The sequence below is a fragment of the Lactuca serriola genome, chromosome 3, assembly GCF_051521515.1.
Source record: "Lactuca serriola cultivar US96UC23 chromosome 3, Lser_US96UC23_V15, whole genome shotgun sequence".
Taxonomy (NCBI): Eukaryota; Viridiplantae; Streptophyta; class Magnoliopsida; order Asterales; family Asteraceae; genus Lactuca; species Lactuca serriola.
This window is the reverse complement of record NC_136410.1, coordinates 293,816,635-293,888,723: the sequence shown is the minus strand read 5'-3', so window position 1 is coordinate 293,888,723 and position 72,089 is coordinate 293,816,635.

The window sequence follows — 72,089 nt, the reverse complement described above, 5'->3', positions numbered from 1 at the left end:
TTAGCAGGATCAACTTTAGTCCCACTAGAAGAGGAACCATCTCGGGACTTTCCCATGCGGTGGCTCTTAGACGGAGCCTTCCTCTTCTTGCCTCTTCCTTGCCCAATGGCCAAAACAGGAGCAACGGGTGGATTGGGAGTGGGTACAACAGACTTTTCCTTTAGGTTTCTTTCAGCAACCCTAAGGAGACCTTGGAGCTTGCTTAGGGTGACCTCTTCCTTGTTCATGTGGTAGGTCATCCTAAATTGATTGTAACACGGAGGCAAAGAGTGAACCACCATGTCGATCGCCAAGTCTTCCCTAAAGTCAACATTCAACTTGCGAATACGATCGACATACCTTTGCATCTTCTGCAGGTGCACGGTAAAAGACTTTCCATGACCTATTTTAGCGGAAATCATGTTAGTGAAAATCTCATAACACTCTTGCCTAACGTTCTGGTGGTATCTCTCTAACAAGTCTTGGTGCACTTCATACGGATACATGTCCTCATAGGACTTTTGGAATTTGACATTCATGGTGGCTATCATGATGCAATGTACCTTCGTTGCATCACGCTCGTGAGTTTCAAAAGAGGTCATTTCAGCTGGAGTAGCAATTTCAGGGTTGATTTTCTCGAGCTTCTCATCGAGGACATACTCCTGGTCCTCATAGCGAGCAATTGTGCGAATGTATCTTATCCATTCACTAAAGTTCGTTCCATCGAAAGTGACCTTTTGACAAAGGCTCATCAATGTGAATGAACTAGCAGCAATGTTGTTTGTGTTTGACATCTACAAATAGAAAGGACAAAGATAGATTAGAATATGAACCCCTAATTATCACCCAATAAGAAAAATTAGGGCTAGGATCCAACAACAATATTTACATATTAGAAAAGGGATGCCGTAATCTAACATGCAAACAATTTGAAGGTAAGTGAATCGCGATTCACTAATTCTCCACCACAAGAAATAACTTTAATTTCTAAATGTATTGAGAATTCCTAGGTTTAGATGAGATTCATTGAAACTTTTCAATGGCATGTTTAAATCTCGATATCCCCTCTCGTTTGTGACAGGGATACCGAGGATCACAAAGTGGGTGTGAATTACCATGCAAATTTACATGGTGCCTTCATTGTAACGATCACCTATTCGATGTGCCGGTAAACCACACACGCTCCATCAAACTATGATAAACAATGAATCACCCTTTGCCACCTTCGCTTAGAACCAATTAGTGTGCTGGTAAACCACAAACACTCCACTAACTTCTTAGCAAGGGTGCAAAGTGTAATTTAATGGGATTGCATCAATTCACTTTTCCTAAAGTAACTAAGATTGGGAAATTTTTGAAAAACATGTAGTTACTTTGTATTTTATATTATACTTTTAATGAAGAGATGAGGTTGCCCTATCCTACCCGTTCGGTTAACGACCCTCCACCGATCAAGCAAGCGATGGGTGTGAGTGTACACTCATTAAGCGCCATTTTATAGGCAGCAACCTTATACCCACCTTATAGACCGGCTTCGTGAATGAGGCCTACTAACGGTAAGACTAGCATTCTAATTATATATATATATATATATATATATATATATATATATAGATATATATATATATATATATATATATATATATATATATATTAATCTTGTAATATTATGTTGGTATAGGGTTAGATTTTAAACTTGTAAAATTCTAGGGTTTGAAATTTAAATTGTCTAAATTAAACTTTTAATCACAAAACATAAATTTCAAAACTTGAGGGCAAGTTTTAAACGTTTAAAAACATAGAGGATCAAGTAACAAATAATCTTTATTAACAATTAATTCGATAATTATCCATACTTGATTTATTTAATGATTTCTTGCAAAACAATTTACCAATTTAATAAAATAATTACTCAATTATCTCATAAGGAAACAAATATTTTATTAATTGATAAATATCTTCAATTAGGTCAAGAATATACTCATATATATCATAAAATCGGATTTATATTGATCTAATATGATTAAGGAAAGTATCTCAAAAATAAACAACAGGAAATCTCGAAGTTTCCTTTTTCTGACGCTCGAACTCGCCGAGTACCCAGATGGACTCGCCGAGTTGAGCCAACTCGCCGAGTACCACCATGGGACACGCCGAGTTCATCAGCCAGAGGACAAAAAAATGATTTTTTCAGCAACAAATATGCAATCAAAGTATGAATTCAATGGAAACCCTAATGCTTGGATCTAGGTTTCTCTAATTGAACATACATTGAATCCAAGACTTCTAATGGCTAATATACAATAACAATAATATGAAATCAGAGATTAGAAGTTTACCTTGAATCACTTGCTTGATCTTGTTGTCCTTGAGGCTTTAGAGTCACAATTGTCACTCCTCTAATGGCTTACAAACACCAACTAGCAAGGAGGATGATTTAGGAGAGAGGAGAGGGAATCAAATCGGCCATGGTTTCTACTCAAAGCATAAGTTACGAATTTCCTTAGCCCTAGAGGTCTATTTATACTTGTAAGGATCCTAGGGTTTCACGCTTAAACCCTAATTGGATAACTTAAGCCCTATGCAATCCAAATCCTTTCCATGATAAGCCTTGGACGATTTTATGGCTATCCTTAGCCCTAGAAATCGTCCACCCCTTATCCATAAAGGATATATAGCCCAAAGTGCAACTATCAAACATTTGACAGTTTATACCCCTTAATCTCTTTAAGTCACCAAATTAATTCCTAATTAATGTATGACTTATATTAATCAAATAACAATATTATTATTCCTTAACTCATTATAAATCATCCTGTCAAGTTGCTATGGTGATGGTAACCCAAAAGGACCATGCTCAACCGGGTCAAATACTTGCCTAATATAGTTGTAGCCTTAGACACTATTCCAACACTCCTTCTATTATAGTTGTATATGTTCTCCTTCTAGTATAGTTGTATATGTTCTCCTTCTATCTAGCAAGTATAGTTATGTACTCTAAGGTTCTAGAAAGTATTGACTCATGAATGAACTGACTCATTGTATGATATCACGTTCTAGTAATAGTTCTAGTATCTTCCTAAACTACCCATATGGTAGCTTACTAGTAAGCTAACTAGTACGATGGACATGGACGTATACCCTTGCTACCCAAGGGAATGCGATGAACTGGAAGGACCTTTATGACTATATATGTACACATGATATATAACTAATATTTAAACGACCTTCGGATGAGTACCCGATATCCTATCAGACCACATCCAAATCGAGGAAAAAGAAACAAGGTGGATAGCCTTCGTAAATCTTTTAAACATTACTTATATAACTCTACATATAGAGGCATGAAATTTATAATATAAAAGCATAATTAAGTTTTGTAAAACCTTTGAACATAATTATTATTTCAAGAAAAGATCGACTTGATGTCAATCTATAAAACGGTTTGAAAGCATGGGTTTGATAAAACTGTTTAGTATAAAGAATCATTTGTTTGAAACACAATTGTAAATAAGTTTGAAATGTAACATACAGAGTAAAATGTACGGTGTAATAAAGAGTTTTAGACACATAAAGTGTTTATGAAAAACATTTGAAGGAAACTGTTTGGTAAAACAGCTAATGAGTAGCCAATCATTTGAATGTTGTTTATTAATCACATGTGATTGTTATAATAAGTAGGATGATTCTACTTGTATCGCCCCCCCCCCCCCCATTAAACATTTAAAAATAGTTTAAAACATTGATTAAGGGGTATGAACTCGCCTGTTGTAAGTGATTGGAATTGAACGGACCGTATCGTAAGGAAGGATCGGACAAGAGCTTGGTGTCAAGTGAAGACTTTAGACACACACAATGATCCTAATTACATATGAAGACATATGTATATAAACAATTAGTGATTATAACACTAATTAAACATGTATAAACCTTTTAACGAGGAAAACACTTTGGTCAAGTGCTAGGAGGCTAATGGGTTGCAACAAAGGAGTGCAAGGCCTCATATGGGAGTTTAAGGGTGTGTTTGAGAACTTGTGGGTCTGTTCTTATGCATTAGAAGTGGAAAGGAAGCTTTGGAGAAGAAGGAGTTAGATCCCAAGCGCTTGGATCTGAGCTTAGTATTGACAAAGGCTTCATTTGGAGGTAAAAAGCTTCAAGCATTCCTACTCTTTTGTTTGTGTTCATGTGTGGGATGTTTTAGGGTTTTTGTCCCCAAAGCTGATGGCTTTATGAGTTGAAAAGGCCCTAGAACCCGAGATCTATCCCATGTTGGCTTATTTTGTGTTATAGATGATGGGTTTTGAGCATTCTAACACTCCTATGGTGTACATGCAACCCTAGAAACCTTGGTTCTATGTTTGACTAAGATACATGAAAATAATTATTTTTCCAAGGTACTTATCCTAACTAGCATGGCATGGGTTACTTGAATCAAATAAAGCTATTAGAATTACTTACCTTGTAGTTGTAGTTGATTTCTTTGAGTTTGAGAGCCTAGCACCGATAATGTGGATGCCTCAAATGGAAGTCACAAATCACCACAAACTTGGAAAACTTGATAGAATAGCTACAAACTTCTTGAATTCGGCCCTCTTAGTTTACACACATCAACTACTGTGATTTCAAGAACCAAAGCCTCCTTTATATAGTGTGGTGGATTAGGGTTACATCCATGTAAACCCTAATACTCATGTCCTTTCATTTCCATGAGATCCATGGGTTAGAGCTCCATGGAGTATCCACGGACTTTCCATGCAAGCCTAGCCCATTCCAAATAAGCATTAGCCCACACTATATAAATGCAAGAGCCCATATTTAATAAGTCATACTTTTGATCTCTAAATTAATTCCATATTAATTATAGATCAACACTAACTAAATAATATGATTTTATATAATATATTAGAACTTATAATATATTAATAAATCATAACTTATACTATTCCCAAAAGATTATCCATAAATTGTTCGGGCGAAGTGCAACCCAAATGGACCATACCGGGTCGGGTCAAGTACATAACAAATATAGTTATGGACTTAGACACTATATCCAACAGTCTCCCACTTGGATAAGTCTAACAAATATAGTTTCAAGTGTAAATTCAGGAACTGATCAGTAATCATAGCTCTTAAAACTATGTTGAACTATGAAGCGTTGTTTTAGATAAGTGATCCTATAATCCTCTGTTCTAGATATCAGTCGGACAAATACATGGAACATGGTCTTGCTTATTATCCAACATTTGTTTCCCGATTTCCTATTTGTTTGACATAGAACTTAACTAAACACATCAATTTAGTTCTAACCGGGCCCGGTACATAGGTCAAACCAAAATCATCGAGGGGCCCAGATATTGCTTGTAATCTTAGAAGGAATATATGAACATTGACTCATATGTTTGCGCTATTACTTGTTGAATTACACACAAATGCATGGTTTATAACATCGAGTTACCAATGCGTTTTCGTGCAATCAATGCATAACCAACCCATAGGCAACAAATCATATTTCTAGGTTTGAAGACTTATATGATATTACCGTCTCATGATCACTCGAGATAAATTCCATGAAGTGATACCGGTGAGCGTGGATTCAATCCACTTACTCATAACTTATGATAACTCATGAGTGTTGTAGCCCTGCTTTGTCTAACATCTTAGACCTCTACAAGCCAACCCATGATAGTCTTGATTCATATCAACATCTGTGACAACCCGAAATTTCCATTTGTACGAACATTATCTATTCAATAGAAGCTAGTCCAGTTTCAGTGATTTTCATACTTCTCCGAACAAAATTTGTGTACATTAGGGTTTATGTTTAAGGAGATATCAGGAGAGTGGAGGCTCCTGGTTTTGTGAAATTTGAGCATTCTAAGTTTCATAATGTTACAGTCCTATATCAGGAATAAAAATATTTTCTGCCAAAATATTCCAGGACTATAAATAGTTTTCTGAATTAAATTAATTCGTTATTCAGAATTCCAAATAGAGAAAAGTCATTTTCTCTCTGACGGATGTTCGGGTTTTCATCCCAGATTGTGAGTCTACTTTACTAAATATGTTTCAACACTTGTTAGATGCTTTATAACATCAATTACATGTTTAGATTGCAAGATCCGGGAGTTTACCGCCCAAGAACGTTCTTGGGGAGTAAACTCCAAAATGGAGCTTTAAGGCTACCTAGACCCATTTTCTTGTTAAGAAACTTATTAATGACCTTTTGTATGATCTTAAGAGACTAGAAAGCATCCAAAATCAACAAGTAGTAGGAGTTTACGGCCAAGGACTTTTCTGGCTCTGCCTCGGCCTTTCTGCCTATAGTCTAAGGCCGTAAACCCCTTTTCAAGGGCTAAATGTGCCCTAAACTACCCCTAAAGCTTAAGGACTTTAACCCTCAAATGCTTGTAACCATTTTAGACATCAAAACACTTCAAAATCATAAGTTTATAGGAGTTTACGGCCAGGAACCTCTCTTGGGCCGTAAACCCCTTTTCCAAGGGTTAAATGCACCACAAACACCCCTGAGGCTTTAAGACAACTACCCTTGAACACCTAGGAATTGAATGGGGAGTAAAAGACATCAAGAACATCCCTTAAAGGGAGGTTACGGCCTAGGAACACCTCTTGGGCCATAAACTCCAAGTGAAGGCATAAATGTGTGCCTCTTGTCCCCTTTAGCCTTAGATAAAATCATGGAAGCCATCCTAGATGTGCAAGTGCCTCAAAACAATTAAAATCCAAGACCCCATAGGAGTTTACGGCCGTAAATTCTAGGGGATATGGACTATAGGCCGTAAACTCCCCTATGGAGCATTCTAGGGCCTTAAACTACTTCATGTCTTATTCCAACAAAGCTAGGAGTGTTCTAGGCTCAAGATAACACCTTAAAACACCCAAAACCACCAAGTGAGGAGTTCATGGCCATAAACCCATGATTTTACGGCTGTAAACTCCAAAGGGTGGGGTTTGTTGGGTGGTGAACTCTTATGCAAGGCCATTTGATGTTTCAAACCCCTTTTCCTTGTCCCGTAGCAGCTTAGATGCAACCATTAGGACCTTAAACACTTATAAAAAGTGTTTACATGTTCCTAAGTGTTTTAACTTATTTATTAATTTATTATTTGGCTAATTAGTTATATATATATGCTTATTATATGATAACTAGGCTCGTGCGTGTAAACAAGTCTCGGTTTGCCACCTAGCACGGTATCTAACACTGCAATTCGTACAACTCACCAGAAGTGAGTTCATACCCATTGAATCAACCTTTGAAATGATTTTAAATGTTTTAAATACTTTATGGGGGGGAATACAAGTAAAATATTTATAGTTATCACTTCAATCACATGTGATTGCATTTAATCACATGTGATTAATAACTAGGAAAACAACGATTTTTACCACTATTCAAACTGTTTATCAAACTACTTTACTTTGAAATGTTTTACGAACTCTTTTACTATCCAAACTTATTTACAGACTGTGATTCAAACAAATGCTTCTTATACTTAAACTGTTTTATTCACTTATGCCTTCTAATTGTTTTAAAGATTGACATCAAGTCGATCTTTTCTTGAAATAATATTTATGCTTTAAATGTTTTATGAAAACTTATTTTATGCTTTTATATATTCAATTACATGCCCATATATGTATAGATGTATAAATAATGTTTAAAGGGCTTAGGAAGGCCATCCGCCCTATTTCCTTTTTCTCGATTTGGATGTGGTCTGGTGGGATTTTTGGTGACCATCCGAAGGTCGTTTCAATATTACTTATATATCATATATACATATATAGACATAAAAGTACTTCCATATTCATACTTATCAGTACATCAACAGTTAGTTACCATCGGGGTAACACAGGAACATATACAACTATACTATAAACAAGTACATATACAGCTATACTAGAAACAAGTACATATACAGCTATACTAGAAACAAGTACATATACAACTATACCAGAACCATGTACATATATAGCTATACTAGAAACATGAACATATACAACTATACTAGAAACATGTACATATACATCTATACTAGAACAAGAAACATTACATATACATGAATACGTTAACAATTGTGATCCACTATGTCGGAGCATGCCTTAAATGTCATGGCCCGAGTTGTAGCCAGAATTCTCTTGGAGGGAGAGCGTGAGTTTGCGTATAGATCTATACTGGATTGACTATCCTACACCTTGCTGCTAGCTACAGCCGGACTTGCAGGTCTACGGGTGCCAAACGTTATTTCTTTATTACGACCATTCATTATGTCGTTGTTACCAGTTGATAGCATGGTGCAATTTATCACATTATACCTTAATATAAATCCGGTTTAAGGTAGTTAGTATAACAATAGTTCTTATTATACAAAACTACAGTACTACAATGATTTACGCATTACATATTTTAGTGATAACCTCACTTAAGCATTAATGTACATACTATATTTTATTAAATGATAGTTACACTTGGGAAATTACACACTTTTACAACAGACGAGTTTACAAAACAGTTAAGCCTTGGTAGAAGGTTACTTTAATAGAAAATATAGGTTTTCTGAGGGATTCAAACTTGTATTCTCAGGTCATCAGCAGACAGGTACCGAGGCCAGCTTTTGAGAAGATGGAGCGTATTCAAGACTCATCTCATATTATTTTGTGTTACATTATTTTTGGTGTCTATAACTGTACAGAACACACTTGTATTAAAATTATATATTTAATGCAATGGATGATGTTGTTTGCTTATTTACATTTACTATGTTGTGATACTATACATGACGTCCTCCGCCCCATAACGTTTCCGCCGTTCTTGGTTTTCGGGTGTGACAGATTGGTATCAGAGCATTGTTTATAGTGAATCAAGTATATCAACCCATAAAAGATATACTAATCTATAAACCCAAAAGGGATTAAAACACTCTGACCAATAGTCTATACTTTAAATATTAAAATATTTAATTAAGTATACTAGTCTGCATTCATACTAAAATCAGTGTCACAATGACAAGAACAAAAGTATTACGATTGTTAAATATCACAAGTGAGCTCGGGGATGTATGGTCAGTCCTGGGAATGGCATAGCCTGATCAACTATGCTGGTCCTAGGAGTGATTAGCATATGCCCTAGAATGGTTGTGATATGTTAACAAGTCTAAAAACTTACCAACAATACCACAAGAAGATCAGTAGAACTTAAACTTAAAATACAATAGGTGTATTTTTGTATTACTAGTTACACGTATACTATATTCTTATACCTCTCTTCTCGCGTAGATCTAAATGGCTGGATTCCATCATGGCGACCCGTACATTCCAAATAAAGGCAATGCCGGGTGGATCGATGAAGAGCCCGAGGATGAGCATCCAATCCCTTTGGATGATCACCTCGCAGAAGGCTTTTCTGATGGATCCGACTCTGAGCCTGAAGTCAACAACCTACCGCTTGTAGGTCAAGCCCCGAATAACAACCCTCGACCAGCGTTTCCAGGTCCTACTCCCATGTGGGCAAACGACTTGAATCGCTAGAGTGATGAGCAGGGTCAACCCTTACCATACTTTGGGGACCGAACCTTTTACAACATCAGCGATGGTGGCTCTGCTGACAGAGCTCAGCTGGTAATCATCCGCAGAATAGCTCGTAATGTCGAGCAAGTTCGAGCAGCCATCGACCGGGTCATGGAGATTGATGCCAATTCAGGTGTCAACACAGCCCGCATCCGCCGTCTTGAAGAAGACATGGAACGGACCCGGAGAACCAACGAAACCCTGCAGCAACAGTTGGCTGCCTCTTGTGCTGAAGTCTTGGAACTTCGAGCTCGTCAGAGAGCTCAGGATCGACACCTTCAAGAGGTGTTTCGCCAAGTGTCCGACCTCAGGGCTTGCCCGAGGAATTCCCATCGCCAATAGATGATGTCTAGTACATCTCTGTCTTTTGATCGGGGATTAGCCTTTAAACATATGTGCTCTAAGTAGCACTTGTCTGTAAAATATTCCTAACTTTCAGTACTCTAATTAGGAATTTAAGAATTGTCAAACTTATCCTTTTGGTATGATGTAAGACCTACTGATAGGTCGATTTTCCTTGAACATATTACATCAGTAATCCCGTACTATTGAAATCTATCTAATCTGTGGGAAAAATCTGTACACTTGTGTATTCCTACTATTATTTCTTTGTGATTTCAAACACTCATTCAACTGTTGGACTATGGTTAGTTAGTCCATGTGTCACTCTCACATTGCTTACAAATTGATTCTTACCATCTTTCTCATTTTTATAAACTTATAGCTGAAAGATGCCTCCTCGCAAATCTCCCAGGCATAGGAATAATCCTGCACCTCCACCGCCTCCACCACCTCCGGTCATCGACACTGCAGCCCTAAATGTTGCCGTAGCCACAGCAGTGGCAACTGCCATGGCTCAGTATCACTCATCAGATGCTAGCAGAGGTGGAACCCCTGTTCAATCTATTCCAGTCGAAATCCCTGTGCGCTCGAGAGAGTGCTCTTACAAGGATTTCACAAACTGCAAGCCAAAGCCTTTCTATGGCACCGGCGGAGTCATTGCTCTCTCGTAATGGTTCGAGAAGACTGAATCAATCTTCGAAATCTGTTCATGCCCTGCTGCGTGCAAAGTGAAATATGTCGCATGCACCTTTGAGGGTAAAGCCCTAACATGGTGGAACGGCCACGTCAAATCCCTAACTCTCGTCGTGGCTAACGACATGGTCTGGGAAACGATGAAGGACCTCATGGCTGAGAAATACTGCCCGAGGGGCGAAGTCCAGAAGTTAGAACATGAACTCTGGAACCTGACCATGAAGGGCACCAATGTGATCGCTTACACTGCCCAATTTAGCGAATTGGTGGCCCTATGCCCCAATATGGTTCCCACTGAAGGGAAAAAGATCGAACGGTACGTATGGGGGCTAATGCCTCCGTACTAGGGGAATGTCTTAGCATCGAACCCCACTACCTTCCACAGTGCCAAGCGTTTGGCACAAAGACTCATTGACCATGGAGTCAAGACCCCTGCAACCACAACCACCCTAGCCATCCCAGAACCCTCCAAACCCGCTGGCACCAAGCGGAAGTTTTGGGATGAGAAGAATAAGCAGTGGGCTGCAAAGAAACAACAAATCGTGGCAGTGCATGTCGCGGTAACCCCTACTGCAGCTACTGCTCCGGTGAGCCGGTATGTTGGAAGTTTGCCCATGCGCAACAAATGCAACTAGCACCACAACGGCGCCTGCCGTGAAATGCAGTGTTCTAACTGCAACAGAAAAGGACACACCGTCTGTTTCTGTAAGTTCCCGGCACAACCGATCTCCCAAGTTCCTAGCTCAGGCGCGAGCCCAACTTGCTATGGATGTGGCGAAGCAGGCCACTTTAAAAGGGACTGCCCCAAAGCGAGGAATGCTGGAGGAGCAGGGAGGGTACTAGCAATAGGCCACGGGGAAGCAGTAGCTGACCCGACAGTGGTGACTGGTACGTTCCTCCTTGATAACTCCTATGCATGCATTTTGTTCGATAGTGGAGCGGAGCGAAGCTTTGTAAACCACAAATTTGCTCGCATGCTTAAGCAACAACCACGCACACTTAATGAACAATTCACAGTAGAAATGGCAAATGGGAAAACTGAAAGTACTAATAGCATATACTTAGGTTGCCTCCTAACCTTAGATAACCATTCATTCCCAATCGACCTTATGCCGGTCTCAATAAAAAGTTTCGACATTATTATCGGCATGGATTGGTTAAGTCTTCATCGCGCCGACATCATGTGCTACGAGAAAGCAGTCCGTCTAAACCTCCCGTCTAACAAAACCCTTATAGTCTACGGCGACAAACCTGGTGCGAGTCTTCGCATTATATCTAGTATTCAAGCACAGAAATATATGCGCAAAGAATACCACGCATTTCTTGCTCACGTCGTCGACACGAACCTAGAAACGAAAGAACTAAAGAACATCCCAGTAGTGAGCGACTTCCCCGACATTTTCCCAGAAGAACTACCCGGGTTACCTCCGCAACGACAAGTCGAGTTCAGAATCGACTTAGTCCCAGGAGCTACCCCAGTAGCCAAGTCGCCCTAGCGATTAGCACCAGCCGAGATGCAAGAACTCTCTGGTCAACTAAACGAACTGCTCAGCAAGGGCTTTATAAGACCAAGTTTCTCACCTTGGGGAGCACCGGTCTTGTTCGTTAAAAAGAAAGATGGATCATTCCGTATGTGTATTGACTACAGAGAACTCAACAAATTGACGATCAAGAATCGTTACCCTCTGCCACGCATAGATGATCTATTCGACCAACTGCAAGGGGCAAACTATTTTTCCAAGATTGATCTGAGATCTGGATATCACTAGTTACGAGTGCTAGAGGAGGATGTGCCAAAGACAGCCTTCCGAACTCGTTACGGACACTACGAGTTCGTGGTGATGCCATTCGGATTGACCAATGCGCCCGCAGTCTTCATGGATCTAATGAATAGAGTATGCCTGTTGGATTTTGAGCATTCTAACACTCCTAAGTGTACATGCAACCCTAAATACCTTGGATCTATGTTTTCTCTATTATACATGCAAATAAGAACTTCCAAGGTATTATCCTAATCTAGCATACAAAACAATGACTATAGCAAGATAGAATACATACCTCTTTGGTGTAGAATGTCTTCATGAAGTTTGAGTGCCTAGTGCCCCAAGTGTGACACCTCAAATGGAATCACAATCATCAAAACACTTAGAATAACTTGAGAGAATTCTTACAACTCATGAAATCGGCTAGCCCTCTCTAGAATAATACTAGTCGCCGATTTTGCCAAGAATAATATCTTTATATAGTGTTACAATTAGGGTAAACTCTTAATTGTCATGGCTTTCCATTTCCTTGGATCCATGGGTTCAAATACACCATAGAGCATCCATGAACCATCTTATGGGTTTTAGCCCAACTTGATTATCCATGGAGCATTAGCCCACTATACAAGTATGGATGATTTACACAATCAACCCATATATTTAATTAGTCTTCTTTTGATCGCTTAATTAATCCTAGATTAATTCTTGATCAATACTAATTAAATAATCTCATTATTCTTATTATTAATATACTAGAACTTATAATATATTAATAACCATAAGTGTCTTATTTCTCTCATTATAGTCTATCCAAGTGCATGATGGTATGCAACCCAAATGGACCATGCCGGGTCGGGTCAAGTCTTACCAATTATAGTTATGGACTTAGACATTAATCCAACAGTCTCCCACTTGGATAAGTCTAAAACTATTATTGCGTATGACTTCAGGAACCAACCGGCAATCGTAGCTCTCAAAAGCTTCTGTCGAACTCTGACCTTGTCGATGAACTCTGACCTTTGTCACTGACTTTTCCATTAGATAAGGGATCATATATTCCTCCATTCTAGATATCATATGGACTGAGACATGGATTATAATCATTCTCTCTGTCCATTTGTTGTTTCCTGATTTCCGATTTATGACGACTGACTAATTGAACAAATCAAATCAGTCCTGGCCCGGCCGAGCACTTCCATTTGTCATCATCAAATCATCGAGGGGCCCACAGATATCGCTTTTATCCCGAAGGTAAAAGGAACGGATAAACTTCGACTCATATGGCTTGTTCTACTACTTGTTGAATCACACACAAAGGCACGTTTTATAGCACAGAGTTACCAAATGCGGTTTCGTGCAATCAATGTACTATCAACTCATAGTAACAACTCATATCTCTAGGTTTGAAGAATATAAGATATTATCGTCTCATGATCACTCGTGATAAAATCCATGAAGTGATTCCAATGAGCGCGGGTTGAATCCAATACTCAGAACTTATGAGCACTCATGATTGTTGTAGCCTTGTCCAACACCTTAGACCTCTACAACCCATCATGACAGTCTTAATTCATATCTACTTCGAACATATGACCGACTGTGGATAGTTTGAATAACTTAGTCATTCAGGTAGAATAACCCAGTTTATTCGGGAAGTCAAAACATGCAAAATAAAACACAATAATAATTGAATCCAATATGGTATCAACCCTTTGAACATAAATAAAACACCTTTTATTTATCACCATATGATTACACATTATTCATTGTATACTGTTTCAGCTATCAACTTTATTCTTGAATTTAAAACAATAGTTGTCCCATGCTCCAAGCATGTACACTATGTTTTCTTAAACACTAGTCATGCCACACACCAAGTATGCATACTATGTTTGTCTATGATCTTTACTTTGTGAACTAGATCAATTGAACATAACTTCAATGATTCTCTTTTCACACTCCCAAATCCTTACTGCAAATGCAAGAATTCCAAATTCATGCCATTTACAGAAATCTGTTAGATTCTAAACTTATATGCATTGATCCTCTTGTAACGATTATGCACAAAGTCACAAAGACTTGGCAACAATCATTACAGAGTATTCCAAAGGAGATCAACTCCTTGGAAATATCCTTCTTGCATTAAGTTTCCTTAATCTTACACAGATTGAAAATTCTAACTTTGAAACATTTCCAGATTCCATTTTGACTATCACTTCTGAACAAGAGTTGCCTCCTTACAGATTATGTCAATATGGTCCTTCCAGAATTATCACTATACTTCCAATTGTCCTTGAGTAACCAATCTTTGGTAAACCTTAGATTGTCCTCGACAATTGTTTAATCCTTTTAGTCATATCCAGTTCTAAACCTTTTCCCTTCTTAATGCCCCAGGCATTTGGAAAATTTTAGAACGGATGAATATAGCACATGTAATCGATCCTATATCGAAGCATATGGGACACGATTCATGATGTCTTACATAAAGACTAAACCAGTCTTTTGCTATAATATTTCCATTTCAATTTGCCAAGTTCTCATAATTCAGATTATGAAAAGGGATGCCGTAATCATAATCGAATTTTAGAACACAAATAATGGACCCATATACAGAATTTCCTTATGTTGAGCCATTCCAACATGAAATTCATATATATCCTTGACTAAATGATTAAAACCTCACGATCTAAGCTTATAGATTTGAGATGAAGCATAATTTCCTCTCCCTTAATTATAGCAAAACAACTTTTTCCCAATTGAAACTTTTGTTTTCTATAATTAACATTGCTGACTTGCAATACTTATCATAATTATCATGCTCCCACTAACATGATGATTATTAGCATAACACTTATGCTCCCACTAGCTTTGACATCTACTCAGAAATCAGCTGGACAGTCTGAAATTTAGATTCATACACCCTTTCCGTAGATAGCTCACATGTGTGTCTAAGCAATTTCAAGAAACATGAAAAGGGATACAGTAATCATGGTCTCAATTGCTTAGGCATTTGCCATTTCTCACAAGTCCATGTTAGTGTGCCGGTTAACCATACGCGCTCCACTAACGACTTTTGAAAATGCAAATAACACAATTGATATCTTCGTAAAATCTACTTAGTGAAAGCGTTTCCTCACCATCATTTTCATGAATCGGAGAGAAACCTTATGACACTTAGATTTATATGGTGTATGAGTTCCTACCCATATGAATTTTTCAAACCATAATCACAAGACAAAGATAATGACAAATCCAAAACCATATGGATTGAACTCAATCTTAACTTCTTGCCACCTGGTAGCTCAAGGGCCTGCCATTGCTTCCAAGTTGTTATGCAACAAACTGAGAACTCTAAGAACTCATATGCAAAGCCAACTTTAACTAGAATGGGCACAGATATGTCAACACGATAGGTTATAAACCTCAACTCGTGTGCTAGTGAAGAACTTCAGGTTTTATTCTTGATTATTTCTTGAGACTTTCAAGACCTTTAAGACTCCCACTGTCCTCTTGACATATAAGACTCCCTTGTCAAACATCCAAGAGATAGTGCGGATTCTAACCAAGACAAACACTTCACACAATTGGCCTAAGTTGGTCTTTGTTTTATCCAAAACATCACAACTTACCAATCTCAAATGTACAAGAGTAGAAAACTTTTACTCTTACATTTGACAAGTGTTTTAAACCTTCTTTAAGACATGTCACTCAAATTACAATCTTGGAGTATGACTCTAAGACTTGTATTGGAACGAAGTATGACTCATCTTCTTGATTTAACCACTTCAACAATTCAAGATCCCTCTTCTTAGTCATAAGAATGCACTAAGATTTCCTTAGAGAACTAATTGTGCTATGGTTTCTTAATCATTAAGATGATCACAAAAACTGATACTAAAGTACTCTCCCATCTTTTCAGATTTGAGAAACTTTTATCCTTCTGCCTAATTTGATTCTTCTTATTCGCTCTGCCTTACATTGGAACCTTTTTCCAATGTCTCAGAGTTATACTTAAGCATGTAAGTATAATCATATTTACTGAGCTTTAGTAAACTATGACGAATAGTCTTATCAAACTTTTGTGGTAGACTTAATCAGTGCACAAGAATGTGTACTCGATCCCTTAGTCCTTTACTTGACTCACACATCCATGTGAACAAGTAATTAGTCTTAATTTTTCCAAAACTTGAAAGTTCTCATTCATCATGCTATACAACTTGCATGATTCCAAGTTCCGGTCCAATTGAAACTTGGGTGATGGGAATCTTTCCTTATTTGGTAAATCTAGACATTACCACAAATAAAAGAATCAATTTCATATTTCCACTCTTGCTTTTAATGGAATCATATAACCAACAATTTTTCCTCAAATGCCATTGTAAGGATATTTTAAAATAAATAAAATCAAAAAAATTTCTTTTATTTTAAAACTTTGCGGAAAAACTTATCCTTACAATCCATATGAAAACTTGTTGTTATCTATTCCTAAGCAATATCTCATAACTCCTAAGAAGTAGCTCAAGAATCCGATTTTTCAAACTATGCGATAGAAATCCATCTATGCGATCAGATTCAACATATTCTTTCTTTAAGTTTCTTCACTTTCCTTTGATCCTTAAAGCATCACCATGTGACCCAGTCACATCATGTATCAAGAATCTCAGAATAGAAACTTAACAGAGTTAGATAGTGGACCTTACCGGAAGTAGAGTCAAACTTATTGACTTAAACATCCTTAGGTAAATTTGGCAGCTTCGCAACCAATGCCCCTTCCTTTGGCAATATAAACATATGGACCCTTTGATAATGGTACACGAGAATATCACATACTTAGCTTTTCTCTTTACCATTTGGTCAACCGAGTTGACTATGGCCGATCCCTTTCCATTGGGAAGAGAATGCTTTACTGGATATCCAATGTCATCATTGTCAATGTCCATAAAGTTTTAGGAAGTTGATCTTAACAAATAGATAAGATCATTAAGGGTCTTGTCATAGTCTGTTTCATAGGTGTCCCAAAGGAACTCACTATGTGACTTAGAAAGTGATTGAACCACCAACTTTCTCAAGACTTTGACACCCAACTCTCCCGACTTGTCAATTTGTGACTACATCTCCAAGATGTGACCACACCTAGACCTTGCCTTGCCAATAGGGCTTGAGTGACCTTAAACTTTTCAAGAACTTGTGGGTTAGGGAGAATAATTGGAGGAGGAGAAAGAAGTATGATATCCATGGGACATCATCTTCATTAGGAAAGCTTGTTTCAAGAGATTTGGGAAGATCATAGGTTTCTAAACTAGACATCTTTTGGGAGATATTCAAGATAGTTGATTTAAAGTCCTTAATATGACACCCAATATGAAATATTAAGGCTAGGACCCAACAAACTATTTTATAACTTAGAAGAGGTATGCCGTAATCCAAGCTATAAAATATTTGAAGGTAGGTGAATGACGATTCACCAATTTCCACCAAGATAAACAAAATGTATTATTAGGTTTTAATTGGTTTTGAAACTCCTAGATCTTTGAGATTCATTGAACTTTTCAAAGGCATGTTTCAATCTCGAGTGTGCCCTTCAGGTTTTGTGACTGGGATGCCGAGGATCACAAAACAAGGTGTGAAGTAACCATGCAAATCACTTGGTACCCTTAATAAATTACCCCTCAATCGATGTGCCGGTTAACCACACACTTTTAATGAAGGGAGAATTCTAGTCCTGTCAAACCCTAAGTAAGAGTTTAGTTAAGCAAGCGGTGGGTGAGAGTGGACACCCATTAAGTTGCCATTTTATAGGCAACAACCTTATACCCACCTTATAGACCGGCTTCGTGAATGAGGCGTACTAGCGGTAAGATTGACTTTACTCTTATACATATATATATATTATTAACTTATAATATTATAAAGTATAAGGGTTGAATTTTAAATTTTAAAATTCTAAGGGCTAACTTGGAATTAAAGTATTCATAAGTGAAAACTTTACAAATTCCAAAACTTGAGGGCAAGTTTTGAAACTATTCAAAACTAATTAATTCCATAACTTATGTGTTTAAAGTAGTTTTAATCCAAAAACTCTTCAAGTTCCATAACTTGAGGACAAGTTATGGAAGACTTTAAACTAATAAAAGAATTAACTTTTCTTTATTTTATAACTTATGGAATTAATTAAGGTTACACCTTTTATTTTATTTTATTTTATTTTATTAAATGAAGAGACTCTTGGTCCTCCATAACTTGAGGACAAGTTATGGAGTCATAAAACCATTTAATTAGAACTAGACTCTTCATTTTTGTAACCTTTGCCAATTTTTATGAGTTTTATGATTCTTAAATGTGACTTTTCATATAACTTGATCACAAGTTACAAAAACACATTTTAGAATCAATTCTTAGATTAATTTTGATTAAAACCAACTATCACATAATTTTATTCATTAATCTAAATTCACTCATAAAACAAGCTAACACAAAAAAACTTTTGGTGATCCATAACTTATTCTTAAGTTATGGAATCCTTTAAAACATTAACACCAAATTTTGTAACTCCATAAAAACTTTGAATCAATTTTTTTTTTTAAAACCTTTTCATATCCATAACTTATGGAGGTTTCAAAAAATAAAACTCTTTAGATCAAACTTTTAAAACTAATAAAATAATCATATTATTTTATCTTTTATTAAATTTGACCTAATTCAACTCATAAAGCAAATTATTCAAATTTTACAAATAATTAGTTTTTCACAAGAACAAGTAATTATCTTAAAATTTGACAAACTTCATGTTTTTTTTTCAACTTTGAAAATAAAATATTTGCATCAATATAACAGAAAACAACCCGTGGCTCTGATACCACTGTTGGATTTTGAGCATTCTAACACTCCTAAGTGTACATGCAACCCTAAATACCTTGGATCTATGTTTTCTCTATTATACATGCAAATAAGAACTTCCAAGGTATTATCCTAATCTAGCATACAAAACAATGACTATAGCAAGATAGAATACATACCTCTTTGGTGTAGAATGTCTTCATGAAGTTTGAGTGCCTAGTGCCCCAAGTGTGACACCTCAAATGGAATCACAATCATCAAAACACTTAGAATAACTTGAGAGAATTCTTACAACTCATGAAATCGGCTAGCCCTCTCTAGAATAATACTAGTCGCCGATTTTGCCAAGAATAATATCTTTATATAGTGTTACAATTAGGGTAAACTCTTAATTGTCATGGCTTTCCATTTCCTTGGATCCATGGGTTCAAATACACCATGGAGCATCCATGAACCATCTTATGGGTTTTAGCCCAACTTGATTATCCATGGAGCATTAGCCCACTATACAAGTATGGATGATTTACACAATCAACCCATATATTTAATTAGTCTTCTTTTGATCACTTAATTAATCCTAGATTAATTCTTGATCAATACTAATTAAATAATCTCATTATTCTTATTATTAATATACTAGAACTTATAATATATTAATAACCATAAGTGTCTTATTTCTCTCATTATAGTCTATCCAAGTGCATGATGGTATGCAACCCAAATGGACCATGCCGGGTCGGGTCAAGTCTTACCAATTATAGTTATGGACTTAGACATTAATCCAACAATGCCGACCTTACTTGGATCAGTTCGTCATCGTCTTCATTCACGACATCCTGATCTACCCCCGAAGTAAGAAAGAGCATGGCGATCATCTGCGACAAGTTCTAGAGACATTACGAAAGGAGAAACTTTATGCGAAGTTCTCGAAATGTGAATTTTGGATCCGAAGAGTCGAATTCTTAGGACACGTGGTAAGCGAGGAGGGAATCCACATGGACCCATCCAAAATAAAGGCCATTGAGAACTGGTCAGCGCGAAAGACGCCTATAGAAATTCGTCAATTTCTAGGTCTCGCTGGCTACTACCGCAGGTTCATTCAGAACTTCTCCCGAATAGCAAAACCTCTTACAACCCTGACCCAGAAAGGCGTGGCCTTTGACTGGGAAGAGAAACAAGAAAGAGCGTTCCGAACGCTTAAACGAGCCTTGTGCACCGCACCAATACTATCCCTTCCAGAAGGAATAGAAGACTTCGTAGTCTATTGCGATGCATCCAATCAAGGACTCGGATGTGTTCTGATGCAGCGAGGTAAGGTCATCGTCTACGCCTCGAGACAGTTGAAGACACACGAGGTTAACTACACGTCCCACGATCTTGAACTAGGAGCAGTAGTGTTTGCTCTGAAGATCTGGAGACATTACTTGTATGGAACGAAGAGCACTATCTTTACCGACCACAGGAGTTTACAACATATTTTCGATCAGAAGGAGCTCAACATGAGACAACGACGGTGGGTCGAGCTACTCAGTGACTACGAATGCGATATTCGTTATCATCCGGGTAAAGCCAACGTAGTAGCAGACGCCCTAAGTCGGAAGGAATATTTTGGTCGCAAAGTCAAGTCATTATCAATAACCATCCATTCACACCTGACTAAGCAAATTCAGGCGGCTCAACTTGAGGCCATGAAACCTGAAAAATGTGTCGAGTGAATCCCTTAGAGGAATGGACAAGAATTTAGAAGCCAAGAGTGACGGAACTTTATATTTCATGAACCGGATCTGGACACCGAAACACGGTGGTTTCCGAGACTTGGTCATGACCGAGGCGCACAACACTCGGTATTCCGTCCACCCAGGTTCAGATAAGATGTATCTGGATCTTAAAAAGCTATACTGGTGGCCTATTAGGAAAGCAGAGATCGATACCTTCGTAAGTAAATGCCTTACTTGCGCAAAGGTTAAGGTCGAGTACCAGAAGCCCTCTGGTTTATTCACTACAAGAAAATAGCCCTTTAATGACGCGCAAACAATGACACTCGCTGATAGACGACGCGCATTTGTAAGTGCCCTAAAAGATAATGTCAGTTTTGCAAAATTTGAAGGATAGAGGGCACGCATTTTTGCGCGCCCTAAAATTAGTGTCAGAAAAGAAAAAAAAAAGAAATGCGGAGGGCACCTTTCATAAAATGTGCGTCATGTGAATGTGTCGCTTTATAATTTTAAGTGAAACACGCGTTTTAGGCGGGAAATGAAATCGACGAAAATTACCCCCGCCTATTGAATCCAAAAATTAATCCCCCCCGCCTCTTCTACTTAGCAAGAAAAAGCCCTAGGTCCTTCATCTTCATCTTCAGTATCATCAAACATCTCGTTCATCAGATCTATACTCGATCTCCTTCTTATCAGTATCACCAAACATCTCATTCACCACCTCTGCCAATCTCTCTCTCTCTCTCTCTCTCTCTCTCTCCCATTAACCACGTGGTCGGTGGTCTTCCATCGTTTTCTCTATATCTGTCGACGCACCCGCAACACTATTGGGACCTACATACGCACCATCGCTGCTCTTCCACCTTCGTCTTTCTTAACCACCGCTCCTTCCTCTCTGATATCAACACCGGTGTTTGGATGCCAAGTCAAAAGTATCATTGCTTTCTCTTCTTTTTGAAACAATATGGTTTGTTTTTTCATTTTTCCTAATCAAAACTAAATCCTAACTTCCATCATCAATAACACCATGTTTCTCAGTTTCTACTATTTATAAGATCGAATCAAAGGAATAATCTTCTTGCACTGTGCTTAGGCACACTTCTTGCTTAGTGATCAACCCAAAAGTCTCACCAGCTTCATCTTCATTTTCTTTCTCATGGTAAACCTCACCAACCTTCTCTCACTCTAAAATTTCTTTATGTTAAACCCTAGCTTCTCTGACCATAAAGCGACAACTCACTCAAAATTTCAACAGAGGAGCATTTATGGAGATTGAAGATAAAAAAAACATCTTGAAGAATCGTTCGTTGTGCAACACGAACGATGGTTGCAGACGAAGGGAGACTGGAGATTGTTCATTGATTTGCGTTTTGATTTTTCAATTTAGTCAAGATGTTCTACCGATTCAAGAAAACAGGAGACGGGATATCCCTTAATTGATATTTCATATTTGCAACTGTGGTGGTACTTTTTTTTGCAGTTGTTTCCCTTTCGTTTCAGGTATGTCTTTTCCTTCTCCCTTTTCCATTTCTTTATTTCTATGATTTGTATCAATCTAATCTAATTTTAATGACGTAAACTGAAGAATTTGCTTTTTTAGGGGTTTGCCCACCAACTATTTGTATATATGTCTACAATCATTTCTTCCTTCAATTCAAGAGTTTTAGATTTCAAAGAGCTTCACAAAGACACATAAAGGGGATGCTCAAAGTATATATAAATATTATCATCAGAATAGCAACAAAATCAGCAATGGATCTCTAGATGAGACAATGCAAGATCTCGAGGAAGCGCTAATGATCAGGTTTGTTTCCTCTTCATTAACTTTTTGTGTGAAAGTTCTGTGAATTAATAATTGTGATGGATTTGAATAGATTATGCTCCTGACCTCGTGTATTATGTGTTCATTGATAAATAACCCTTTGTCCGTGTCATTCTTATTCGTGAAATTCTTTCAGGTTTAAGTAGTTTTGAAGAATACCTTGCTTGAATGGAGGCAGACTATGGAAAAATGTCATCAACAGGTTATGTAAGTTTTTATAGATATATAATTTAGCAAATTTTATGACCATTTAGTAGTATAACATTATATAAACTGTCAATTTTCGTATTTTTTAAAATTCATTTTATATTTTGGGAAGTAGTTAGAAAAATAAAAAGGTTTATTGTCCTTTCACTTGATCTTGATGCCAACTTTTTTGAATGACTAGAAATGCGTAGTAAGTAGACTGCAATCTTGCTGCATTATGAAGGTGAGCATTTAAACTAAAGAATAATAATATAATCTTTAATTTTTTCAACATGCTTTTTCAATAAAAATATGATAAAACAGTTTATGTTGTAGGCTAAGTGTCTGGCCCTTTGAATGGGATTTATGGAGTTGGTGCATATCCGGATCATGGTTTGATTACTCTTGGTAACTGATAGCGTTTTTAGAATCTAAGTATGCAAATCTGATATTAGCAACATGTACATGTTTTATCTTTGAAAAAATTTGATATTAATTTTTTTCTTTTTTTGATTTTTAAAGATATGCAAGGACAAAGATGCTAAGCCTCGGGTGTGGGAATCTGCTATACCATTAAAAGGGTAAGACCATGTTTCCTTTTTCCCCAATTAACTGTTGTTTGAAAACAAATATTGTAATAAATATAAAATATTTGAGAAAATTCTTAATTATGTCACACTTCATGAAATGGAAGAAAAAGATATATAAAGAAAAATTTGTAAAAATTTGGGACTTCATGGGGAAAGTTTAATTTCTCTTGCTTTCTCTTCTAAATCCTTCTGTATTTAGTAAAAAAAAAAAGACACGTAAATAGCATCCTATTTTGACTGGTTTTGAAAGTACTTAAATCTTTGAAAATAACATATTAGTTTGAAATCTTACCAAAATAACGTGTTTTGACAAAGTAGGATGTTATTTTGACATATTTTTGCTACTTGAGCAAAGGCACATGTAGCTTAATCTTTAAATTTTGTTATTTTATTTCATTTATCCAATTTTAAAAAACTAATAAAGCATATGATGTTAATTTTCCCTTGATTCCACACTTTATTAATCTGTAAATTACAGAGAGATGGTTCTTGTGGTATTTTGGTGGATTCTTTTATTTGTAAAATAACATCCTACTTTGGTACTTTGTTGGTACTTTTAGCTTATCAGGGAACATACTTTGATATGAAAAAAACAAAACCTACAGCTGCCAAGATTGTAACAGACTGTTGATAATGACAATTTGCCGATTGATATATATGAACAGATGCTCTCCATGGATACAAGATGAGACTAGACAAAGCCAGTGAAATTGGAGATATCCATGTTCACATGGTTATTGAGGTGAACAACCATGGATACAAGATTTTCTATTTTTTATTTAATATAACTAATCTCTTATGTAGGCTACAAAAATTGTGTTGTTTTTTGGAAGGTAAATATCTTCAGGGTGCTAACTGGCTATTAAGAATGCCAACAATCTCCAACAAAAGCTGCTCTTGTCCCAATGGTTCAACAAAAGCCACTTGGAGAAGTAAAATTGTTCAACTAGAGAGTCAAGGTTGAACCTGTGGGTTAGCTATGTCTTTCTCCCGGCCCTATCTTGAGTTACAAGAATCTTGAGTCTTTAAAGGTTAAGTTAAATGACCTATTTACCGTTTGTTGAAAGTTAAGTTAAATCTACCCCACATCTATCAAGTCTTGCCATTATAATTATAAATAACCTAATTTCACTATAAGGAAACTGTAATTGTTCTATAGCCCCACCCTTTCTTTATACTACTTAAAGCCTTTAGAATCATCTCCTTGTAAGCATTCTAAGAGTAATTTCAAGTTCGTTCCCTATTTACCTGTTTCTTCTTACTTTGCTTGCTTCACTTAATTGTTAATCATTTATTTTAGTAAGCATGTTTACATCTTTCTCCAACCATTTTCCTCATAATTTCTTAATTTTCCCATTCTGCCCTTGTTGTGTTCTGAAATTTTTTTTGTTTGTGTGGTAACATAACAATTAACAGGTTCACTGCATTTTCTGGGCTATTACCACTTCTGGCAGTGGGCACAATTCCATTGTTGAAGGTTGACAAGATTTGTCTACAAATCTCTACCACCACCCTTACCATTGATAATTCCATCGCATTCTCCACCCCTTTTTCTACTTTCACCTCCACTGCATCTGCAAACCTTGAAGTCAAAAGTCCCCCAAGAATCCAGGTACCTTTTTATTTTTAATTTTTTACAATACAAATGTACGGACTTCCATTCGTTTGTTTATTATAGCTTAGCACCCTACTTTGACTGGAAAGTGTATCTTAATGAATTATGATTAGTATTATTAGTTTTACAAATGTGATGTGACACTACAATCATGATTGGTAGAAACTGAGAAGCATGTTGTCTCTTCATTTAAAGCAGGTAAAGGGAGGTCCTTTGGTGGTTATGTTTCTGTTTCAGCTATATAATCGCCTTGTCCAAACTAATATAGCTCAGATGTTACCTTTGATGGTTGCTGCTATCTCAGTCCTGGGTCCTGACAAGGTTTCACCTCATTTGAAGACCCACTTCACTGAGCTAAAAGGGGCTCAAGTTAAGGTAATTTTTATCAAGATCATTTTTTTTTATCATCCTTTTAAGTTTTAAATCATATTTGAAGATTATACATTTATAACTTATCTTGTTCTTGCAGACTGTCTCTTTCCTGACTTATCTTTTGAAGAGCTTTGCTGATTATATCAGACCTAATTAACAAAGAAAGCATTTGTAAAAGCATTGTGAACCTGCTTGTTACTTGTTCAGACTTTGTTTCCATTAGAAAGGTGATAAATATTATAGCACAACTTTGATATCTCTGTTTAAAGTGTCAAGAAAATTTCCTCCCCTTATTCTCTGTGCTCTTTTTGTTAGGTGGAGCCAATTTTTGAGAAAGGTGTTGATCTGCCGTCCATGGATGAAGCCAATATTTTGTTGGTAAGTTTTTGTGTGGCTTCTTTACTTCTTTCTGGAGATGCAATTGATAGTGTCTATATATATATATATATATATATATATATATATATATATATATATATATATATATATATATATATATATATATATATTCTTTTATATACCATGAGACTTATCTGTTATCTATACTTTGTTTGGTTATTTTCAGGTGAATGAATGTGAATCTATCTCCCATAGAATTTGTGAACTTATCTCTTTAGATGGTGAAAAGGATCAGAAAACAAGTTCATATCCAAACATACCAAATGATTTTTTGAAGAGATGGAATCTTCATGGAAAAACCGTGTTAAAAAGATCCATCTAAAAGAATCATATGAAGAGGTTGATAAAGCTGCTGAAGCCTTATCTTTAGCAGTAAGTGTTCTTCCTTTGCTTCCATAGTTTATTATTATTATTATTATTATTATTATTATTATTATTATTATTATTATTATCTTGTAGTAATACCACGTGGCGAAATAATTTGTTATTCCTTTTCTTCCTTTAGCAGTAAGTGTTCTTCCTTTGCTTCCATAGTTTGTTATTCCTTTGTTATTATTTGTTATTTATTGTTTTACCCCCATTCTAGGTGGCGAAATAATACCATGTTGTGTTCTTCTTTGTGCCTTTGAAGGTGTATGATTCTCATCTCATCTTCATCTTTATCTTCATCTATGAGGGAAAATTTGTAAAAAGTTTTTAATGTTTAATTGCAGATGCCTTAGTTGTTGTGTGCACTTGGGGATGGACATCTTTTGAACTTTTTACTCAACACAAGCAGAAAGGAAAAAGGTGTCACTTAGGAAAGAATTAAGAATGTTGTCAGATGCTGGACCCCTTAGAGAAGCTAAGTATTACATTTGTCTACTATTCGAATGATTATTTGTATAACATTAACTTTTGTGCAATGCATTGTATTATTTGTATATGGTATTTTGTTTTCCATTATGTGCCATAAAATGCAAATTTAATATGAAAATAAGTAAATCCATAAATATTTTTTTTTTAATTTAAAATTACGATACGTAAAAATGTGTGTCATCTTCATTTATGACATGGCCTTTCTTGACAGGGGCTTTCTTGATACGCATTGCGTGTCATCAACAAGCGCGTCGTAAGGTTACGACACGCGAATGCGTGTCGTCTTCCTTTATGACAGGGCCTTCCTTGATACGCATTGCGTGTCGTAACCGCACGTCGTAAATGCGTGTCGTAAATGCGCGTCGTAAATGCGCGTCGTCTATCTTTATGACATGGCCTTCCTTGACACGCATTTGCGCGTCGTCTGAGCCATTTACGACGCGCAATGAGCGTCGTAAAAGGCCTTTTTTCTTGTAGTGATTGCAACAACCAGAGATTCCAGAGTGGAAGTGGGAGCGGATCAGTATGGATTTCATAACCAAGTTGCCCAAGACGACGGGTGGACTTGACACCATATGGGTCATCGTTGATAGATTGACCAAGTCTGCACACTTCCTGCCTATCAAAGAAACCGACAAGATGGAGAAACTTACGAGAACATACATTAGGGAAATTGTACGGCTACACGATGTACCTATTTCCATTATCTCCGATAGAGATAGTAGGTTCACCTCAACATTTTGGCAATCACTACAACTTTCCCTAGGAACAAGGCTGGACATGAGCACAGCCTACCATCCACAGACCGACGGACAGAGTGAGAGGACCATCCAAACACTGGAAGATATGTTGCGAGCCTGTGTGATTGATTTTGGGAAAGCATGGGATACTCATTTACCCCTTGTCGAATTTTCCTATAATAACAGTTATCACACGAGCATCAAGGTTGCTCCATTCGAAGCTCTCTACGGCCGAAAGTGAAGATCCCCTCTATGCTGGGCTGAGGTGGGTGATACCCAATTAGCAAGGGGCAAGCTTCCGACAGTACTCTCACCGGTCTGGAAATCATTCGGGAAACGACAGAGAAAATCGTTCAGATCCGTGAACGATTGAAAGCCTCTAGGGACCGACAGAAGAGCTACGCCGATAAACGAAGAAAACCTTTGGAATTTCAGGTGGGCGACCGAGTCCTTCTCAAAGTCTCACCCTGGAAGGGCTTGATATGCTTCGGCAAGCGTGGGAAGCTTAATCCGAGGTACATAGGGCCTTTCGAGATTCTTGCAAGAGTCGGCCCCATAGCTTACAAACTCGACCTACCCGACACACTTCGTAACGTACATTCTACATTCCACGTTTCTAACTTGAAAAAGTGTCTGTCCGACGAGACTCTTGTAATCCCACTCGACGAGATCGAGATCAACGAGAGCCTCAACTTCATGGAAGAACCTGTAGAGATCATGGACCGTGAGGTCAAGCAGACGAAACAAAGTCGTATCCCTATCGTGAAGGTTCGCTGGAACGCCAAGCGAGGACTGGAATTCACTTGGGAACGCGAGGATCAGATGAAGTTGAAATATCCTCATCTTTTCGCTTAATTGTTGTAACTTCAAATTTGCTTAAATTCTAATTTCGGGACGAAATTCCTTCTAACGGGGGGATGATGTGACAACCCAAAATTTCCATTTGTATGAACATTATCTATTCAATAGAAGCTAGTCCAATTTCAGTGATTTTCATACTTCTCCGAACAAAATTTGTGTACATTAGGGTTTATGTTTAAGGAGATATCAGGAGAGTGGAGGCTCCTGGTTTTGTGAAACTTGCGCATTCCAAGTTTCATAATGTTACAGTCCTATATTAGGAATAAAAATATTTTCTGCCAAAATATTCCAGGACTATAAATAGTTTTCTGAATTAAATTAATTCATTATTCACAATTCCAAATAGAGAAAAGCCATTTTCTCTCTGACGGCTCTTCGGGTTTTCATCCCAGATTTGGAATCTACTTTACTAAATGTGTTTCAGTACTTGTTAGATGCTTTATAACATCAATTACATGTTTAGATTGCAAGATCCGGGAGTTTACCGCCCAAGAACGTTCTTGGGGAGTAAACTCCAAAATGGAGCTTTAAGGCTACCTAGACCCATTTTCGTGTTAAGAAACTTATTAAGGACCTTTTGTATGATCTTAAGAGACTAGAAAGCATCCAAAATCAACAAGTTATAGGATTTTACGGCCAAGGACTTTTCTTGGGCCGTAAACCCCTTTTCAAGGGCTAAATGTGCCCTAAACTACCCCTAAAGCTTAAGGACTTTAACCCTCAAATGCTTGTAACCATTTTAGACATCAAAACACTTCAAAATCATAAGTTTATAGGAGTTTGCGGCCAAGAACCTCTCTTGGGCCGTAAACCCGTTTTCCAAGGGTTAAATGCACCACAAACACCCCTAAATCTTTAAGACAATTACCCTTGAACACCTAGGACTTGAATGGGGAGTAAAAGACATCAAGAGCATCCCTTAAAGGGAGTTTACGGCCAAGGAACACCTCTTGGGCCGTAAACTCCAAGTGGAGGCATAAATGTATGCCTCTTGTCTCATTTAGCCTTAGATAAAATCATGGAAGCCATCCTAGATGTGCAAGTGCCTCAAAACAATTAAAATCCAAGAGCCCATAGGAGTTTACGGTCGTAAACTCTAGGGGATATGGACTATAGGCCGTAAACTCCCCTATGGAACATTCTAGGGCCTTAAACTACTTCATGTCTTATTCCAACAAAGCTAGGAGTGTTCTAGGATCATGATAACACCTTAAAACACCCAAAACCACCAAGTGAGGAGTTCACGGCCATAAACCCATGAGTTTACGGCCGTAAACTCCAAAGGGTGGGGTTTGTTGGGTGGTGAACTCTTATGCAAGGCCATTTGATGTTTCAAACCCTTTCTCCTTGTCCCGTAGCAACTTAGATGCAACCATTAGGACCTTAAACACTTATAAAAGTGTTTACATGTTCCTAAGTGTTTTAACTTATTTATTAAGTTATTATTTCGCTAATTAGTTACATATATGCTGATTATATGATAACTAGGCTCGTGCGTGTAAACAAGTCTCCGTTTGCCACCTAGCACGGTATCCGACACTGCAATTCGTACAACTCACCACAAGTGAGTTCATACCCCTTGAATCAACCTTTGAAATGATTTTAAATGTTTTAAATACTTTATGGGGGGAATACATGTCAAATACTTATAGTTATTGCTTCAATCACATGTGATTGCATTTAATCACATGTGATTAATAACTAGGAAAACAACGATTTTTACCACTGTTCAAACTGTTTATCAAACTACTTTACTTTGAAATGTTTTCCAAACTCTTTTACTATCCAAACTTATTTACAGACTGTGATTCAAACAAATGCTTCTTATACTTAAACTGTTTTATTAACTTATGCCTTCTAATTGTTTTAAAGATTGACATCAAGTCGATCTTTTCTTGAAATAATATTTATGCTTCAAATGTTTCATGAAAACTTATTTTATGCTTTTATATATTCAATTGCATGCCCATATATGTATAGATGTATAAATAATGTTTAAAGGGCTTAGGAAGGCCATCCGCCCTATTTCCTTTTTCTCGATTTGGATGTGGTCTGGTGGGATTTCGGGTGACCATCAGAAGGTCGTTTCAATATTACTTATATATCATATATACATATATAGACACAAAAGTACTTCCATATTCATACTTATCAGTACATCAATAGTTAGTTACCATCGGGGTAACACAGGAACATATACAACTATACTAGAAACAAGTACATATACAGCTATACTAGAAACAAGTACATATACAGCTATACTAGAAACAAGTACATATACAGCTATACCAGAACCATGTACATATATAGTTATACTAGAAACATGAACATATACAACTATACTAGAAACATGTACATATACATCTATACTAGAACAAGAAACATTACATATACATGAATACGTTAACAATTGTGATCCACTGTGTCAGAGCATGCCTTAAATGTCATGGCCTGAGTTGTGGCCAGAATTCTCTTGGAGGGAGAGCATGAGTTTGCGTATAGATCTATACTGGATTGACTATCCTACACCTTGCTGCTAGCTACAGCCGGACTTGCAGGTCTGCGGCTGCCAAACGTCATTTCTTTATTACGACCATTCATTATGTCGTTGTTACCAGTCGATAGCATGGTGCAATTTATCACATTATACCTTAATATAAATCCGGTTTAAGGTAGTTAGTATAATAGTAGTTCTTATTATACAAAACTACAGTACAACAATGATTTACCCATTACATATTTTAGTGATAACCTCACTTAAGCATTAATGTACATACTAGATTTTATTAAATGATAGTTACACTTGGGAAATTACACACTTTTACAACAGACGAGTTTACAAAACAGTTAAGCCTTGGTAGAAGGTTACTTTAATAGAAAATATAGGATTTTCTGAGGGATTCAAACTTTTACAAACACTTTCAAACACTTACTTACATTTTTACAAACTTATACATTGAGACAGGTTTAAACGTTTTTGACAACAAACATTGACACTAAAATACTTATGAACTCACCAGCTTAATGCTGATAAACTCTTTCAAAACAACTTGTATTCTCAGGTCATCAGTAGACAGGTACCGAGGCCAACTTTGGAGAAGATGGAGCGTATTCAAGACTCATCTCATATTATTTTGTGTTACATTATTTTTGGTGTCTATAACTGTACAGAACACACTTGTGTTAAAATTATATATTTAATGCAACGGATGATGTTGTTTGCTTATTTACATTTACTGTGTTGTGATACTATACATGACGTCCTCCGCCCCAGAACGTTTCCGCCGTTCTTGGTTTTGGGGTGTGACAACTTCCAACATATGGCCGACTGTGGAGAGTTTCAATAATATGATATATACCATAACATAATTATTTTGTGTCACACCAAACCAAAACCTAGAACGGCAGAAATGTTGTTGGGCGGAGGACGTCATGTAAAGTATCACAACCATGTAAAGTAGTAAACTAGCAACAACATCATCCATTGCATTAATAGTAAGGTTTTAATACATGTGTGTTCTTTCATAAAATAATACATGAAAATAAGTAATCAAAATAAAAGACGAGTCTTGACTGCTCCGTCTTCTTAAAACTTGGTCATCGTACCTGTCTACTTGTGACCTAAGAATACAAGTTATTTTAAAAGTGTAGATCAGCATTTCAGCTGGTGAATTCATAAGTATTTTAGTTTCATTGATTTGTAAAACTGTAAATAAAAGACTTGTAAATGGTTGATGAACAATTTTGTATAAGTATGAAAACCCTAGAAAATCCTATATTTCCTAGAAAATCCTATATTTCCTACTAGTATAAAATATAGTCTTCTACCAAGACCCGACTCTTTTGAAGGTTTGCTTCTCTGTATGAATGAATGTTTCTCCAATGTACAACTATTATTATTAAAATATTGTCTACCTCATCGTTTATGTGAATGTGTCACAAGCAAAAAGTAATAGGAAAATTATATAATCATTTAAATCGTATCCTTTTGTCTTAGGATAAACACGGCATGGTAAGTCGCCGAACAGTACAACTGAGGAGATTCGTCGATGTGTAGTTTCCCATTGTAGCTAACAACCGGGTGTAGAATGGTCAGTCCCGTATAGTATTTATTAGTATCTATTCATATAGTATGTAATATTATCTCTTCATATAGTATGTAATAGTATCTCTTCATATAGTATGTATTAGTATCTATTCAAATAGTATGTAATAGTATCTATTCATATAGTATGTAGTACTATCTCTTCATATAGCATGTAGTATATTTGTACTGACTCTTGTGTGATTTCTTGTACTAGGAAAAGTAAATAGTATCTCCTAACTATACCTATATAGTTACTAGTAATGTAGGTATACAACTAAAAGTATGCCTTCGCTACTCAAAGGTACTGAATTCACTGGTAGAACTTTTATGTCTTTATAAGTATATATAATATATAACTAATATTTAGACGACATTCGAACAAATAACCGATACCCTAAGGCCACATCGAAACAAGGAAAAGGAATTAAAGCAAGCTAGCAATCCTAAGTGCTTTAAACATTTCTTATATAACTATACATATATAGGCACGCATTTGACAAAATTAAAGTTGTCACACCCCAAAACCATGAACGGCGGATACGTTCTGGGGCGGAGGACGTCATGGACAGTATCACAACAACGAAAAGTAGTAAACAAGCAACATCATCCATTGCATTAATAATATAATGTTAATGCAACTGTGTTCTGTCAAATTATGATAAACTCTAAAGTATAAATCAAAATGAAAGATGAGTCTTTAATAAGCACCATCTTCTCTAAACCTTGCATCGGTACCAATCTACTGTTGACCTGAGGATACAAGTTATTCTGAAAGAGAGTATCAGCTTTAAAGCTGGTGAGATCATAAGTATTTTAGTGTCTTAATTTGTATGTAAGTATTTGTATGTATATGAACTGTAAGTATTTGTATGTATATGAACTGTAAGTATGAAAACGTTTTGAACATCCTAGAAAACCATATGTTTCCTACTAAAAGTATCCTTCTACCAAGGCATCTAGTATTCGTGTGTGTGTCTCTTGTCAGAGTGTGTATTTTCCTAAATCCGACTATCAGTATCCAAAATATAGCTTCTACATAATCGTGCATCGTGTGAATGTTCACGAAGTGAATGTAATGGGAAAAGGAAATAGTACTACGGTGTAGTATCAAAACTACAACCGTACTAACTACCTTAAATCTATTGAATCTAGTAAGTACTGTAGTATATGTAATAAGTGACTACTTATGTACTAATTTAGCCTTATTTGAGGGATAAGGAATAAAGTGATGGCTAGATCCCAGGCTAAACGCTCCCCTGTCAAAGAGATTTTGGGACATATACACGACCCCTGCATGTTTGCAATCCATGAACATCCACATTACTATGATCATGTATACCCAATATAACTATGACCATGTGTTGTGATTCATTGGTATAGTTAGATCCTGAACTTCTTCAATGCTATAGCGCCTAGTGGTGTATGTATATGATCTATGTAAAAGTATATGAATGTACACCTTTGCTACCCAAAGGTAATGAACTGACTGAAAGGAACTATTATGTCCATATATGTACACATGATATATAACTAAGTATCTAAACGACCTTCGGACGGATACCCAACACCCACCAGACCACATCACAACGGGGAAACGCAAATAGATCGGGTTAGCCTTCCTAAGTCCTTTAAACATTACTTATATAACTATACATATATATATGCATGCTTATAACAGGTTCTCTATGTAAACGTATCTATGTAAATGCACTCATGTAAATGTACTCATGTAAATGTACTCATGTAAACGTGCTCCTGTAAATGTACTCATGTAAATGTACTCATGTAAATATACTCATGTAAATGTACTCATGTAAATATACTCATGTAAATGTACTCATGTAAATATACTGTAATGTTCTGTGTGTACTAGCTATAAGATGTGTTCTCTCTCTATCTAGCATGTATAGACTCATGAATGAACTGACTCGTGGTATGATTTCGCGTTCTAGTAATAGTTCTAGTATCTTCCTAAACTACCTTTATGGTAGCTTACTAGTAATGTAACTGGTACGTATGAGCATGGACGTACACCCTTGCTACCCAAGGGTAATGAACTGACTGTGTGACAACCCGACACTTTTGCACTGTGCAATCGATCCATGTATCTATAATTCACCTGAATTTAGTGTCCTTTAGCAGAGTCCGCACGACTGCTTTAGGCCTAATATATCATAGATATGAACCTTAGGAAGGGTTAGGAATGGTGTTGCATCATAAAATCCAACCAAACACACCAAGAGAGGTGTGTGCGGCCACACACCCAACATCAAACCCCTCCAGCCTCACACTCAACCCTATATAAAGTGGAGGACCTGTCACACCCCAAAACCACGAACGGCGAAAACGTTCAGGGGTGGAGGACGTCATGTACAGTATCACAACAGTGTAATATAATAAACAAGCAACAACATCATCTGTTACATTAGAAGTAGAATTTTAATACATGTGTTTTCTTTCATTGTAGTAAGACACCAAAAATATACAATCAAAATAGAAGTCAAGTCTTGTTTGCTCCGTCTTCTCAAAACCTGGCCATTGTACCTGTCTACTGCTGACCTAAGAATACAAGTTATTTTGAAAGCGAGTATCAGCTTTAAAGCTGGTCAATTCATAAGAAATTAAGTGTTGTTGTCTTGCTTATGAAAATCTGCTATGAAGGCCATGTAAACCCGTAAATGAAAATGTTGAGGTAAGTATGAAATCCCTAGAAAAACCCTTATTTTCTATAAGTATGAAATATAGTCTTCTACCAAGACCCGAATGTTTTGTTATGACAATGTAGTCTTCTACCAAGACCCGAATGTTTTGTAAGTAAAATGATAGTTTTCCTTTGGTTGTTTAGTACTAAAGTACTTAGTCTAACTCATCGTTTATGTGAAGGTATCACAAAATAAAGTAAACAGGAAAAATCACTTATGTGCGTGTTATCCCGAGGTACTGACGTTAACACGACGAATGTAAATGTTATCCCGAGGTACTAGGGCTAACATAATACATATAACCTAATGAACATCCGAAGATTGTCCACTTGTCCTCTATAGCAGGAGCAGGGCGGAGGAATGGTTAGTCCTTGTAAAGGTACTCCTAGTATAAGTATTAACCGTAGGCATCCGTAGATGTTCATCACCCACTGTTGCTAATAGATGTGTTTCAGAATGGTTAGTCCCGTACGTATATCCCAAGGTACTAGGGATAGAGGCCCATTTAGGTATCCCGAGGCACTAGGGATAGGGTCTTGTCTATATATCCCGAGGTACTAGGGATATGCAGGAAGATTTACACAGAAGGTACTAATAAATCATCCTCGCAATTTGAGATACAAGTATTCATGTTAATGTACACAGTTAAGTGTATCTACGTAAAGGCACTCATGTAATGCGTTTATGTAAGTGTGTTCATGTATCATGTAAGTATATGTAAACATACTCATGTATCATGTAATCAATTGTAAAGGTACTCATGTATCAAGTAATGTACTGGTATAGACTCATGAATGAACTGACTCTTGTGTGATTCCTTGTAATAGGAATTATGTTTGAAATCTCCAAATTATCCCTATGATAATTTACTGGGAGGTAATTGGTTGTTCAAGTATGTTTATACAATCTTACTACTCAAAAGTGTGAAAAACTAAATGAAAGTTGTAAACTATAACATCAATACATATATAAGAATATAAGTGTACATGCATTAGTTCAAGAGTGTAAAATGGTTTTCTAAGACATCTTATGGATTTTGAACAATAATTAACAACGACTTGATGTCAATTTAATATACATTTCAAAGGTAAAACATTTGATAACAATGTGTTTTTAATATTTAAAACCATTTCTTGAGTCACATTTTGTGGTATGTGAAATCTGTTAAATGACAACCACGGTTATAAAATACATCTCAATGATTTAATACCATGTTTGTTTCTACTTGTATTCCCCCCCTTTAAATCATTTAAAATCATTTAAAACATTGATTAGGGGTATGAACTCATCTGTAGTTGGTGATTGGGATGAACTGAACGTTATAGGATGGCTAGGTGTCAAGCGAGGACTTGTACACACACTACGATCCTAATGAACATATAATCACACATATATGCATTCAATTAGTCTTAAATTACTAATTGATAAACTTAAGACATCCTAGACATAATAAACACCTTATATAAGTATTTTTAAGCCCTAAGGATTGCATCTAAGCTATTGTGGGACAAGGTACTTGTGTTTAGGGTTCCAAAGGACCCTATATGTGAGTTTACTCCCCATATACCATCACACATGGAGTTTACGGTTGTAAACTCTTGAGTTTACGGTCGTAAACTCCCAACCATGGGTGTTTTGTGTGTTTTGAAGTTCCAAATGATTCCTAGAATTATTCTAACTTGGTGGTTAAATTCTTGGAAGGGTTTAAGGTCTAGAAATACTCCAATTAGGAGTTTACGGCCCTAAGGCCATTCCCCTTAGAGTTTACAGCCGTAAACTCTAAGTATGGTGTGTTTTTGATGCTTTCAAATCTCTTGCACTTGTGGTATAGGTTCTAGACTTTTATTCCAAGCATATGAAGCATTAGGCACACTTTGGTGCCCCTTTAAGGAGTTTGCGGCCCAAGAACCATGTCTTTGCCGTAAACTCACTTTGGTAGGTGATTTTGATGTGGTTCAAGCCCTTGATTAAATGGGAACAAGTCTAGGTAATTTTCTAAGGCCTTAGGAGCCTTAAAAGTACCATTTTGAGTTGGAATTTGGAGTTTACGGCCTATGATATTCTTGGGCCGTAAACTCCCAAACTTGGGTGGATTTTGGTTGTTTTCTTGTCGTTAATACACCTACAATTGAGTCTAAGGCAGTTGTATAACACAAGGGTCGGTTTTGTCTTTGTTTCGGGAGTTTACCGCCCAAGAACACCTTGGGGAGTAAACTCCTAGATCTAGTGATTTAGCCTTCTAAATCATGTTATAAACACATATCAAGCATTCTAACACTACTAGAAAGAGTTACTCATGTTTTGGTATAAAAAACCGAAGATCCGTGAGAGAGAAAATGGCTTTTCTATAGATGGAAATGTGAATAATGAATAAATTTGGTTCATAAAATCTATTTATAGTCCTGAAATATTTTTGGCAGAAAATACTTTTATTCCTGAAATGATCTTTAATATAATAGAGTGTTGGAATAATAGTGTTGCACACAACCCTAGTGCACCCACTCTCCTGATATTTCCTGAAGTGTAAACCCTGAATTACTCAAACTTATGTGAAAAAGTCTGAAAATTAACAGTGACTACTGTAACTTCTATTGAAGTGATATAGGTTGTACAGAATGGAAATTTCAGGTTGTCACATCATCCCCCCGTTAGAAGGAATTTCGTCCCGAAATTAGAATTTAAGCAAGTAAGAAATTTTAAATAACTAAACAAAAGGGTGAGGGTATTTCAGTTTCATCTGATCCTCATGTTCCCAAGTGAATTCCGGTCCACGCTTTGCGTTCCAGCGCACCTTCACTATCGGGATATGGCTCTGCTTTGTTTGCTTGACGTCTCGGTCCATGATCTCTACTGGTTCCTCCACGAAGTTGAGGCTCTCGTTGATCTCGATCTCGTCGAGTGGAATACAAAGAGTCTCGTCGGATAGACACCTTTTCAAGTTTGACACGTGGAAGGTAGGATGTATGTTACTGAGTTCTTGCGGTAGATTGAGCTTGTAAGCCACAGGGCCGATTCTTGCGAGAATCTAGAAAGGCCCTATGTATCTTGGATTGAGCTTCCCATGCTTTCCAAAGCGTTGTTCCCTTCAGTAGGACTCGGTCGCCCACCCGGAACTCCAATGGTTTCCTACGCTTGTCCGTGTAGCTTTTCTGTCGGTCTCTAGAGGCTTTTAATCGTTCACGAATTTGAACGATCTTCTCTGTCGTTTCCCGAATGATCTCCGGACCCGTGAGAGTGCTTTCGGGAACTCGTTCCTTAGCTAACTGGGTATCACCCACTTCAGCCTAGCACAGAGGGGATCTGCACTTTCGGCCATAGAGGGCCTCGAATGGAGCTACCTTTGTGCTCGTATGATAATTGTTGTTGTAGGAAAAATCCACAAGGGGTAAATGGATATCCCAAGCATTTCCAAAGTCGATCACACAGGCATGCAACATATCTTCTAAGGTTTGGGTAGTTCTCTCACTTTGCCAGTCGGTCTGTGGATGGTAGGTTGTACTCATATCCAGCCTAGTTCCTAGGGAACATTGTAATGACTGCCAGAACCTCGAAGTGAATCTACTATCTTGGTCCGAGATGATAGATAAAGGAACACTGTGCAGCCTTACAATCTCCCTAATTTAAGTTCTGGTAAGTTTCTCCATCTTGTCTGTTTCTTTGATCGGTAGGAAGTGTGCAGACTTGGTCAGTCTATCAAAGATGACCCATATGGAATCAAGTCCACCCGTCGTCTTGGGCAACTTGGTTATGAAGTCCAGAGTGATCCGCTCCCACTTCCATTCTGGTATCTCCGGTTGTTGTAGAAGACCGTAGGGTTTCTGGTATTCAAGCTTGACCTTTCCACAAGTAAGGCATTTACTCACGAAGGTAGCAATATCTGCTTTCATGTTAGGCCACCAGTATAACTTTCTAAGATCCCGATACATCTTATCTGAACCTGGGTGGACGGAATAACGAGTGTTGTGAGCTTCGGTCATGACCAAGTCTCTCAAGCCACCGTGTTTCGGTGTCCAGATCCGATCCATGAGGTATAAGGCTCCGCCGCCCTTGACTTCCAAGTTCTTATCCATCCCTCTAAGGGATTCACCCGCCACGTTTTAAGGTTTCAAAGCGTCGAGCTGAGCCTCCTTTATTTGCGTAGACAAGTGTGAATGGATAGTTAGAGTCAAAGATTTGACTCTACGACCAGTATATTCTTTCCGACTTAGGGCGTCGGCAACTACATTGGCTTTACCCGGATGATAACGAATTTCGCATTCGTAATCACTTAGTAGCTCGACCCACCGTCGTTGTCTCATGATGAGCTCTTTTTGGTCGAAAATGTGTTGTAGAATCTTATGGTCTGTAAAGATCGTGCTTTTTGTACCGTACAGGTAATGTCGCCAGATCTTCAGACCAAACACAACTGCTCCTAGTTCGAGATCATGGGTTGTGTAGTTAACCTCATGTGTCTTCAGCTGTCTCGAGGCATAGGCGATGATTTACCTCGCTACATCAGAACACATCCGAGTCCTTGATTGGATGCATCGCAATAGACAATGAAGTCTTCTATCCCTTCGGGAAGGGATAGTATCGGGGCGGTGCACAAGGCTCGTTTGAGTGTTTGGAACGCTCTTTCCTGTTTCTCTTCCCAGTCGAAGGCCACGCCTTTTTGGTTCAGGGTTGTAAGAGGTTTCACTATGCTGGAGAAGTTCTGAATGCACCTGTGATAGTAACCAGCTAGACCTTGAAATTGACGAATTTCAGTAGGTGTCTTTGGTGCTGACCAATTCTCAATGGCTTTAATTTTGGAAGGATCCACGTGTATACCTTCTTCGCTAACTACATGGCCCAAGAATTCGACTCGCTAAATCCAAAATTCGCACTTTGAGAACTTCGCGTAGAGCTTCTCCGATCGCAATGTTTCTAAGATTTTACGGAGATGTTGAGTATGCTCCTCCTTACTTCGAGAGTAGATGAGTATGTCATCAATGAAGACGATGACGAACTGATCCAAGTAAGGACGACAAACCCTATTCATCAGATCCATGAATACTGCGGGCGCATTAGTTAATCCGAATGGCATCACTACAAACTTGTAGTGCCCATAACGAGTTCGGAAGGATGTCATGGGAACATCCTCCTCTAATACTCATAGTTGGTGATATCCGGATCACAGATCTATCTTCGAGAAGTAGTTGGCTCCTTGAAGTTGATAAAACAAATCGTCAATGCGGGGCAAGGGATAACGACTTTTAATGGTAAGTTTGTTGATTTCTTTATAGTCGATGCACATGCAAAACGATCCATCTTTCTTCTTGACGAACAAGACCGGTGCTCCCCATGGTGAGAAGCTTGGTCAAATGAATCCCTTCTTGAGGAGTTCGTTAAGTTGACTGGAAAGTTCCTGCATTTCGGCCGGTGCCAGAAGATACGAAGATTTGGCTACGGGGGTAGCCCCTGGCACTAAGTCGATTCTGAACTCGACTTGGCGTTGTGGTGGTAAACCGGGAAGTTCTTCTGGGAATATGTCGGGAAAGTCGCGTACTTCTGGGATTTTTTGGATGTCTTTCAGTTCTTGACTGGTATCGACGACGTGTGCGAGAAATGCATGGTACTCCTTTCGCAAGCACTTCTGAGCTTGAATGCACGAAATGATGCGAAAGCTCGTACTAGGTTTGTCGCCGTAGATAACTAAAGTTTCGTTGTTAGGAAGGTTAAGACGAACTGCTTTTTCGAAGTGTCACGCCCCCGAACCAGACGGCGGAAACGTCCGAGGGCTATGTGACTCAATTGAATACCATCACAATGAATATACATGAAACATAACATCATACAATACCGAGCATTGGAATATTACATGCTCAAAAGTAAATTGTTCGGTACTAATTAAAACGATAGCAAGACATTACTGAGTACATTTTTCCTTTTCGGTTTACCTGTTACATGAGAATACAAGTATTTTGAAAAACGTCAACATATGAAATGTTGGTGAGTTCATAAGTAATGTTTGAAATATAGTGGTTTGTATTGTTTTGAAAATCACCAGAAAATCCGATATTTTTTGAAAAGAACTTAGTATAAAAAGTGTGAAGATCCGTAAGTATGCTTGTTTGTTTCTATAAATGTAAAAGTACGATTTGTAAAACTCGGTATGTAACTCGTAGGTGTATTAATTGAAAACCCTAGGAAAACCCGATGTTTTCCTAATACTTTGCATCAAATGATTTATGTCTTGTTATTTCATTACGACAGGTGTATTCGTTGAGTCCCGGTGACGTTGGATTAATTATGGATTGTGAATTGTTATAAACACACATTAATGAAAATGACTAGTTTACAACCATACAAACGATTCCCTTAGGCGTCGCTCGCACTATTCACTTAACCCGAACACCCGGACTTCATGTAGCCCTACAACCGAGGAGGAAAAGAGGGTGCGAAGCCCCGATATTTTCCGTAAGTCGTTCAACGCTATCGTGAATGCGAAGGGCCCTTAGCTCGACTCGCATTTGGTGAATTCTCGACTTTACTAGCAGCACCAGAGGGCCCTTGGGGTCTAACAGCACAAAGCCTGTCAAAGTCCTTTTACACGAAATTAGGTCGTATAAGACCCAACTACATGTAAGTGAGTTTCCTTCGGGCCTAAAGATCATGTCATTGGGCTAGCTAGGCCCAACAAACACAATTTGAAACTTTTGGGCCCAAAGACGGTGTATCGACATTTGGTGTATTCTCACGTGTGTATTGACTTCCCGAAATTTCCGCGTGTGTATTGAAGTTTCGTCGTGTTAGTAATTTCGGATTCACTATTGATTCGAGACCGAATCAATTTGTTTGATAACGATTTTGGTGTTGAAGGTGTATTATAATTTGCCGATAGTCGAGGTGCTAGTATTTCATCATGACAAATTTATTATTTAAAACATTAGGATGTTTCATTATTGCAGCCCCTTTCTTTTGGATAATTTACACATTTAACCCTTTGTATAAAATAAATTTCTATTTTAGTCCTCAAACCATTTTTCTTGACACTTTAGTATCAAAACTTGTAGAAAAGTTATTTTTCTGCCCAAAGTTATTTGAAAATCAGTTTTAGTCCACCAAATGAAATTTTTCTCGGCTGAAACCCTTATGTTCGCAGTTTTAACACTTTTGGCCCAAAATAGAAAATTTTTGCGTTTTTGGTCCCTTTTAAATATGAAAAGCATTTTTAACCCTTGAAATGGACTTGGAGCACTAGTAGTCCCCTGTTTTACAGAAAATCTCAGTTTCAGCCCCTCTAATTTGAAAATCTCGCATATTGGGCTTTATTGGGCCGAAAAAATCATTTTTGGCCCATTATGCTTAAAAATTTCACATTTAATCCTTCAAAGGGAATATTTCCAGAAAAATACCTTATTGAAACTGTTTTGACTCATTTCATCCATCAGAATTTGTATTTTGTCATTTTGGGCCCTTTAACTTTATATTTTCAACATTTTGAGTCCAAAAATGGGATTTTTAGCCCAATGAGTTCATATTAACCAACTTGGTTATTTTTCTAGAATTGATCTGTGTGTAATAATATGTATAACACTTGTTTCATACATCCTAAAGCAAATCTCGATTTTAAGGACTTTTTGACTAGTTTCAACACCATAATCACATAAGAACATGTAAACAAACATAGAAATCATACAAAGCATACATATACTCATAGATCTACACATTTTCTTGTATTCCCCACCCCACAAAACTTATAAACACCGAAAAATAGGGGGTATGAAGCTCACCTTTGGGTGTGGTTTCGGTTTTGGAGAAAAGATGGAAGAAAATGAGGTGATTTTCGGCCCTAGCACACTTTGATGAAGATCTCGAGTTTGAGGTGATTCTAGGATGCAAGATCATGATTTATTATGAGTTAAGAAGAGATGTTTGATAAATCAAGGAACATAGATCATAGATTTAAGTATAAACTTACCTTGGATGGTGATTCTTGTGAAAAATCTCATTGAAATGCCCTTAAATCTCGAAAATTTAGTGAAGAGAGGTGAGGGTGTTCTTGAGAGTGTTTGATAAGTAAAAAAAAAGTGATGGAAGTGTGTGTGTGTGTGGGTGCTTTCGGCCGAGATCAAGAAGAAGAGAAGAGAGAGAGAGAGAGAGTTGAGTTGACAATCCTAGATGCATGTTGGTCCATGCATGGAGGTATGTGTGGTATAAGTGAGGTGGCAAGGCTTAAGTCAACTCTTCACTTCTTGGATTTCGGCTTTGGGCCGAGATTTTGGAAAGAAAAAGGAGATTATTGGGCTTTAATGCCCATAAGCCCATATTATAGTTAGGTTGGATGATTTTTGGCCTTAAAAAATATAAATATGATTTTTATACTTTGTTGGGCTAGTTTAGGTTAATTATGGTTCATAATATTTAATTTATTTCAGTCTAGGCCCAATATGGCCCAAAATGTTGATATAAATGAATGTGGGTCCAATTAGAGCCCATTTAAAGGTTCTAATCCCATGATAGTCAAATTGGAAGCTTATTGGTCCAATGAGTCCAATAAGGAAGTCCTAGCCCCAAATGGACCTAACAAGAACTTCTAGGGTTTCCAATTGCTTGTTGACTATTTGTAGTACTTGTATGGTGTATTGGATTGAAGTTTTGTTGTCATAGAGTAAGCATCATACATGCTATTTTGTTTTTGATTCTACATTTTACTTGAGTGTAGTGATTACAAGACACAAAATTTCTAGTTGTGACATCATCCCCCCGTTAGAGGGAATTTCGTCCCGAAATTCTGTTTGAAAGCTAGATTTGAGAATGCTAAAATAGGTGTGGGTAATTTTGCTTCATTTGATCTTCGCGTTCCCACGTGAATTCTGGCCCACGCTTCGCGTTCCACCGTACTTTCACGATCGGGATGCGACTTTGCTTAGTATGCTTCACCTCTCTGTCCATGATTTCAACCGGTTCTTCAATTAACAGGAGATTCTCGTTGATTTCGATCTCGTCAAGGGGAATGACGAGTGTTTCATCCAATAGACACTTCTTTAGATTAGAGGCATGGAACACATGGTGTACACTGTTTAGCTCTATGGGTAGTTGCAGTTTATACGCCACGGGACCTATTCAGGCAACAATCTCGAAAGGTCCAATGTATCGTGGGTTTAGTTTTCCCCGTTTTCCGAAACGAATAACTCCTTTCCAGGGTGAGACTTTCAACAGTACTCGATCCCCGACCTGAAATTCTAAGGGCTTTTGCCGTTTATCGGCGTAGCTCTTTTGTCGGTCGCGCGATGCTTGTAATCGAGATCGGATTTGAACAATCTTTTCCGTGGTTTCACGAATGATCTCCGGTCCCGTTAGTGCCTTGTCCGATGTATGTGTTTTTGCTAGTTGGGTATCACCCACCTCAGCCCAACATAACGGTGATCTACACTTACGCCCGTATAGTGCTTCGAAAGGAGCGACCTTGATGCTCGAATGGTAACTGTTGTTATATGAGAATTCGACTAAGGGTAAGTGGGTATCCCAAGACTTCCCAAAGTCTATCACACATGCGCGAAGCATGTCTTCGAGCGTTTGAATGGTTCGTTCACTTTGACCATCCGTTTGTGGATGATAAGCGGTGCTCATGTCGAGATGAGTTCCCAGTGCCTTCTGGAGAGATTGCCAAAAACGTGAAGTGAACCTATTGTCCCTATCTGAGATAATAGACACTGGTACTCCGTGGAGTCTCACGATTTCTCGAATGTATAAACGTGTCAATCTTTCCATCTTGTAGGATTCCTTTATGGGCAGGAAATGGGCAGATTTCGTCAGTCGGTCGACTATTACCCATATGGTGTCCAGTCCATCCGACGTCTTGGGTAGCTTGGTCATGAAATCCATAGAAATCCCCTCCCATTTCCACTCAGGGATTACCGGTTGCTGTAATAACCCCGAGGGCTTCTGGTACTCCACCTTTACCTTGGCACACATAAGGCACTTACTAACATAGGTGGCAATTTCCGCCTTCATGTTGGGCCACCAATAGTGTTGTTTAATATCCAAATACATCTTGTTTGAGCCGGGATGAACGGAGTATCGCGTCTTATGGGCTTCCTTCACAACTACCTCCCTAAATCCACCGAGCTTAGGCACCCAAACATGGTTCATGAAATAGTATACTCCATTCTCGTTTGCCTCTAGGTTCTTCTCCATTCCGCGCAATGCTTCGCTTGCTCTATTTTCCGTCTTCATGGCCTCTGACTGGGTTACTGCAATTTGAGTGGCTAGGTGAGATTGGATGGTTATTGAGAGAGCTTTCATACGACGATTAGAGTACTCTTTCCGACTTAATGCGTAAGCTACCACGTTGGCCTTGCCTGGGTGGTACTTGATCTCACAATCATAATCGTTTAGTAATTCAACCCATCTTCGTTGCCTCATGTTCAACTCCTTCTGGTTCAAGATGTGCTGGAGACTCTTGTGGTCCGTGAAGATGGTGCACTTCGTACCGTAAAGGTAATGCCTACAAATTTTTAGGGCAAAGACTACGGGTCCGAATTCTAGGTCATGTGTTGTATAGTTCACTTCGTGCGTCTTTAGTTGGCGGGATGCATAAGCTATCACCCTTCCACGCTGCATGAGAACGCAACCTAAGACCTGATTTGACGCGTCACAGTAGACCACGAAAACTTCCGTTCCCTCCGGTAGTGATAGTACCGGGGCACTACAGAGAGCTTGTTTCAGGGTTCAGAATGCGACTTCTTGTTTGTCCGTCCATTTGAATGGTACGCCCTTTTGTGTAAGTGAGGTAAGTGGTTTGGCGATCTTAGAGAAGTTTTGAATGAATCTCCTATAATAGCCTGCTAGACCGGATTTCCGTGGGTGTTGTCGGGATTGCCCATCCTTCAACAGCTTTGACCTTAAAGGGATCCACATGAATTCCATCTTGGCTAACTACATGACCTAGGAAGTTCACACTCCGGAGCCAGAACTCACACTTGGAGAGTTTTGCATATAGCTTTTCCGATCGCAGAGTTTCTAGGATTTGTCGGAGATGTTGGCCATGCTCTTCTTCGCTTCGGGAATAGACGAGAATGTCATCAATGAAGACGATGACAAAGTTGTCAAGGAATGGTCGACAGATCCGGTTCATCAGGTCCATAAATGCAGCAGGGGCATTTGTTAGGCCGAAGGGCATTACGACAAATTCATAATGTCCGTAGCGAGTTCGGAAAGCGGTTTTTGGAATATCCTCTTCCCGGACTTTGAGTTGGTGGTATCCGGACCGTAGATCTATCTTAGAAAAATAACTAGCTCCTTGGAGCTGGTCAAATAGATCATCGATTCGTGGGAGTGGGTAGCGATTTTTAACAGTGAGTTTATTTAACTCTCTATAATCGATGCACATTCTAAAAGATTCGTCCTTCTTTTTGACAAAGAGGACTGGAGCTCCCCATGGCGAGTAACTAGGGCGGATGAATCCCTTGTCCAAGAGTTCACTGAGTTGGCTGGACAATTCCTGCATTTCAGCAGGAGCTAGCCAATAGGGTGATTTAGCGAGAGGATTTGCTCCTGGAACAAGGTCAATTCGGAACTCCACTTGTCTCTATGGGGGTACTCCTGGAAGATCTTCAGGAAACACGTCTGGGAACTCACATGCTATGGGAATGTCTTGAACATTAACCTCTTCCTTGATTTTATCCACTATGTGAGTTAGGAACGCCAAATTGTTCTTTTGTAGATGTTTTTGTGCCTTGATGCACGAGACGAGGCGAAGGTTCATGCTAGGTTTGTCTCCGTAAATTACTAGGGTTTCGTGATTAGGAAGGCAAAGGCGAACGGCCTTCTCGTGACACATAATGTCAGCATGGTGGGGGCTTAACCAGTCCATGCCAATAATCACATCGAAACTCCTAATTGATACATGCATTAAGTCTATTCGAAAGACGTGTTGATTGAGGGTTAGGGTACATCCGATGTAGATTTCCCTGGTGGATTCGGTTTTCCCATTGGCCATTTCCACCGTAAAGGTTTCATTTAGCTTCTGGGGCTGTTGTTTTAATAAATGTTTAAACTTATTGCTTACGAAACTTCACTCCGCTCCGATGTCAAATAGGATGCATGCATAAGTGTGGTTTAGGGGAAACGTACCGGTAACAACAGCGGGGTCCTGAATCGCCTCTCCCTGACCCATGGTCAGCATCCTTCCTGTTCCTCCGTTTCCTGGATTGTTGTTGTTAGGGCAGTCATGGCGGAAATGCCCGGTCCTCCCACACCCATAACAGGTGTGGCTAGGCCCTGCATTGTGGCCGCCAGTAGTGATGTTGTTGTTGTTGCGATTGTTGTTCTTGTTGATGTGTCCCTGTTGTGGGTTCTGGGGAGGGTAGGTCCTGCGGTACTTCGCCGTGTGTCCCCTTCGGTTACAACTGGTGCACTGCAACTCCTTGCATTCTCCATTGTGATGAAAACCGCACTTGTTGCACTTGGGAAGGTTACCGGAATAAGGTATGGGAGCATTTGAAGCAGCTGAGGCTGGAGCATGTGGTGTGGCTGGAACCGGTGCGGTGACAACATTAACTGCCACTGTATGCTGCTTTTTAGAGGTCTCGGGGCCCTGACGCCCCTTCCTCTTGTTGTTCTTCCCTTTCTTTCCATCACCTTCCTTCTTTCCTTCAGCTCCGCTGGCTTCTCACCCTTCTTGTTGTTATGGTCATACAGCTTCTTCACCAATCTTTTTTCACTGTCAAATGTTTCGGGGTTTGCAGCTATCACATTTCCTTAGATTGGTGATGTTAGTGTTGGGTTTTGAGCATTCTAACACTCCTAAGTGTACATGCAACCCTAAATACCTTGGATCTATGTTTTCTCTATTATACATGCAAATAAGAACTTCCAAGGTATTATCCTAATCTAGCATACAAAACAATAACTATAGAAAGATAGAATACATACCTCTTTGATGTAGAAAGTCTTCATGAAGCTTGAGTGCCTAGTGCCCCAAATGTGACACCTCAAATGGAATCACAATCATCAAAACACTTACAATAGCTTGAGAGGATTCTACACTTCATGAAATCGGCTAGCCCTCTCTAGAATAATACTAGTGTCGATTTTGCCAAGAATAATATCTTTATATAGTGTTACAATTAGGGCAAACCCTAATTGTCATGACTTTCCATTTCCTTGGATCCATGGGTTCAAATACACCATGGAGCATCCATGGATCATCCTATGGGTTTTAGCCCAACTTGATTATCCATGGAGCATTAGCCCACTATACAAGTATGGATGATTTACACAATCAACCCATATATTTAATTAGTCTTCTTTTGATCACTTAATTAATCCTAGATTAATTGTTGATCAATACTAATTAAATAATCCTATTATTCTTATTATTAATGTACTAGAACTTATAATATATTAATAACCATAAGTGTCTTATTTCTCTCATTTAGTCTATCCAAGTGCATGATGGTATGCAACCCAAATCGACCATGTCGGGTCGGGTCAAATCTTACCAATTATAGTTATGGACTTAGACATTAATCCAACAGTCTCCCACTTGGATAAGTCTAAAACTATTATTGCGTATGACTTCAGGAACCAACTGGCAATCGTAGCTCTCAAAAGCTTCTGTCGAACTCTGACCTTGTAGATGAACTCTGACCTTTGTCAGTGACTTGTCCATTAGATAAGGGATCATATATTCCTCCATTCTAGATATCATATGGACTGATACATGGATTATAATCATTCTCTCTGTCCATTTGTTGTTTCCCGATTTCCGATTTATGACGCCTGACTAATTGAACAAATCAAATCAGTCCTGGCCCGGCCGAGCACTTCCATTTGTCATCATCAAATCATCGAGGGGCCCACAGATATCGCTTTTATCCCGAAGGTAAAAGGAACGGATAAACTTCGACTCATATGGCTTGTTCTACTACTTGTTGAATCATACACAACGACACGTTTTATAGCACCAAGTTACCAAATGCTTTTCGTGCAATCAATGTACTATCAACTCATAGTAACAACTCATATCTCTAGGTTTGAAGAATATAAGATATTATCGTCTCATGATCACTCGTGATAAAATCCATGAAGTGATTCCAATGAGTGCGGGTTGAATCCAATACTCAGAACTTATGAGAACTCATGAGTGTTGTAGCCCTTTGTCCAACACCTTAGACCTCTACAAGCCAACCCATGACAGTCTTAATTCATATCTACTTCCAACATATGACTGACTGTGGATGGTTTGAATAACTTAGTCATTCCAGAAGAATAACCTAGTTTATTCGGGAAATCAAAACATGCAAAGTGAAACACAATAATAATAGAATCCAATATGGTATCAAAACCTATCACCATATGATTACACATTATTCATTGTATACTGTTTCAGCTATCAACTTTATTCTTGAATTTAAAACAATAGTTGTCCCATGCTTCAAGCATGTACACTTATGTTTTTCTTAAACACTTGTCATGCCACACACCAAGTATGCATACTATGTTTGTCTATGATCTTTACTTTGTGAACTAGATCAATCGAACATTACTTCAATGATTCTCTTTTCACACTCCCAAATCCTTACCGCAAATACAAGAATTCCAAATTCATGCCATTTACTGAAATCTGTTAGATTCTAAACTTATATGCATTGATCCTCTTGTAATGATTATGCACAAAGTCAGAAAGACTTGACAACAAACATTACAGAGCATTCAAAAGGAGATCAACTCCTTTGGAAACATCCTTCTTGCATTAAGTTTCCTTAATCTTACACGGATTGAAAATTCTATCTTTGAAACATTTCCAGAATCCATTTTGACTATCACTTCTGAACAAGAGTTGCCTCCTTCCAGATTATGTCAATATGGTCCTTCCAGAATTATCACTATACTTCCAATTGTCCTTGAGTAACCAATCTTTGGTAAACCTTAGATTGTCCTTGACAATTGTTTAATCCTTTTAGTCATATCCAGTTCTAAACCTTTTTCCCTTCTTAATGCCCTAGGCATTTGGAAAATTTTAGAAAGGATGAATATAGCACATGTAATCGATCCTATATCCGAAGCATATGGGACACGATTCATGATGTTTTACATAAAGACTAAACCAGTCTTTTGCTATAATATTTCCATTTCAATTTGCCAAGTTCTCATAATTCAGATTATGAAAAGGGATGCCGTAATCATAATCGAATTTAAGAACGCAAATAATGGACTCATATACAAAATTTCCTTATGTTGAGCCATTCCAACATGAAATTCATATATATCCTTGACTAGATGATTAAAACCTCACGATCTAAGCTTATAGATTTGAGATGAAGTATAATTTCCTCTCCCTTAATTATAGCAAAACAACTCTTTCCCAATTGAAACTTTTGTTTTCTATAATTAACATTGCTAACTTGCAATACTTATCATAATTATCATGCTCCCACTAACATGATGATTATTAGCATAACACTTATGCTCCCACTAGCTTTGACATGTACTCAAAAATCAGCTAACTTTCTTACCAAAGTTCAGATTTCTGATACTAAATTGTTTTAATTAGACTTTATCAAAAATCATACACCTTCCTTTAGATAGCACACTTGTGTGTCTAAAAAATTATGAAGAGGTATGCCGTAATCATAATGGTTAGACCTTTTTTCCACTTCTCACAAGTCCATATTAGTGTGCCGGTTAACCACACGCGCTCCACTAACGACTTTGAGAATGCAAATATCACAATTGCTATCTAGATAAAATCTACATAGTGAAAGTGTTTCCTCACCATCATTTTTCATGAATCGGAGAGAAACCTTATGACACTTAGATTTAATGGTGTATGAGTTCCTACCCATATGAATTTGTCAAAACCATAATCATAAGACAAAGATAATGACAACTCCAAAACCATATGGATTGAACTCAATCTTAACTTCTTGCCACTTGGCAGCTCAAGGGCCTGCCATTGCTTCCAAGTTGTTATGCAACACATTGAGAACTCTAAGAACTCATATGCAAAGACAACTTCAACTGAAATGGGCACAATATATGTCAACACAATAGATTATAAACCTCAAATTGTGTGCTAGTGAGGAACTTTAGGTTTTATTCTTGATTAGTTCTTGAGACTTTCAAGACCTTTAAGACTCCCACTGTCCTCTTGACATATAAGACTCCCTTGTCAAATATCCAAGAGATAGTGTGGATTCTAATCAAGACAAACACTTCACACAATTGGCCTAAGTTGGTCTTTGTTTTATCCAAAACATCACAACTTACCAATTTCAAATGTACAAGAGTAGAAAACTTTTACTCTTACATTTGACAAGTGTTTTAACCTTCTTTTGAGACATGTCACTCAAGTTACAATTTTGGAGTATGACTCTAAGACTTGTATTGGAACGAAGTATGACTCATCTTCTTGATTTAACCACTTCAACAATTCAAGTTCCTCTTCTTAGTCATAAGAATGCACTAAGATTTCCTTAGAGAACTAATTGTGCTATGGTTTCTTAATCATTAAGATGATCACAAAACTGATACTAAAGTACTCTCCCATCTTTTCAGATTTGAGAAACTTTTATCCTTCTGCCATTTTGATTCTTCTTATTCGCTCTGCCATACATTGGAACCTTTTTCCAATGTCTCAGAATTACACTTAAGCTTGTAAGTATAATCATATTTACTGTGCTTTAGCAAACTATGACGAATAGTCTTATCAATCTTTTGTGGTGGACTTAATCAGTGCACAAGACTATGTACTCGATCCCTTAGTCCATTACTTGACTCACACATCCATGTGAACAAGTAATTAGTCTTAATTTTTCCAAAACTTGAAAGTTCTCATTCATCATGCTATACAACTTGCATGATTCCAAGTTCCGGTCCAATTGAAACTTGGGTGATGAGAATCTTTCCTTATTTGGTAAATTTAGACATTACCACAAATGAAAGAATCAATTTCATATTTCCACTCTTGCTATTAATGGAATCATATAAGCAACAATTTTCCTCAAATGCCATTGTAAGGATATTTTAAAATAAATAAAATCAAAAATTTTCTTTTATTTTAAAACTTTGCGGAAAAACTTATCCTTACAATCCAAATGAAAACTTGTTGTTATCTATTCCTAAGCAATATCTCATAACTCCTAAGAAGTAGCTCAAGAATCCGATCTTCAAACTACGCGATAGAAATCCATCTATGCGATCAGATTCAGCATATTCTTTCTTAAGTTTCTTCACCTTTCTTTGATTCTTAAAACATCACCATGTGACCCAGTCACATCATGTATCAAGAATCTCAGAATAGAAACTTAACAGACTTAGATAGTGGACTTTACCTGAAGTAGAGTCAAACTTATTGACTTTAACATCCTTAGGTGAATCTGGCAGCTTCGCAACCAATGCCCCTTCCTTTGGCAATATAAACATATGGACCCTTTGATAATGGTACACGGGACTATCACAGACTTAGCTTTCTCTTTAGCATTTGGTCAACCGAGTTGACTATGGCCGATCCCTTTCCATTGGGAAGAGAATGTTTTCCGGGATTTCCTGTGTCACTATTGTCTATGTCCATCAAGTTTTAAGGAAGTTGATCTTAACAAATAGATAAGATCATTAAGGGTCTTGTCATAGTCTGTTTCATAGGTGTCCCAAAAGAACTCACTATGTGACTTAGAAAGTGATTGAACCACCAACTTTCTCAAGACTTTGACACCCAACTCTCCCGGCTTGTCAATATGTGACTACATCTCCAAGATGTGATCACACCTAGACCTTGCCTTGCCAATAGGGCTTGAGTAACCTTAAACTTTTCAAGAACTTGTGGGTTAGGGAGAATAATTGGAGGAGGAGAAAGAAGTATGATATCCATGGGGCATCATCTTCATTAGGAAACCTTGTTTCAAGAGATTTGGGAAGATCATAGGTGTCTATTACAGACATCTTTTGGGAGATATTCAAGATAGTTGTTTAAAGTCCTTAATATGACACCCAATATGAAATATTAAGGCTAGGACCCAACAAACTATTTTATAACTTAGAAGAGGTATGCCGTAATCCAAGCTATAAAATATTTGAAGGTAGGTGAATGACGATTCACCAATTTCCACCAAGATAAACGAAATGTATTATTAGGTTTTAATTGGTTTTGAAACTCCTAGATCTTTGAGATTCATTGAACTGTTCAAAGGCATGTTTCAATCTCGAGTGTGCCCTTCAGGTTTTGTGACTGGGATGCCGAGGATCACAAAACAAGGTGTGAAGTAACCATGCAAATCACTTGGTACCCTTAATAAATTACCCCTCAATCGATGTGCCAGTTAACCACACACGCTCCATCGATACTATGATAAATATTAAGTCACCCTTTACCTACCTTGTTAAGTCCAAGTTAGTGTGCCGGTTAACCACACACGCTCCACTAACGACTTAGACAAAGTGTAAAGTGTAATTTCATGGGTTAGCACCTTATTCACATTTTTCCTAAGTAACTAAGATTGGGTATTATTAAGAGTTTAGTTACTTAGTATTATCATTAATACTTTTAATGAAGGGAGAATTCTAGTCCTGTCAAACCCGTTCGTCTAACGACCCTCCACCAGTCAAGCAAGCGGTGGGTGAGAGTGGACACCCATTAAGTTGCCATTTTATAGGCAACAACCTTATACCCACCTTATAGACCGGCTTCGTGAATGAGGCGTACTAGCGGTAAGATTGACTTTACTCTTATACATATATATATTATTAACTTATAATATTATAAAGTATAAGGGTTGAATTTTAACTTTTATAATTCTAAGGGCTAACTTGGAATTAAAGTATTCATAAGTGAAAACTTTAAAAATTCCAAAACTTGAGGGCAATTTTTGAAACTATTCAAAACTAATTAATTCCATAACTTATGTGTTTAAAGTACTTTTAATCCAAAAACTCTTAAAGTTCCATAACTTGAGTACAAGTTATGGAAGACTTTAAACTAATAAAAGAACTAACTTTTTCTTTATTTTATAACTTATGGATTTAATTATGGTTACATATTTTTCTTTAATGAAGTGACTCTTGAACTTCCATAACTTGAGGACAAGTTATGGAGTCATAAAAAGTTATTCAATGACACAAGACTCTTCATTTTGTAACCATTGCCAACTATTATGAGTTTTATCAGTCTTTAATGTGACTCTTCATGTAACTTGAGGACAAGTTACACAAACACATTTTATACTCAACTCTTAGATTAAAATGGATTGAAAACAACTATTTCACTCAACATTTCTATTAATCTAAGCAACTCATAAGAACAAGATAATTCAAATCCAACTTTTTCATGTAATTAGTCTAAACCTTAAACTAATACAAAACATGAATCTATTGACAATTATCTTTGAAAATGGATTACCATGAACATTACCACATCAAAAACAAGTTTATAAGTTCAAAAACAACTTAGGGTAATGTTCCTAGTCCATTTCTAGCCAAAAAACTCGAAAATATGTTGTCTGGGGGTCCAACTCGTCGAGTGCATGAACCAACTCGGCGAGTTGGATCGAATTCATCACTTTTTAGTCATGGACTCGCCGAGTCTCCTGATGGACTCGCCGAGTCTGATGGCCAGACAGCACCAAATTCGTTTTTTCAACTTCTATTGCAAGTATAACAAGAAAACAAGCCTAGGCTCTGATACCACTGTTGGGTTTTGAGCATTCTAACACTCCTAAGTGTACATGCAACCCTAAATACCTTGGATCTATGTTTTCTCTATTATACATGCAAATAAGAACTTCCAAGGTATTATCCTAATCTAGCATACAAAACAATAACTATAGCAAGATAGAATACATACCTCTTTGATGTAGAAAGTCTTCATGAAGCTTGAGTGCCTAGTGCCCCAAGTGTGACACCTCAAATGGAATCACAATCATCAAAACACTTAGAATAGCTTGAGAGGATTCTACACTTCATGAAATCGGCTAGCCCTCTCTAGAATAATACTAGTGTCGATTTTGCCAAGAATAATATCTTTATATAGTCTTACAATTAGGGCAAACCCTAATTGTCATGACTTTCCATTTCCTTGGATCCATGGGTTCAAATACACCATGGAGCATCCATGGATCATCCTATGGGTTTTAGCCCAACTTGATTATCCATGGAGCATTAGCCCACTATACAAGTATGGATGATTTACACAATCAACCCATATATTTAATTAGTCTACTTTTGATCACTTAATTAATCCTAGATTAATTCTTGATCAATACTAATTAAATAATCTCATTATTCTTATTATTAATATACTAGAACTTATAATATATTAATAACCATAAGTGTCTTATTTCTCTCATCCAAGTGCATGATGGTATGCAACCCAAATGGACCATGCCGGGTCGGGTCAAGTCTTACCAAATATAGTTATGGACTTAGACATTAATCCAACAAAACTTTGGTCTAATTTCCTATCTGTATAAATCTTAGACCTGTTAGGTCTTGATCTAGTCTTAATTCTGTCAAAATTTTCCATCTTGGTTGATGTAAGGCCTACTTCTAGGCCATTTTTCCCGAACTTGTTACATCTGTAATTCCAGTATTATTGACGGATATCTAATCTTATGGAAATTATTATCCAAATGCTATCTTCTTCATTTAGTGATACTATTCTTTCTGTTGTTGGGCTATGGGGATTTAGCCCATGAGACACATTCATTAAACATTTATTCTTATCCATTTCGTCATCTTTTAAACGTACAGTTAAAGATGCCGCCACGTAGGAATCCAAGGCGAAAACCAAACAACGAAGAACCAATACCACCACCTCCACCACCACCTGTACCTCTTCAACCACCAAATCCTTTTGATGCCAACATGTTCCAGGCAGCTTTCACAGCAACAGTTGCAGCTGCTGTGTCAGCAATCAACGCTCCTGCCCCTAGTGGATCAGGAACAGGTGCACCACCCTCGAACCACGGCGAAAGCCATGGACACCCTCGGGAATGCACCTACAAGGACTTCACTAATGCCAAACCCCGCAGCTTCAATGGAACTGGGGGTGTAATGGTGTTGAGACAATGGATTGAAAAGATGGAATCTGTCTTTGAAATATGTGCTTGCCAGGAGGGCAACAAGGTCAAGTTTGCAGCTTGTACCTTCTCTGACAGAGGACTAACATGGTGGAACATCCATGTTAACTATCTAACTTTGGTGGTGGCGTATTTCCATCGGCTGGGAAAAGTTGAAAGACATGCTGATGAAAGAATACTGTCCTCGAGGTGAAATACAAAAACTCGCGCAAGAATTCTGGGGTCTACAAATGGTTGGATCCGACATCACTACCTACACAAATAGGTTCTGTGATTTGGCAAACTTATGCCCTGATATGTTTGCTCTCCAAAGCAAAAAGATCGAGAGATATATCTGGGGACTGTCGCCCCAGATCCAGTCAAGTGTGATCGCTTCCAGGCCTATTACCTTTGATAGCGCCAAGGAACTAGCACAATCTCTCATCGATCACAGGAAACCTCAGAACACAACAATCCCTACACCGGTACCACAAAAGTCCAACCCCGACTACAATAAGAAGGGGTGGAATAAGAGGAAAAGAGGGGCTCCGCAAGGATCCTCCAATAAGCAACAACTTGTGGCGATCAATGCTGCCACAATGACTCCTGTTGCCCCTGCGAACCTCTTACCAACAAGAACATATGCTGGAAACCTCCCGAAATGCACCAAGTGCAACTACCACCACAACAGACCTTGCAAGGAGATGCAGTGCACTAACTGCAACAGGAAGGGGCATACAACCCGTTTCTGCAAGGCTCCAACAACTCAAGCCGCCCAGGTCCCTAATGCCGGTATGGGCCAAGCTTGCTACGGTTGTGGCGAAGTGGGCCACTACAAGAGGAACTACCCTAAAGCAGGAATGGCTGGAGGGGTAGGAAGAGTTATGGCCCTAGGCCATGAGGAAGCAGTAGTTGATCCTACGATAGTCACTGGTACGTTCCTCCTCGATAACTCATATGCTTGCATACTTTTCGATAGTGGGGCCGAGAAAAGTTTTTTATGTCACAAATTTGCACACCTGCTTAAACAAAAACCATGTGCATTAGATAATTCATTCACAGTAGAAATGGCTAATGGGAAAACAGAGAGTACAAACTGCATATACGTAGGTTGTACTTTAACTTTAGATGGCCATACTTTCAAGATAGATCTCATGCCAGTCCCATTTAAATGTTTCGACGTTATCATCGGTATGGATTGGTTGAGTCTTCTTCGTGCCGACATTATGTGCTTCGTGTCACAAATAGAAATTTTGTGCCTTGTAATCACTACACTGAAGTAAAATGTAGAATCAAAAACTTAAGAGCATGTATGATGCTTACTCTATGACAACAAAACTTCAATCCAATACACCATACAAGTACTACAAATAGTCAACAACCAATTGGAAACGCTAGAAGTTCTTGTTAGGTCCATTTGGGGCTAGGACATCCTTATTGGACTCATTGGACCAATAAGCTTCCAATTTGACTATCATGGGATTAGAACCTTTAAATGGGCTCTAATTGGACCCACATTAATTTATTTCAACACTTTGGGCCATATTGGGCCTAGAATGAAATAAATTAAATATTATGAACCATAATTAACCTAAACTAGCCCAACAAAGTATACCAATCATATTTATACATTTTTTAGGCCAAAACTCATCCAACCTAACTATAATATGGGCTTAGGGGCATTAAAGCCCAATAATCTCCTTTTTCTTTCCAAAATCTTGGCCCAAATCCCAAATCCAAGAAGTGAAGAGTTGACTTAAGCCTTGCCACCTCACTTATACCTCACACACCTCCATGCATGGACAAACATGCATCTAGGATTGTCAACTCAACTCTCTCTCTCTTCTCTTCTTCTTGATCTCGGCCGAAAGCACCCACACACACACACTTCCATCACTTTTTTTACTTATCAAACACTCTCAAGAACACCCTCGCCACTCTTCACAAAATTTTCGAGATTTAAGGGCATTTCAATGAGATTTTTCACAAGAATCACCATCCAAGGTAAGTTTATACTTAAATCTATGATCTAGGTTCCTTGATTTATCAAACATATCTTCTTAACTCATAGGAAATCATGATCTTGCATCCTAGAATCACCTCAAAGTCGAGATCTTCATCAAAGTGTGCTAGGGCCGAAAATCACCTCATTTTCTTCCATCTTTTCTCCAAAACCGAAACCACACCCAAAGGTGAGATTCATACCCCCTATTTTTCGGTTTTTATAAGTTTTGTGGGGGGGGGGAATACAAGCAAATGTGTAGATCTATGAGTATATGTATGCTTTCTATGATTTCTATGTTTGTTTACATGTTCTTATGTGATTATGGTGTTGAAACTAGTCAAAAAGTCCTTAAAATCGAGATTTGCTTTAGGATGTATGAAACAAGTGTTATACATATTATTACACACAAATCAATTCTAGAAAAATAACCAAGTTGGTTAATATGAACTCATTGGGCTAAAAATCCCATTTTTGGACTCAAAATGTTGAAAATATAAAGTTAAAGGGCCCAAAATGACAAAATACAAATTCTGATGGATAAAATGAGTCAAAACAGTTTCAATAAGGTATTTTTCTGGAAATATTCTCTTTGAAGGATTAAATGTGAAATTTTTAAGCATAATGGGCCAAAAATGAATTTTTCGGCCCAATAAAGCCCAATATGCGAGATTTTCAAATTAGAGGGGCTGAAATTGTGATTTTCTATAAAACAGGGGACTATTAGTGTGCCAAGTCCATTTCAAGGGTTACAAATGCTTTTCATATTTAAAAGGGACCAAAAATGCAAAAATTTCCTATTTTGGGCCAAAAGTGTAAAAACTGCGAACATAAGGGTTTCAGCCGAGAAATATTTCATTTGGTGGACTAAAATAGTTTTTCAAATAACTTTGGGTTGAAAAATAACTTTTCGACAAGTTTTGATACTAAAGTGTCAAGAAAAATGGTTTGAGGAGTAAAATAGAAATTTATTTTATACAAAGGGTTAAATGTGTAAATTATCCAAAAGAAAGGGGCTGCAATAATGAAACATCCTAATGTTTTAAATAATAAATCCATCATGATGAAATACTAGCACCTCGACTATCGGCAAATTATAATACACCTTCAACACCAAAATCGTTATCAAACGAATGGATTCGGTCTCGAATCAATAGTGAATCCGAAATTACTAACACGACGAAACTTCAATACACACGTGGAAATTTGGGGAAGTCAATACACACGTGAGAATACACCAGTCGTCGATACACCGTCTTTGGGCCCAAAAGTTTCAAAACGTGTTTGTTGGGCCTAGCTAGCCCAATGGCATGATCTTTAGGTCCGAAGGAAACTCGCTTACATGTAGTTGGGTCTTATACGACCTAATTTCGTATAAAAGGACTTTTACAGGCTTTATGCTGTTGGACCCCAAGGGCCCTCTGGTGCTGCTAGTAAAGTCGAGAATTCACCAAATGCGAGTCGTGTCACACCCCAAACCTGAACGGCGGAAACGTTCGGGGGCGGATGACTTCATGTGGTAACGTAACAAATGAATACATAGTAAAGAAAGCAATACAACCATCATATATATAATTGAAAGTTTACATTTGTCAAAAGTTACATGTTCAAAACCAATTACAATATGACGTCAAAATATGAGATTAAACTGGCGCCGCAGCATCTCTTCTTCAAAAGCATATTAGTACCTGAAATTACTGAATCCCTGGGACATACAAGAAATTTTGAAAGAGTAGATCAGCATTTAAGCTGGTGAATTTCATAAGTATTTAAGTGACAATGTTTGAATGAGATGAAATGTTTTATCTTTGTTTATTTGTGTTTAGAAAATCCTATATTTTCTACTAGTATAAAAGTAGTCTTCACTCAAGACCAATGTTTGTTTCCAAAATGTATGTATATGTAAAATAACCAATGAGTTTGAAAACCTTGTAAATCAATGCATTTTTAATACCCCTTGTGAGTTTTACAACCATACTATTGACTCTGAATGCCTATACACAACGTTCTTCAGGCGTTGGAATGTTATGACGTTTGTCACCCCAAATGGTGGACTGCAGCTAACAGTCAGGGCGCGGGTTGTCAAGCCCGTACAAATCTATACACAAACACCATGCTCCCCCTCCAAGGGATTCTGGTATATAATACAGGACTTGAAATGTGTACTCGAACGTACATGAAGTTAGTGTCTCACAAATCCGTGGTATAAAAACAGATCTACTTGTTAAAATGTTACGTTTGTTCTTGTATACGAAAGTAAACTTCTTGAAATATATGTTTCTAGTACATAAGAGTTAGAAATCTGTTCGTAAAACTATACCTATTATAGTTTTCATAAAGTATGCCTTGTTTGTTTAGAAGTACTTAGGAAAAGAATCACTTGTTCATGAAAACATAGATTTTTGGGTGTAGAGTCTAGGATAGACAAGAAAATCTAAGAACAGTTTAGTTTATACATGCATTACAAAAACATTATATTTTAAAAGGTAAAATGCTATTGTGGCATATGTTATATATATACATATATACATATATATATAAGTTTCTTTAAATGTTTATAAATCGCATGTGATTTGAATATATAACAGTATATAAAAGAATTTCTTTATGTAACACACGATAATACTCGTGTGTTTTACTTGTAATCCCCCCCTTGAAAGCATATAAAAGTATTTAGAATAATTAAAAAGGTTGATTAAGGGGTATGAAACTCACTTGAAAGTTTGAAGATAGCGAGATGGAAAACCGGGCAGAGTTTCGTCTCGGGAAACGGATTTTCCTCGGGATTCTCGGGAATCTCGGGAGTAAAATCGACCTTCGGGACTTGAGCCAAAAAGACCAGAGCTTCGGGTTTGAACGGACACGGAAAACGAGGCAAAGTTGAGAGAGAGAGAAGAGAAATGAACCCTTTCTTTGGAAACCCTCGCATCCTATTTATAGTAAGGCTGGTCTGCCTCGGTACGCGGGGCGTACGCTCGTACGCAGCGCGTACGCGTACGTCATGCATGACCGAAGCCTCGACTGCCTCGGTTCGGATGGGACGGGTTGCTGGGTACGCGGGTCGGATGGGACGCCGGGTCGGATGGGACGTCGGGTCGGACGGGTCGGGGCTTCGGACGGGTCGGATGGGTCGGTTTGCTTCGGATAGCGCGACGTGGACGATCAGAGGCCAATCCTCTCGGTTACGCGGGGCGTACAGGAGTACGCAGCGCGTACTTCGGAGGAGGATGCTGACTCCCGTTCGGATAATATCCGAATTTTGAATTAAATAAATAATTAATTTATTTAATAAACTTCAAAAATCCATATCTTTTTCATACGAACTCCGTTTTCGATGGTCTTTATATCGTCGCGTAGGTGAGACTACGCTCTACAACTTTCGTTTAGACTCCGTCGGCAAATTCCAAAATTATTTTTTTATTATTTATTAAAAATCCATCGTGTTTAAGGAATTTCTTAGAAAATTCATAACTTCTTTATCTGATGTCGGTTTTTGCCAGACTTTTTACCGCTGGAATACCATTGTCGAGACCTTCGATTCTCGTTTAGGTCATTCCGGCCAAAAGTCGCTCGATTTCCGATTCGAGTTTTTAGCTGTCTGTTGGTAAGCCGACTTGGAAAATCATAACTTCTCTATATGAAGTCGGATTTGGGCGTTCATTTCACGTACGATCATGTTTCAAAGACATTTAATCATAGAAGGAAATTAAGTAGAACTTATTTATACATGTTATTATGAAAGTAACTTTTTATTATTCAGAAGTGGTTACAATACTTGACCCATTTTGGTCGTTACAAAGAGTTGAAATATCGGGTTGTCACATCATCCCCCCGTTAGAGAGAATTTCGTCCCGAAATTTAAAGTAGTAAAGATACTAGTGAACATGAAAGAGATGAGGGTACTTTTGTTTCATCTGATCTTCGCGTTCCCATGTGAATTCGGGTCCCCGCTTGGCGTTCCAGCGAACCTTCACGATGGGTATGTGACTTTGTTTTGTTTGTTTGACCTCTCGGTCCATGATTTCTACTGGTTCTTCCACAAAGTTGAGGCTCTCGTTGATCTCGATCTCGTCGAGTGGAATAACAAGAGTCTCGTCGGGCAGACACTTTTTCAAGTTTGAGACGTGGAAGGTTGGATGGATGTTACTAAGTTCGCGAGGTAGGTTAAGCTTGTAAGCCACAGGGTCGATTCTGGCAAGAATCTCGAAAGGCCCTATGTATCTTGGATTTAGTTTCCCCCGCTTTCCAAATCGTATTAAATCCTTCCATGGTGAGACCTTTAACAAGACGTGGTCTCCTACCTGGAATTCCAAAGGTTTTCTCCTTTGGTCAGCGTAGCTTTTCTGTCGGTCTCTTGAGGCTTTCAATCGTTCACGAATTTGAACGATCTTCTCTGTTGTTTCACGTATGATCTCCGGACCTGTGAGAGTGTTTTCCGGAACTCTTCCTCTAGCTAACTGGGTATCGCCAACTTCAGTCCAGCACAGAGGGGATCTGCACTTTCGACCATAGAGGGCTTCAAACGGAGCAGCCTTTATGCTTGTATGATAACTATTGTTGTATGAAAATTCGACAAGGGGTAAATGAATATCCCATGCCTTACCAAAGTCAATCACGCAGGCTCTCAGCATGTCTTCTAAAGTTTGTATTGTTCTCTCACTTTGTCCGTCTGTCTGTGGGTGGTAGGCTGTACTCATGTCTAGCCTAGTTCCCAGGGAACTTTGTAGTGACTGCCAGAATCTTGAAGTGAATCTACTATCTCGATCGGAGATAATGGATATTGGAACACCATGCAGTCGCACTACTTCCCTTAAGTAAGTTCTTGTAAGCTTCTCCATTTTGTCAGTCTCTTTGATGGGTAGGAAATGTGCGGATTTGGTCAATCTGTCGACAATGACCCATATGGTATCGAGTCCACCTGTCGTCTTGGGTAACTTGGTTATGAAGTCCATAGTAATCCGCTCCCATTTCCATTCCGGTATTTCTGGTTGTTGTAGTAGTCCTGACGGTTTCTGATACTCGACCTTAACCTTAGCGCAAGTAAGACATTTACTCACGAAGGTAGCAATTTCTGCTTTCATGTTAGGCCACCAGTATAGTTTCTTAAGATCCAGATACATTTTATCTGAACCCGGGTGAACGGAATATCTTGAATTGTGAGCCTCGGTCATGACTACGTTTCTGAAACCACCATGATTTGGGGTCCAGATTCGGTCCATGAGATAGTAGGCTCCGCCACCCTTGACTTCTAAATTCTTCTCCATTCCTCGCAGGGATTCACCCGCCACATTTTCAGGTTGCAAAGCTTCCATTTGTGCTTCCTTAATTTGTGTGGATAGGTGGGAATGGATAGTCATGGTCAGAGATTTGACCCTCCGACCAGTGTATTCCTTTCGACTGAGGGCATCGGCTACTACGTTGGCCTTGCCAGGATGATAACGAATTTCGCATTCGTAGTCATTCAGTAACTCAACCCATCGTCATTGTCGCATGTTGAGTTCCTTCTGATCGAAAATGTGTTGAAGGCTCTTGTGATCGGTGAATATAGTACTCTTTGTTCCGTATAAGTAGTGCCTCCAGATCTTCAGAGCAAATACCACTGCTCCTAACTCGAGGTCATGTGTCGTATAGTTCACTTCGTGTGTTTTAAGCTGTCGGGAGGCATAAGCGATAACCTTCCCTCTCTGCATAAGAACACAACCAAGTCCTTGATTTGAAGCATCGCAATACACTACGAAGTCTTCTATCCCTTCGGGGAGGGATAGTATCGGTGCGGTGCACAAGGCCTGTTTTAGTGTCTGGAATGCCTTCTCTTGTTTCACTTCCCAGTCAAAGGCCACTCCTTTCTGGGTTAATGAAGTAAGAGGTTTCGCAATGCTCGAAAAGTTCTTTATGAATCTGCGATAGTAGCCAGCTAGACCTAGAAATTGATGAATTTCTGTAGGTGTCTTTGGTGCCGACCAGTTCTCAATAGCCTTAATTTTGGAGGGGTCCACGTGTATACCTTTCTCGCTAACAACGTGACCTAAAAATTTGACTCTTCGAATCTAAAATTCGCATTTAGAGAACTTCGCATAGAGTTTCTCCGTTCGCAGTGTTTCTAGGACTTTTCGTAGGTGTTGACTATGCTCTTCCTCACTTCGATAGTAGATAAGTATATCATCGATAAAGACGATGACGAACTGATCCAAGTAAGGGCGGCATACCCTATTCATTAGGTCCATAAATACTGCTGGTGCATTGGTTAATCCGAACGGCATCACCACGAATTCGTAGTGTCCATAACGAGTTCGGAAGGCTGTCTTTGGAATGTCCCCCTCTAGAACTCGTAATTGGTGATATCCGGATCGCAGGTCTATTTTGGAGAAGTAGTTCGCCCCTTGAAGTTGATCGAATAGGTCGTCGATACGGGGTAGAGGATAGCGGTTCTTGACAGTAAGTTTGTTCAGCTCTCTGTAGTCGATGCACATACGGAACGATCCGTCTTTCTTCTTTACAAACAAGACCGGTGCTCCCCAAGGTGAGAAACTTGGTCTTATGAATCCTTTGTGAAGGAGTTCATTAAGTTGACTGGAAAGTTCCTGCATCTCTGCTGGTGCAAGACGATAAGGCGACTTCGCTACTGGGGTAGCTCCTGGAATTAAGTCGATTCTAAACTCGACTTGGCGTTGCAGTGGTAATCCTGGTAGTTCTTCTGGAAAGATATCGGGAAAGTCGCGTACTACCGAGATGCTCTTGATGTCCTTCAGTTCTTGACTTGTATCGACGATGTGCGCTAGGAATGCTCGACAATCCTTCCGCAAGCACTTTCGAGCTTGGATGCACGAAATGATGCGAAGGTTTGTACTAGATTTGTCGCCGTAGACAACTAATGTTTCGTTGTTAGGGAGGTTAAGACGGACTGCTTTCTCAAAGCACATGATGTCGGCGCGAAGAAGACTCAACCAATCCATGCCGATGATGACGTCGAAACTTTTAATTTGAACCGGCATGAGATTGATTGGGAAAGAATGGCCGTCTAATGTTAACGTACAGCCCATGTATATGCAATTTGTGTTTTCGGTTTTTCCATTGGCCATCTCTACAGTGAATGATTTTTCTAACTTGCTAGGTTTAGGTTTAAGTAAATGAATAAAGTTTTGACTCACGAAGCTTCTCTCCGCTCCACTATCGAATAATATGCATGCGTATGAATTATCGAGAAGCAACGTACCAGCAACTATAGTTGGGTCAGCTACAGCTTCGTCGTGGCCTATTGCCAAAACTCGTCCCACACCTCCGGTGCCTGCTGCCTTAGGACAGTTTCTCTTGTAGTGGCCCACCTCGCCACAACCGTAGCAAGCCTGCCCTACACCCGCACCGGGAACTTGAGTGATCGGCTTCGCGGGTTCCTTGCAGAAACGGGCTGTGTGTCCTTTCCTGCTGCAGTTGGCGCACTGCATATCTCGACAATGTCCATGGTGGTGGTAATTGCATTTGGTGCATTTTGGGAGGTTGCCTATATAGGGCTTTGTTGGATAGGTATTTGTAGGGGCTGTAGCAGGTACAGTGGCAGCATTTACTAACACCAGCTGTTTCTTTGCGGATTCTTGGGAAGACCCACCCTTCCCTTTAATCCATGCTCTCTTCCTGCCATTGTTGTTGTTGTTGCTGTTGTTGTTGTTGTTGTAGTTGTTGTTGTTTCCTTTCTGTGGTGCTGGTGCAGCAGTGGTTGAGTTCTGATGACCTCCGTAGTCGATCAGAGATTGTGCCAGTTCCTTAGCACTTTCAAAGGTGTCAGGTTTAGAAGCTAACACGCTTGATCGCATTTGGGGCGTCAGTCCCCAGATGTACCTTTCTATCTTCTTGTTCTCGGGAGCAATCATATCTGGACAAAGGATTGCCAGTTCACAGAACCTGTTGGTATAAGTAGCGATGTCGGTACCCACCATTCCGAGAGTCCATAGCTCGTGTTCAAGCTTTTGAATTTCTCCCCGTGGGCAGTATTCTCTCATCATCATGGCCTTCAAGTTCTCCCAGCTTATGGAGTTTGCCACGATTAGGGTGAGTACTTTAACGTGGCCATTCCACCAAGTTAACGCTTTATCGAGAAGGGTGAAAGTTGCAAATTTGACCTTGCTGTGCTCGGGGCAGGAGCAGATTTCAAAGACTGCCTCTGTCCTTTCAATCCACTGCCTCAGGGCCATCACACCACCAGTACCATAAAACATTCGGGGCTTGGCATTAGTGAAGTCCTTATAAGTGCATTCTCGAGGTGGTCCATGACTCTCGCCATGGTTGGATAGGTGTGTGCCAGATCCCGAGCCATTAGTACTCGATTTATTGATCTGTGACATGGCAGCTGCCACCGCTGCGGTAACTGCTGCTTGAAACATTACAGCATCAAATTGGGGTGGTGGAGGTGGTGGTGGTATAGGTGCTTCCTCACCGTTGTTTCGCCTTGGATTCCTACGCGGAGGCATCCTTCAACTATAGATTGAAAAGACAAGGATAAGAATTTCATAGAATGGAAAAATGTATGTGTCTCATGAACTAAATCGCTATAGATCAACAATAGATGATAGTATGAGTCTTCAAATAGAAGAATGAAGGTTATTTGTAAGACTGAAGGTATGAAACAAGTATTTGGGTTCACAAAGACCATTCAAGGTTCGAACGAAATACTCAACATAGTAGTAATAGTGCCACTTATATTAATATAAAAGTTGTTACAACGATCATGAAAATTTGACCCCTATAAGGGTCTCCGATTACAAAGTTCGAGAAATTTAAAGACTTTTAGCCGAGGTCCTAAGCTATAACAAAATTTGAGTCCTTGACAAGCACTACTTGCGTCGAAGGTTGCGCTTGGAGCTTGACTCCGCATCTGATTGCTTTGACACCATTAGACGCCTATCGAAAGCGGCTTGTTGTTCCCTTAGTTCGGCGAGGGCTGCAATCATTTGCGCTTGAAACGCTTCGGTTTGGAATTGAGCGTTGTCTTGCATCTTGTCCAGCCTACGGATGTCAGAAGTGTGAACCTGCACTTCCACGTTGATATCCCGGAGTCGGCTAGCTTGTACTCCAGACTGATAGGACTGATTGGCTAACTTACCCACCATTACCGGGAGAGCTCGATCAGCCGAACCTCCGCCACGGATATCATAGAAGTCCCGGCACATGCCGTAGGGAGGGCGTAGGTTTTGCTGTTGGCTCCAATGGTGGAGGTGACTTCCCCAGACGGGAGTCGGTCCTTGAAAGTTCCTTACGAAGACGGGAGGTTGAATGGGTGGTGGATCGATAACTTCCGGCTCTGAGTCGGTACCGGAGTCATCACCCACTTCTATGGGTTCCTCGTCCTCTTCGGGATCATCTTCGATCCATCCTCCGTTGCCTTGGTTGGGAAAGTAGGGGTCGCCAGGGTGGTGAAATCCAGCCATTTGACTGTACGAGAAATAGGGTTATAAGAATTGAGTAAAGCCGGAACATGTAAAACATGTAAGTTAAACTAGTTTAGATAGAAAATACTCCTATAGTATTTAAGTGCTTGTGTTTGATTCTTGTAATGGTTTGGTAAGTTTTGACTTGTTGCTTACTACGATCATTCCTCGATATACGTTGGTCCAATCTTGGGCAAATATAGTTGATCACGCTATATTTGTCCAAAATCTGATTACATATATCGAGTCCCAATTGTAGTGTCAACTTGTCTAAATACTTGTATAGTTGTATAACATGAAAATAGTTCGTGATATGCATGTATTTGTACTTAAATGAACTACCAATTTAAGTTGAACGAAATGCTGCTTAAGTGTAAAAAGAAAATTTGTTTTGTCAGAGAGTATTAGTCCCTTAAGCATTTATAGTTTGTATATCTTATGTGGTTCGATATACTTAGTTCACTATAAACATTGCTCTGATACCAATCTGTCACACCCCCAAACCTGAACGGCGAAAACGTTCGGGGGCGGATGACTTCATGTGGTAACGTAACAAATGAATACATAGTAAAGAAAGCAATACAACCATCATATATATAATTGAAAGTTTACATTTGTCAAAAGTTACATGTTCAAAACCAATTACAATATGACGTCAAAATATGAGATTAAACTGGCGCCGCAGCATCTCTTCTTCAAAAGCATATTAGTACCTGAAATTACTGAATCCCTGGGACATACAAGAAATTTTGAAAGAGTAGATCAGCATTTAAGCTGGTGAATTTCATAAGTATTTAAGTGACAATGTTTGAATGAGATGAAATGTTTTATCTTTGTTTATTTGTGTTTAGAAAATCCTATATTTTCTACTAGTATAAAAGTAGTCTTCACTCAAGACCAATGTTTGTTTCCAAAATGTATGTATATGTAAAATAACCAATGAGTTTGAAAACCTTGTAAATCAATGCATTTTTAATACCCCTTGTGAGTTTTATAACCATACTATTGACTCTGAATGCCTATACACAACGTTCTTCAGGCGTTGGAATGTTATGACGTTTGTCACCCCAAACGGTGGACTGCAGCTAACAGTCAGGGCGCGGGTTGTCAAGCCCGTACAGATCTATACACAAACACCATGCTCCCCCTCCAAGGGATTCTGGTATATAGTACAGGACTTGAAATGTGTACTCGAACGTACATGAAGTTAGTGTCTCACAAATCCGTGGTATGAAAACAGATCTACTTGTTAAAATGTTACGTTTGTTCTTGTATACGAAAGTAAACTTCTTGAAATATATGTTTCTAGTACATAAGAGTTAGAAATCTGTTCGTAAAACTATACCTATTATAGTTTTCATAAAGTATGCCTTGTTTGTTTAGAAGTACTTAGGAAAAGAATCACTTGTTCATGAAAACATAGATTTTTGGGTGTAGAGTCTAGGATAGACAAGAAAATCTAAGAACAGTTTAGTTTATACATGCATTACAACAACATTATATTTTAAAAGGTAAAATGCTATTGTGACATATGTTATATATATACATATATACATATATATATATATAAGTTTCTTTAAATGTTTATAAATCGCATGTGATTTGAATATATAACAGTATATAAAAGAATTTCTTTATGTAACACACGATAATACTCGTGTGTTTTACTTGTAATCCCCCCCTTGAAAGCATATAAAAGTATTTAGAATAATTAAAAAGGTTGATTAAGGGGTATGAAACTCACTTGAAAGTTTGAAGATAGCGAGATGGAAAACCGGGCAGAGTTTCGTCTCGGGAAACGGATTTTCCTCAGGATTCTCGGGAATCTCGGGAGTAAAATCGATCTTCGGGACTTGAGCCAAAAAGACCAGAGCTTCGGGTTTGAACGGACACGGAAAACGAGGCAAAGTTGAGAGAGAGAGAAGAGAAATGAACCCTTTCTTTGGAAACCCTCGCATCCTATTTATAGTAAGGCTGGTCTGCCTCGGTACGCGGGGCGTACGCTCGTACGCAGCGCGTACGCGTACGTCATGCATGATCGAAGCCTCGACTGCCTCGGTTCGGATGGGACGGGTTGCTGGGTACGCGGGTCGGATGGGACGCCGGGTCGGATGGGACGTCGGGTCGGACGGGTCGGGGCTTCGGACGGGTCGGATGGGTCGGTTTCCTTCGGATAGCGCGACGTGGACGATCAGAGGCCAATCCTCTCGGTTACGCGGGGCGTACAGGAGTACGCAGCGCGTACTTCGGAGGAGGATGCTGACTCCCCTTCGGATAATATCCGAATTTTGAATTAAATAAATAATTAATTTATTTAATAAACTTCAAAAATCCATATCTTCTTCATACGAACTCCGTTTTCGATGGTCTTTATATCCTCGCGTAGGTGAGACTACGCTCTACAACTTTTGTTTAGACTCCGTCGGCAAATTCCAAAATTATTTTTTTATTATTTATTAAAAATCCATCGTGTTTAAGGAATTTCTTAGAAAATTCATAACTTCTTTATCTGATGTCGGTTTTTGCCAGACTTTTTACCGCTGGAATACCATTGTCGAGACCTTCGATTCTCGTTTAGGTCATTCCGGCCAAAAGTCGCTCAATTTCCGATTCGAGTTTTTAGCTGTCTGTTGCTAAGCCGACTTGGAAAATCATAACTTCTCTATATGAAGTCGGATTTGGGCGTTCTTTTCACGTACGATCATGTTTCAAAGACATTTAATCATAGAAGGAAATTAAGTAGAACTTATTTATACATGTTATTATGAAAGTAACTTTTTATTATTCAGAAGTGGTTACAATACTTGACCCATTTTGGTCGTTACAAAGAGTTGAAATATCGGGTTGTCACAAGTCGGGCTAAGGGCCCTTCGCATTCACGATAGCCTTGAACGACTTACGGAAAATATCGGGGCTGCGCACCTTCTTTTCCTCCTCGGTTGTGGGGCTACATGAAGTCCGGGTGTTTGGGTTAATTGAATAGTGCGAGCGACGCCTAAGGGAATCGTGTGTATGGTTGTAAACTAGTCATTTTCATTAATGTGTGTTTATAACAATTCACAATCCATAATTAATCCAACGTCACCGGGACTCAACGAATACACCTATCGTAACGAGATAACAAGACATAAATCATTTGATGCAAAGTATTAGGAAAACATCGGGTTTTCCTAGGGTTTTCAATTAATACACCTACGAGTTACATACCGAGTTTTACAAATCGTACTTCTACATTTATAGAAACAAACAAGCATACTTACGGATCTTCACATTTTTTATACTAAGTTCTTTTCAGAAAATATCGGATTTTCTGGTGATTTTTAAAACAATACAAACCACTATATTTCAAACATTACTTATGAACTCACCAACATTTCATATGTTGACGTTTTTCAAAATACTTGTATTCTCAGGCAACAGGTAAACCGAAAAGGAAAAATGTACTCAGTAATGTCTTGCTGTCGTTTTAATTAGTACCGAACAATTTACTTTTGAGCATGTAATATTATGGATCAATGTACTGAATGTAAACGCTACCAGTTGTAATATTCCAATGCTTGGTATTGTATGATGTTATGTTTCATGTATATAGTGACCGGTTGGTATCAGGTTGGTATCAGAGCTCTGTTTATAGTGAACTAGCATATCGAACTATACATTGATATGCAACTATAAACCTAAAGAGGGACTAACATAACTCTGAACAAAACAAGTAAAATACAACAATAAAACACCTTTGCTTGCATTAGGAACAAGGAACATAACGCCGAACCAAACAAAATAATGCTAGTATCTCGGTTAATTCAGGACTGTTCTTAGTGGTACCAAGGAGTGGATGTAGCCTGATCAACTACATTCTCTCCAAAGTATAACTAACACACGTTCTGATGAGATCGGGATAGCGAGGGAACCTAAAACTATACCCCTTTATCACCAATAAGAAAACGTCTGTTTAGTCTGAAATAGTGGAAAAGGCATAGGATAATATTAGTGAACTTTTACGTGTTTTGTTATGATATTACAAATCGCTATGTTGCAAATCTATGATTGCATGCTAAATGATAGAAGTACTTAAGTTCGTTCCATACACCTAGTCAGTAGGATCACAACCTCACGGAAACCACGTACACTCAACAGCTTTCTGTTTAGCGATAAGAAGATGCCTCACCGACCTACTCGCGGAAACCCTGGACCAACCCCACCCGAAGTTGACTCCACTGCATTCCAGGCGGCCGTGTCTGCTGCGGTCACCGCAGTTATGGCACAAATTCACCAAGGGAACAACGGAGGAGGCAACGGGCAAGGGGCCGACAGTTCAAACAACGAGATGAATCAAGGACCTACAAGGGAACAACGGAGGAGGCAACGAGATGTACCTACAAGGACTTTACAAATGCCAAACCACGAACTTTTAACGGCACTGGAGGAGTGATCACTCTGAAGCAATGGATTGAGAAGGTGGAATCGGTATTCGAGATATGCGATTGTCCTAAGCAGATGAAAGT